Genomic DNA, 72,089 nt, shown 5'->3' with positions numbered 1-72,089 from the left:
ATTGGCCGGGGACTCCTTAGGGCGATGCGCGCGGCCCCTTTAAGAGAAGGGGAGCGCGCGCGCGCGCGCCCTAAGCACAATGACCAGGGGAGAGCGGGCGCTACAAGCAGAGCGGGAGGAAGCCGCCGGGCACGGAGCCGAGAGATGAGGGGAACAGCGTCCCTGCCTAGCAGGAGGCAGGGACGCCGACGCTACAGTACCCCCCCCTTTAGGCCCCCCCTTTTTTAGGCCAGACAGAAATTTAGCAAGGATGAGAGGGGCATGGATGTTCTCCCGGGGCTCCCATGTTCTCTCCTCAGGACCAAACCCCTTCCAATCCACTAGAAAAAAGGTCTTTCCTCTTACCCTTTTGGTGGCCAGAATGTTCTCTACCTCAAACTTGTCTTCAGCAGAAACCGGAGCAGGAGGCGTACCTGTAGACTTGGAAAAGGAGTTAAGTACCACGGGTTTGAGAAGAGATACATGGAAGGAGTTAGGGATCCGTAAGTTGGCCGGGAGTTTCAATTTATAGGCCACCGGGTTGATCTGTTTGATAACCTCCAGTGGGCCGATGAACCGAGGCCCTAACTTATAGGAAGGAATCTTGAGCCGGACATATTTGGATGAGAGCCAGACTTTATCTCCGTGACGAAATTGTGGGGAATCCAGGCGTTTTTTGTCGGCGTGTCTCTTCATCCGCTCGGACGACTGAAGGAGTGCGGATCGGGTACTCTCCCAAATGGAGGAAAATTTGCTAACGAGAGATTCCGCGGCCGGGTTGTCCACAGAGGTGGAAACAGGAAAAGGGATCCGAGGATGCTGACCGAAGACTACAAAAAACGGGGATTTAGAAGAAGATTCGCTCTCGTGATTGTTGTAAGAGAACTCGGCCTATGGTAGGAGATCCACCCAGTCTGAATGGTGGGCATTAACGAAGTGCCGGAGGTAACTGGTCAAATTCTGATTGATCCGCTCCACTTGACCATTGGACTGTGGGTGGTAAGCGGAGGAGAAGTCCAGGGTGACGTCGAGCAGTTTACATGTGGCTCTCCAGAAGCGTGAGGTGAACTGAACCCCACGATCCGACACGATGTGGAGAGGCAGACCATGGAGACGGAAGATGTGGCGGATAAAGTCTTTAGCTAGCTCGGGAGCAGACGGGAGGCCTGGCAGGGGAATAAAATGAGCCATTTTGGAAAAGCGGTCAGCGACCACCCAAATGACCGTACAACCGGCAGAGACAGGGAGATCTGTTATGAAGTCCATAGCTATATGTTGCCACGGGGCAGCAGGCACAGGCAGAGGAAGAAGGCGGCCGGCAGGCAGGTGTCTCGGAACTTTGTTGCGGGCGCAGGACACACAGGCAGAAACAAAGTCAATTACATCCTTGTGCAGGGTAGGCCACCAGTAGTGCCGGGTAATAAGCTGGAGGGTCTTTTTCTGACCGGCGTGCCCAGCTAGCTTAGACGAGTGACCCCAGTGTAGAATCTTCTCCCGATCGGACTCCGTTACGAACGTCTTACCGGGAGGGAGACGATTTAGGCCCACGGGGGCTACCTGCATTACTCTGGCGGGATCGATGATGTGTTAAGGCTCCTCCTCAAGATCAGACACCAGAAAGGATCGGGACAGGGCGTCAGCTTTGATGTTTTTGTCAGCCGGACGAAAATGAAGAATGAAATCAAAGCGGGCAAAAAACAAAGACCACCGGGCTTGGCACGGGTTAAGTCTCTGGGCGCTCTGGAGATATGCCAAGTTCTTGTGGTCAGTGTAAATTATTACCGGGTGGAGAGCCCCCTCGAGCAGGTAACGCCACTCCTCCAGTGCCATCTTAATGGCCAACAATTCTCGGTCTCCTATAGAATAATTGCGCTCAGAAGAGGAGAAAAGTTTGGAGAAAAAGCAGCAGGTTACCTTTCTTCCGGAAGAAGATTTTTGGGTAAGTACCGCCCCAGCTCCGGAGGAGGAGACGTCAACTTCTAGGAAGAATTGTTTGTTGCCGTCCGGACGATGCAGCACCGAGGCGGAGAGGAAGGCCTGTTTTAAGGAAAGAAATGCCTCCTCTGCTTCGGGCGGCCATTCTCTGGGGTTCGTACCTTTACGGGTGAGAGCAGAGATAGGGGCGGTCCGGGAAGAGAAGTGCGGTATGAACAGGCGGTAATAGTTGGCGAAGCCCAGGAACCGCTGAATAGCCTTCAACCCCTCTGGTCGGGGCCACTTCTGGATGGCAGACAGTTTCTCAGGATCCATTTGTAGACCTGTCTGAGAGATTATGTAGCCCAGAAATGGAAGAGAGGTCTGCTCAAAGATGCACTTCTCATATTTAGCGTAGAGGTGGTTCTGCCTGAGCCTGAGCAGGACCTGACGAACGTCCCTCCGGTGAGTAGGAAGATCTGGAGAGAAGACCAAGATATCGTCCAGGTACACCACCACGCAGGAGTAGAGAAGATCACGGAAGATGTCATTGACCAACTCTTGAAAGACGGCAGGAGCGTTACAGAGACCGAAGGGCATCACAAGGTACTCATAGTGGCCGTCCCGGGTATTGAATGCCGTCTTCCACTCATCCCCCTGACGGATACGGACCAGGTTATACGCCCCACGGAGATCCAGTTTGGTGAAGATTCTAGCCCCCCTCAGACGGTCAAATAATTCAGGAATAAGCGGAAGGGGGTATTTATTCTTCACAGTAATCTGGTTAAGGCCTTTATAGTCTATACAGGGACGGAGTGAGCCGTCCTTCTTTTTGACAAAGAAGAAGCCTGCTCCCGCCGGGGAGGTAGATTTCCGGATAAATCCCCGGGCCAGGTTCTCCTCAATATATTCAGACATGGACCGGGTTTCAGCAGCGGACAAAGGGTAGATTCGCCCACGGGGAGGAGTAGAGCCGGGCATCAGGTCGATTGGGCAGTCGTATGATCTATGAGGAGGTAAAGTCTCTGCCTCTTTTTTATTGAAGACATCCGCATAAGACCAATACGGAACCGGAAGACCGGGCAGATTGGCTGGGGTAGGAGAAGGACGGGCAGGACGAACGGGAACTAGACAAGTCTTATGGCAGTCCTGTCCCCAGCGAAGGACCTCTCCGGTCTGCCAGTCAAGCACGGGTGCATGTTTCTGGAGCCAAGGCAGGCCAAGCAATAGTGCGTGAGAGAGTCCAGGCAGAACATGAAAGGAGATGCTCTCAGAATGCAGCATTCCCACCTGTAGAGTCAGAGATTCGGTGATGAGTTGGATGGGATGTGGTAAGAGACCCCCATCCACGGCGGCGACAGATAAAGGTACGGCCAGAGGTTTGGTGGGAATGTGGTATTTTTCTACCAGGGATTGAGAGATGAGATTTCCAGCAGCTCCAGAGTCAAGTTGAGCCAGTTCAAAATAGCGGTTCTCTCCGCAGAGGATAGAAACAGACAGCATCAGGGATGGACTGGGTTTACTTTTGTCTAGGGCGACCTCTCTGAGCGATCCTAGACACAGGCGTTTCCCGACCTCTCAGGGCAGGAACGGATCCGGTGCTCCTTACTGCCACAGTAGAAACAGCTCCCCTCGGCATGACGTAAGTCTTGACGGGTCTTGACCATCTTGGTCTGGTCGACCTGCATAGGCTCAGGTGAGTGTGCCTGGGGAGTAACAGAGGGAGTGACGGGTCTCTGGAAGGTAGGGACTAGACGTGGAATCCTCCTCTCACGGGTGACCTCCCTAGCGCGCTCCTGGAACCGGATGTCAATCCGGGTGGCAAGTGTAATCAAGTCGTCGAGAGTGGTAGGAATGTCCCGACCGGTGAGTTCATCTTTAATACGGCCGGACAGACCCTCCCAGAAGACGGACACCAGGGCGTCGTTATCCCAAGCCAGCTCCGAAGCAAGGGTACGGAACCGTATGGCATATTGGCCCACGGTGAGACTCCCTTGACGGAGGCGTAGCAGAGATGAGGCGGATGAGGTCTTCCGTCCGGGTTCGTCGAAGACCTTCCGGAAAGCCGTGAGAAAGGCAGGCAAGTCGGACACCAGGGGGTCTCCTCTCTCCCATAGAGGATTTAGCCAAGCCAGTGCCTCTCCCGTGAGATGGGACATGATGAAGGCTACTTTGGCCCGGTCGGAATTAAACTGGTGGGACTGGTGTTCAAAGTGCAGGGTGCACTGGTTAATGAAGCCCCAAGCTTGAGCGGAGTCGCCTCCGAAGCGAGGAGGTGCAGAAAGCCGGATTCCAGAGCAGGATACTATGGTATTGGTGGGCAGAGGAGCAGCCGGGCTGCGAGTCATGACACTAGCGGTGGTTGCTGGTGGGGCAGTCAAAGTGTCCAGGCGAGTATTGACATTCCGCAGGTGACCCAGGATGGACTCCTGTTGGGACCTCTGTCGGGACAGTTCATGACAAAGGTCCGAAAGCGAGGGAGCTTGGGTGCCACCGGGTTCCATGGCCCGAGCAAACTGTAACGGGTCTGGGAGGCGGAACCTCTGAGCAACTTATACAAGGGGGTGGTCCTTGTAAGGAAGCGGGTGGCGACCAGGGAAGACAGGCAGGCAGTCACAGCAGGTGACCGGGACAGTCTCTGGGTAAACGGGCAGGAGGTCACGGCAAGTGACCGGGGCAGTCTCTGGGTAAACGGGCAGGAGGTCACAGCAAGTGACCGGGACAGTCTCTGGGTAAACGGGCAGGAGGTCACGGCAAGTGACCGGGGCAGTCTCTGGGTAAACGGGCAGGAGGTCACAGCAAGTGACCGGGACAGTCTCTGGGTAAACGGGCAGGAGGTCACAGCAAGTGACCGGGACAGTCTCTGGGTAAACGGGCAGGTACGACCTGTGACGGCTGAGCCTCCAGGTAGGCTAGCAGGCAGATGGCAGATGAGTGCTCCCAGGTGAGCAGACGAGAGTCTCAGGATAAGCAGGTGGTCACAGCATGTGATGGCGGAGCCTCCAGGTAGGCTAACAGGCAGGTAGCAGATGAGTGCTCCCAGGTGAACGGGCAAGAGTCTCTGGACTGGCAGGTGGTCACGGCACGTGACGGCGGAGCCTCCAGGTAGGCTAACAGGCAGGTAGCAGATGAGCGCTCCCAGGTGAGCGGGCAAGAGTCTCTGGACTGGCAGGTGGTCACAGCACGTGACGGCGGAGCCTCCAGGTAGGCTAACAGGCAGGTAGCAGATGAGCGCTCCCAGGTGAGCAGGCAAGAGTCTCTGGACTGGCAGGTGGTCACAGCACGTGACGGCGGAGCCTCCAGGTAGGCTAGCAGACAGATAGCAGGTGAGCGCTCCCAGGTGAGCGGGCAAGCTGGTCCATAGACAGACTGACAGGTGTCGGAAGGCAGACCGTCGGACCTCAGGCTAGCAAGCAGGAGGGCGGATGACAGGCAGGAATCAGGCAGCAAACTGGCAGGCAACTGTCAGGCAACTGGCAGGTAACAGGCAGGTAACAGGCAGTTAACAGGCAGGTAACAGGCAACGGGACCTGAGGGCTGAAGCAGAGTAGTGAACAGTGCAACAACATTGCTCGGGCACCTCCATTTTGGAGGAGGTGCCTTATATATGGAGGGATCCTCCGGCCATTGGCCGGGGACTCCTTAGGGTGACGCGCGCGGCCCCTTTAAGAGAGGGGGAGCGCGCGCGCGCCCTAAGCACAGTGACCGGGGGAGAGCGGGCGCTGCAAGCAGAGCGGGAGGAAGCCGCCGGGCACGGAGCAGAGAGGTGAGGGGAACAGCGTCCCTGCCTAGCAGGAGGCAGGGACGCCGACGCTACACCTATTATTCAAGACCAAGGAGTATTTAAGGTATCCTGCTCCCAACGCGTTTCCTCCCAAATACATTCATCAGGGGAGACTGAAAACAGGGCTGAGGGTCTCCACCATTACAATCAGACCCTGGGTCTTCTGAGAGGAAGATAAGGGCTGATTGTAATGGTGAAGACTGATCTGGTGGTTACCCCGATAGCTTGTTACTGACAGTGGGTATCACCTGGTACGGGGCAGTGGAACTACTGATCCCAGGTTGGAAACTCTAGGACCAAGAGAATTGCCTGTTGGACATTTACCTGGAATTGCTGTTCACTGTGGTCGGAAGGAATAAAACTAATTGCATCGATAACCTGCCTAGGTGATTATTAAAATCCACAACCGCACATCTTTACACCGCCTAATACAGCTGAACAGGTAGAGGATGAAATGCTGCAACAAATGGAAAAGGCACCAAATAAAAGGGTCCTTATTATGGGGGATCCAGACATTCCATGGGATATAGAATCTTCCAGTTGTGCTAAAAGCTGCAAGTTCTTATCCACAGTTCAGGACAATTACCTCTCTCAACTGGAAGATGAACTGACCAGGTAACGGGGGATACCGAACATAAATGGGGCATGTGAAGACCCGGGTCTTCCGTGGGCGTGACATGACGCCACTGAGACAACACAGGGTGTGGATAAAACAGCGTGGTAATACTTTATTGAACCCCAAAGTGGACAGTAAACACACAGAACAGTCCCAGCAAATACCCAAGATGGTACAACATTACACAGTCTCACCCTTCCTTCTCCCACCTGGGATAGAACAGCCATGACTTTGGAGACTTACAGGGCCGACTGCCTCAACCAGTGGCTCCCCACTTCTGGCGGGGCCCCACTAGGAGGAGGTAGCGGCAAGCTTAGGAAGCTAGCAGTCCATCGAGGTTTAAGGCCAGGAGACCCAAGGGTCCCACCCTAGCCTCTCCGAGAGTTTCCATGGGGCCAGGCAACCAGTGAGTCCCTCCTGGCAACTCCAAATGTCTCCATGGGTTCTAGGCGACCGAAGGGTCCCTCCTAGCAACCCGAAAACAACATATCCATGGGGCCAAGTGACTTCTTCGTCTTCTCCTGGACTCCCCAAAATGTATCCATGTCTCTCTGATGGTTAATGGAGCAGACCTGAATCTTTCCAGTCAGGGCCGGTACCCTTAGGCTAGAATCATGTAGAGTTCAAATCTGTGTCTCTTTGGATGCCATGCAATCCATTTGCTGTACTGAAGGATGTCTCATTCTCCTTCTAAAGTCTTTCTGATGTTCCTTGATTCTCTGTCCCAAGTCTCTCTGCTACAGAAACACATGTCCCTTCTGCTTCTCTGGGCTCAAGTCTGACTCCTACAGAAGCATATCTCCTTTTTAAGTACACATTCACCGGTCAAGGGTCATTAGTCACATGTCAGAGGTAAAGGTGGAGGCCTCAGCTATCATTGTTTGAGCTAATCTATTTACATAGTTGGTATCACAGGGGCTGTTGTAAATAAACATCTAGGTTACTTTTAGTGCAATTTGTCATTAGCAAAGTAAACATGATTGTTTCCAAAGGAATAGAATTCAACATTCAGGGTTATGCAAATACTGATCTGTTCTTATTGACCAGACACAAATACACAAAGATAATAGGGTATTTCTCTTTGATTAACAAATCTAAACATCTGGCTTATTAAGATTTTACTCTGTATCGTCACAGGGCATGTGTTAAGGGGACGGTTGCAACAACTTTATTAAAACGGAAAACAACCGAACCCGGGATCCGCGATGCAGCCTAGAAGACTGCGGCCGAACACCCACCAGGTAAAAATGAAAAACAACCGACTAAAGTATAACTCCCTCCAGTGTTACTACACACCGGGACGGGAATGGATTCGCACTACCTCCATTAGCTGCACGGAAGATGTGCGATGTGCGACAAATAACGTAGCCGTAGCTCTGTTGACTGCACAGAGACTACGCAGCAGGCGCTAGGAAGTGTGTGTCACTCACGCCGTAGCGTACGTGCTCAAAGCCGGTGTGTGACCGGCCTGCGGAGTAACTCTCCAAGTGGCTAACAGGCGGTGCCAGGGATACAGAACCCGCAGTCTGCTCGGGGTGTATAGCAACCCCCTTGCCGGAGTCAGACTGCCAAACGGCAACTACCTGCCTAAACACATCTAAGCCTGCCTAAGCGACCTGTGCTAATCAGCCGAGCGAACTCTGGCGTTGGCAGGTCACGGAGAGAGCAGCTAGGGAGCATGTGGAGCCTGCCTAAGCGACCTGTGCTAATCAGCCGAGAGAACTCTGGCATCGGCAGGTCACGGAGAGAGCAGCTAGGGAGCACATGGAGCCCAAACAGACAAGCGTCCACACAAGAACACAACCTAAACGGAATGATCAGAGCGCACCGCCATGCTTGTGGTCGGGCTATTTAAAGACTAAGCCCTGCCCACAGTCGCATTATTGGTCACACTACTGATGACGTCACCCACGGCCAATCAGGCGGTACCAGGTCACCGGATCAGCTGACACCAAAGCACCAATCACGGTCCGCTATGTCACGGGCATGCTCAGTGCAGTGCACCCTGGACTTAGGCTGTAGCAGCCCTGTTCCCCTCCACAACCTATGCTTAACGCTACTAGGAACAAAGACCCGAGAGATAGCTTGTACATCTCGTGCACTGAGCAGCATCTGCCCCGGCTGGACCAGAATAGGAGACCACAGAATCCACTGATGATTCTGACCCAATTTCAGATCCAGCCAGTGCCTAACAGCATGTTTAAGTAAATACCACTAGAATCCTGTAGAAAACGCATACCCTCTGGTAATGAAATATGCAGGAATAAAAAGAAACCATTATGGATAAATAAGACAGTACAAAGTTTAATAAGACAAAAACAAAGGGCCGACAAATCAGAAATAGCATTTCAGGAGTATATAGATTTCAACAAGAAATGTATAAAAGAAGTCAAGCTACAAAGTTATCTACAGAGCAACAAATCGCCAGCGACCTTAACCCCTTTCCCACCTTGGACTTATGAGTATATCCAAGGTGGGATCCCCACACCCCATGCTGGCTTCGGCGCTGAGCCCACACCTTTCGGGGATCTGATCAGCTGTCTTGTGCCCCTAACAGCCGCGGGTGGAATAGCAAACCGTCTGTTCCAGGGATCTTTCAACAGGGTAAAAAAAAACAAAGTTCACCACCAGTAGTGATGAGAGAGCATGCTTGTTACTCGAGATTTATCAGCATGCTCATGTGTTTTTCGTGTTTCTTCGCCATGCTTGAATGTTATGTTTGAATCACTGTGTGTGCATGATTTACGACTGTTTGACAGCTTTAATACATGTGAGGAATGCCTGTTTGTTAGGCATTCCTCACATGTATTAAAGCTGCCAAACAGTCACAATTCATGCACACACAGTGACTCAAACATAACATTTGAGCATGCCGCAAAGCTTCAGGAAGCACACGAGCATGCTCGCCGAAAGGGTTAACAGAACACACTCGCTCATCACTAATCATCAGATATAACTAATGTAACAAGAAGTACGCCTGCGTCTGAACAACTTAAACATTGAAAAATCCTTCGGCCCAGATGGTATTTGACTCGCCCCCTGGGCCGTGGGGCACGTGGATCCGGGCGATAGGGGAACGATGGGGGTAGTAGTAGTGGCGGCCCGGTCCCGCGGCTCAGGGTGGTCAGGCCAATTGGTAGTCTGCTATGCGCTCCAAATAATGTCCGACTACGCCACCCGTGCATTGCGGTTATTAGGAACCGCCGCTGCAAGGCAGTCCGCTGGGGCTGATGATGGGTGCAGCTGAGGTGATGTGACTCCCCACGGGAAGAGTGCAGCCCCAGGGCAGTGTAGTGGATGTTGGGAGTGATGGTAGTGCGAGTCCCGGTGCTGATAGTGCTGGAGGCGCGAAGGAGCACACAGACAACAAGTTACAGTCCAGGGTCTTTACTCACAGTTCGTTTGTTCCAGGTCACTTCGGCCAGCAGTGACCGCCCGAGCCGTGCTGCGTCCACCAGGTGAGGGGCTCGGTCAACTCCCAGGCAGTTCAGGAGCATGGCACAGGACCCCCTTTTATCCTTTCTCTGGCCTGCCTCACCAGTGACCCACTTTTTTCCAGCTGCCGCGGACCTGTGCGGTTAAACGTGGGCCCCGTCCTCCGCTGTCCTATATGGTGCCTTCCTAGCAGGTTTGATGAGGTGTCGCACCAATATATGATCACGACGACCGGTCTTTGGCTGAGGGTTGTTTCTCCTCCACCAACTTGGGATCCGGTACCCTTAATCTGCCTGACCCTGCACCCTGGATTCTCGTGGGTTCTTAGGGTCCCTTCCACCTTCTTGTTCCTGAGCCCTTCTGTTTCTCTGTCTCTCCTTCTTTGCAGTTCCTTTCTGTTTCTGTTCCTTTCTCTTGGAGCTGAGATGAGCCAGAATCTCAGCTCCCCTTCACCTCCTCCTCGGCCTCTTCTCCAGGCCCACTTCTCCTTCTCCTCTCAGGCCCCGGCCTCTTCCCTAGGCCTGCCTCTGGAGCAGCACTCAGCCTGAGCTGCTGCTCCCTGTCTTCTCCTCTCCACAGAACAGAACGAACCTAGATCTAAGATGGTGCCCACCTTTTATACCTCCCTCTAGCCATGAGCCCAGGTGACCAGCAACCAATGGGCTCCTTCCTACACTCAGGAACCGCCCCCTATCTGCCCCTACAGCACTGGGTGTTCCACCCCTCCCTCCCCACTCCAGCAGGGACATGGTCGGTCGTGCCTGCACTTCTGTCTAGTGGGAGCACCGTTGAGCTGTCCCTCAGAAATGGGGTGTGTGTGCTGTATGCAGCTAACTGAGCCCTGGTCCACACTCCATCCTTACCCGGGAGTGGAATATCACACCTCCGGTCTGAGGTGCAATACCCCTGTAGCGGCCGAACCCTCGGGGCGCTACATATTCATCCACTGATACTGAGGGAATTGAGCTCTGTAATTGACAGACTTCTGTATCGCATATTCTTAGACTCTTGTAACGGGTAGCGCCACAAGATTGGAGGAGGCTGATGTGGTACCGATATTTAAGAAAGGTAAGAAGGTGGATCCAGGTGACTACCATCTGGTACGTCTGACATCAGTGGTGTGTGTGACGTATATGAGGGCATCATAAGAGATATCCTGTAGAGTTAAATTGCAGAGAATAATTTAATAAATGATAATCAGCACGGATTCATGAAAAATAGGTCGTCTGTAGTGATGAGCGAGCGCTAAAATGCTCGGGTACTCGTTGCTCGGGTCTGGAAAATTGGAATACTCGGGTGCTCAACCCGAGCAACAAGCCCAATGTAAGTCTATGGGAAACTCAAACATTTTTCCGGCGGTCTTGAGGGTCTAAAAATTGCCCAAATCGATGGGAACAGTGCTCAAATGACATGGGAACAGTATGGGGACTCTGACTCTGACTCCCAGGTCACTGCTGTCAATGTTGTCAGAGATATTACGCCACTTTTACGGACTCACAATAAGACATACAAAAAAGAAACTAAAATGGAGTTTCCTGGGAAAAATGTTAAGGAACATCCTTTCCAGGGTAATGACTTATATATAAGGCAAAATAAATAACCAAAAACAAAAATGCTCCTCCACATCTTGGGATATGTTCACAAGTAGTGTTTTTGATGCATTTTTGAACTTTTGCATTGCTTTTAACGGTGAAAAATACATTTAACGGTAAATGTAATTTTATCATTTTACTACCTTGTCTGGCTATGTGGTGTGTGAGTTATCATCAGACACATCCTGTTTCATTTATGAAGGAGGGACTAAATCACAAACACTATTGTTATAGTGCCATCAGGCGGCTCTTACTATTCTTAAAGGGCCAGCAGTTGGCTATGCTTTGTTGTTTCCATTATTAAAGAGTGGGTCTCCTACAGTGGTGGCCAAAAGTATTAGCACCTCTGCAATTCTGTCAGATAATACTCAGTTTCTTCCTGAAAATGATTGCAATCACAAATTCTTTGGTATTATTATCTTCATTTAATTTTCTTGCAAGGAAAAAACACAAAAGAGAATGAAGCAAAAATCAAATCATTGATCATTTCACACAAAACTCCAAAAATGGGCCAGACAAAAGTATTGGCACCCTCAGCCTAATACTTGGTTGCACAACCTTTAGCCAAAATAACTGCGAACAACCGCTTCCGGTAACCATCAATGAGTTTTTTACAATGCTCTGCTGGAATTGTAGACCATTCTTCTTTGGCAAACTGCTCCAGGTCCCTGATATTTGAAGGGTGCCTTCTCCAAACTGCCAGTTTGAGATCTCTCCACAGGTGTTCTATGGGATTCAGGTCTGGACTCATTGCTGGCCACCTTAGAAGTATCCAGTTCTTTCTCTCAAACCATTTTATAGTGCTTTTGGAAGTGTGTTTTGGGTCTTTGTCCTGCTGGAAGACCCATGACCTCTGAGGGAGACCCAGCTTTCTCACACTGGGCCCTACAGTATTCTGCAAAATTGGTTGGTAGTCTTCAGACTTCATAATGCCATGGACACGGTCAAGCAGTCCAGTGCCAGAGGCAGCAAAGCAACCCCAAAACATCAGGGAACCTCCGCCATGTTTGACTGTAGGGACCGTGTTCTTTTCTTTGAATGCCTCTTTTTTTTTCCTGTACACTCTATGTTGATGCTTTTTCCCAAAAAGCTCTACTTTTGTCTCATCTGACCAGAGAACATTCTTCCAAAACGTTTTAGGCTTTCTCAGGTAAGTTTTGGCAAACTCCAGCCTGGCTTTTTTATGTCTCGGGGTAAGAAGTGGGGTCTTCCTAGGTATCCTACCATACAGTCCCTTTTCATTCAGACGCCGACGGATAGTACGGGTTGACACTGTTGTACCCTCGGACTGCAGGGCAGCTTGAACTTGTTTGGATGTTAGTCGAGGTTCTTTATCCACCATCCGCACAATCTTGCGTTGAAATCTCTCGTCAATTTTTCTTTTCCGTCCACATCTAGGGAGGTTAGCCACAGTGCCATGGGCTTTAAACTTCTTGATGACACTGCGCACGGAAGACACAGGAACATTCAGGTCTTTGAAGATGGACTTGTAGCCTTGAGATTGCTCATGCTTACTCACAATTTGGTTTCTCAAGTCCTCAGACAGTTCTTTGGTCTTCTTTCTTTTCTCCATGCTCAATGTGGTACACACAAGGACACAGGACAGAGGTTGAGTCAACTTTAATCCATGTTAACTGCCTGCAAGTGTGATTTAGTTATTGCCAACACCTGTTAGGTGCCACAGGTAAGTTACAGGTGCTGTTAATTACACGAATTAGAGAAGCATCACATGATTTTTCAAACAGTGCCAATGCTTTTGTCCACCCCCTTTTTTAGGTTTGGTGTGGAATTATATCCAATTTGGTTTTAGGACAATTCTTTTTGTGTTTTTTCATTGAAGACAAATTAAATGAAGAGAATAATACCAAAGAATTTGTGATTGCAATCATTTTCAGGAAGAAACTGAGTATTATCTGACAGAATTGCAGGGTTGCCAATACTTTTGGCCACCACTGTATACTGTTTTTGGGTATGCAGTGACTGCAAGGGCTGCCAAAAATTTGGACGCACCCTGTCATGGAGATATTAAGAAAATATTAACCATTTCTCCCAAACCCCTCTTCCCTCTTCACCCCTACCTTATCCACCATTTGTCACAAGAGAGGAGCTGACAATCTAAAGAGCATTCTCTCTGCAAATTATCACCTACAGCAGAAGTGACTTGTAAAGCTATAACCTAGTTAAAATGCGAGGCTCTTTCTCCATGGAAGAGGCAGGGGAGAATTAAACACAGACCTGCAAAATAGACACCTCCAGCAGATGCGCAGAGATTGAAGGAAAGAGGAAATAGCTCATTTAGGTTTCAAACACACTTTCAAATAACCAGAACAATTCCCAGCCACAAGTTTCCAGGATGTCCGGCACCGATACGAAATATGGATAGCTCAAGTTCCATAATTCTGATAATAATAAGACCCACATTTTTAGTGATAGGGTCAGCTAAGGAACAATATGGATATTTTCCTGTCACTGTAAGCCACTCCACGGGGGCTGTGGCGCAAAAGTAACAAAATAGCAGGTCGCTATGTGGTTTCTAAGTGAAGGTAAAATCATAATAGAAAATATGGTATCACTTTTGGGCTTCTGGGATCAACGAGCAATAAGTTATCCTAAAAAACAGATATCTTAATAAAAATGTGCAGGCTAGAGCCCAGCCCCCATGATGTGGGCAGGTCTCTGCCTTCAGCATAAAAGAATCTGCTGAGGTTAGAGTAGTATTCATTGCGGTAGTATATATTTATTATATGCAATGGATCCTGTTCTCTGAACGGTCAAATCATAGGAGAGCTCCCCTCCAGCTATATTGAGTCGTCATTGCGAATGTATAGTAAATCTCTTCTTTAATACTGTTTTATTTGTGTAGCTGCATATGTATTGTATTGTCCACTTTGTAAAATCTTTGTATATTTTTCATAACACTGCCTCCCTTTTGGATTAAATATATAATTTAATAGTTCTGTTTCTTTTGCTCTGTAGTCGTTCCCTCCCCCGAAGCCATATACACTACTAGAACGCAGGCGTCCGACCAGGCCTGTATTATATTTCAAGTAACAAAGAAAATGACGGCTCTTCCACTACAAAAACTAGGTGTGAACAGGTGCTTACTAAGAGCAGCTACCTCCATATATAATGAACAAATAAAGTAGCACACTGTAACACTGAGTATATAGATATGAAATATGAATAGCATAACTGCTGTAGAAAATAGAAATAAATAGAAAACACATGAATTGGCCAATTTATGCGCTAAGATTTCTCATTTATTTACAGCAGTAATGCTATTCATTTTCCATACTTCATATTTACATGCGCTAAAAAAAATTTTAAAAAATTTTTTTCATTTATTTCTATTTTCTACAGCAGTTATGCTATTCATATTTCATATCTATATACTCAGTGTTACAGTGTGCTACTTTATTTGTTCATTATATATGGAGGTAGCTGCTCTTAGTAAGCACCTGTTCACACCTAGTTTTTGTGGTGGAAGTGCCGTCATTTTCTTTGTTACTAGATTTAGCGTTGACTGAGCACTCCACCCCTACCCCCATGCTGCAGGTGGTTTTAAATGCATCAGGATCTGTCTTTCCCACACATAAGCAGACGGAGGTCTCTTAGAGAGGTATTCACATTGATAGGTCCTGACATCGAGAAACGCCTTACCGCGGCTGTCAGGTACACATGAATTGGCCAATTTATGCGCTAAGATTTCTCATTTATTTACAGCAGTAATGCTATTCATTTTCCATACTTCATATTTACATGCGCTAAAAAAATTTTTCAACATTTTTTTTCATTTATTTCTATTTTCTACAGCAGTTATGCTATTCATATTTCATATCTATATGCTCAGTGTTACAGTGTGCTACTTTATTTGTTCATTCTCTGTATTATATTTCAAACACGGCCAGTGGTGGCAGTGAATAAAATAATTGGGCTATCGTGAAGCCGGCAGTAACCGTACGGGGCGTGTACACATATTCCATGCGTTGGAATCCGGAGATGCGACGCCATACGCTTTCTGCTCGCTTGCCGAGTGAGTAGTCTGGATTGTGTGGTCACAAATCCCTGCTCAATCCTGTGAATAATTGACAGAGTGACGGCAGCAGTGGGATATTGTGTGAACTCCCCAGTGTCGTCCCATGCAGTGACTGCAAGGGCGGCCAAAATTTGGGAAAAACCCCAATAACAATTTAAAGACACATGGAGCTGGGCCAAAGTAATGACATGTTCCCATTAGAAAGGAGCAGGTCTGCTATCCAGTTCTAGGGTATGCAGTGAGTCCAATGGCTGCCAAAATTTAGGAAAAACCCCAATACCAATTTAAATACACCTAGAGCTGGACCACAGTAACGACATGTTCCTATTAGAAAGGAGTGGGTCTGCTATCCAGTTATAGGGTATGCAGTGAGTCCAATGGCTGCCAAAATTTAGGAAAAACCCCAACACCGATTTAAAGACACATACAGTAGAGCTGGGCCACAGGAAGGAACTCCAATGCCCCTTGCAAGAGACGTAGAGGTTGGAGAGCTTCCTGAAAGCAATGTTCCCATCATTAGGAAGTGGGTCTCCCATACTGTTTGCCAATGCAGTGAATGCAACAGCTGCCAAAAATTTGGAGGCACCCCAATGCCCCTTGCAAGAGACGGTGATATGGTAGATATTGTGGTGATATGGTGGTGGAGGATGAGGAAGAGGAGAAGGAGGAGGACAAGAGCAAATAGACAAAATCAGGAAGCGTATACCCATATCTGGGTGTGAAGACAGAGGTGCATGCGAATAGAGTTAGACCTCCCAAAAAAAAGACACTGTATTTGAGTTTATGCTACGATGCTATCATTCGGAGCTGTTGAGGAGTCTAGCCCAATCCAGCCCTTGTTCATTTTTATAAGAGTCAGCCTGTCAGCATTTTCAGTTGACAGGCAGATGCGCCTATCAGTTATAATTCTACCAGCGATACTAAAAATATGCTCTGACAAAATGCTAGCGGCAGGGCAGGCCAGGACCTCTAATATGTAGAGAGCCAGTTCATGCCACATGTCCAGCTTGGATACCCAATAATTATAAGGCATAGAGGAATCACGAAGGACATTGGTACGGTCGGCAATGTACTCCCTCAGCATTTTCTGAAACTTTTCCCTCCTTGGGAGAGTACCCCGCACCTCAGGGTCTGTGCGATGGGAGGGTCTGAGAAAACTGTTCCAGAACTTTGACAGTGTTCCCCCGCCTCTGCTGGATTGCATTTATGTCTCTCTCACCTGTACTCCTTGGTTGTCCAACGAACTGTGACCTCTGCCACCAGCGTTTTCAGATGGGAATTTTTTTAATGATTCCGCTACAAGGGCATTCTGGTACTGTCCCGTATTGGGACACTAGGTATGAGGTGCAGGGAGACGGCCAGAGAGAAGACACAGAAGGGGGTCCCATTAAGTACTCGGAAGATATCTGAGGGTTGCCCGAACCCCTCCCTGAGTAAGCACGACGAGGGAAGTTACATTGGTACCTGTAACTTCGACTGCAATAACCGTGAGTAAAGACCCTGAGGACTGCACTCCACTGTCTCTGTGATTATTGCTGCGCCATCAAACCCTGCACTACAACACCCAGCACAACCTACAACATCTACACTGCCCTGGAACTACGCTCTACCTGTGGAGAGCCACACCAGCTTTGCTGCACTAACATCAGTTCCAGAGGTTCTGCACAGCAGCGGCGGCTCCACATAGCCGCATACCACAGGTGGCGTCACGAACTTTGTACATAAAAACTATAAAAATCCCCTTTTTTACTGACCGCCCTGGGTCACGGACCGGGTCACCGCTACTGTGACATCTCCCCTAGCAACAACCGACCCGGCACCAAGTACCCCACGGCCCAGGGGGCGCGTCATAAGCAGTTACACAAAATAATAAGGATTAAAGAAGAGACTTACTATAAGATCGCTGAGACGATTCAATATAGGTGGAGGAGGGGCTCCCCGATTTGATTTGAACGTTATCGAACGTGACCCATTGCTTATTGCCCCTGGCAATAAGTATGGATCAATCTTCAGTTGGCTCTTTTATGCCAAAGGGGAGATCTGCCCACACACCCCTGTGGTGACATCACGTGGGCTTGGGCTCCACCCTTCATGCTTTTATTAAAATATCTAACTTCCGCATTAACTTATCCGTGGTTGCTCACAGAAGCTTGCAAGCGATGCCATTTTTTCTGTTATGCATGGCATATTTGCGACCCATTATTCTTGTGCTTTTGTGCTACAGCTCTACGGAGGGGTTTAAAGAGACATGAAAATATCCCTCTCATTCCCTAGCTTACCCTGTCACTAAAAATATGGATCCCATCATTATCGGATGTATGGAAGTTTAGTTACTCCATATTTCATTTTGGGCTCCAAAGAATCTGGAGACTTTTGTTATACTCTCTTTGAAGCCCTGGGAATGAAATTTCAACAGGTAGCTGTAGATTTATGGCAAGCCTGCGTCTAATTGTCACCTGCCTTTGCCAGGGGAAATCTACTCGCATTTTAGGTAGGCTGGTGGCACCTATCTTGCCAGCATTTGTGTACAAGGCCTTACTCAGGAGTGTGTTAATTGGGGTTTTGTGCTGAGATTTACATGGAGACAGCTCTTGTTCTTGTACTAACAAGTGGTCGATTCCTAGCTCTTGTCTTGTGACAAAAGTTGGATAAGGGAGATTGTAAAGATGTGCGGTTGTGGGTTGTAAGTATTCACCTAGGCAGGTTAGCGATGCAACAATATTTTATTAATTACATCCATGGTAATGCAGCAATTCCAAGTAAATGGCCAAAATACAGTTCTCTCAGTCCTTAAGTTCTCAACCTGGGATCAGCAGTTCCACTTGGTTTGTATCAGGCCATACTCACTGTCTCCCAACTTTTGGTTGGCCCACAGATTTTATAGTCTGTTGTCACAGTCCACGATCCTCCAGATGACGGATAAAACAATGGAAGCACAGATATCCAGTAGCAACAGTCCTAGAATAAAGTTGATATCCAATGACATATCCACAACTATAGTACGTTTATCCAGCCCAGTTGATAACTGATCTGCAACACTCCATCAGCCATCCATCCATCAGCTCCACGTCCACAGCCATAGGTCCTTCCATCAACTCCTCCATATCCCTGGGGTCAGCCCCCTCCCAGTACAGAAGTCATCACCCTCCCCCTCAAGCATTCACTGTTCGCTAAACAATGAAGAATATTTTAGAAGCCTTCATCTGAGACTGCATGTAAGACCCCCTGTGATGACGGCTCCACTGTGTCTCAATCTAAACTCACCTAATGAGACCATTGGCTGTTGAAACAATGGACTCCTGAGATACAGATTAGTGGCATGCTGGACATTTTACAAGTGAATCTTACATACTGACAAGTTAGCAGAACTATATAAAACATGACAAGTAAATCACTAATAAAACAAAATAATAATATTAACAAAAATGGTGGTCCGTTGCTGGAAAAGTATCATAGTCTTTGGAAAATGGGCAGCTCCTCACAGAGGTGTGGAGAGGGGCTTGGGAGAAAGACTTCTTACTATCTATGAAATGGGGAGAAAGAATATGTTCAATATTTCTCAATATTTCTCTGACATCCCCCCCCCTCTTTGAGGTGGCGTAGCGGGCAGATTTACAGATCGCCCCTTTAAGCCCACCTCCTGGCCCACCTTTCCTACTGATCCGACAAGCCGTGGATCCAACTTGCCCACCACCCTGACTGACTGGGGATCCAGCTCTCCGATTACCCTGACCAGTTCAGGATACATTTTCCCCACACCTCTGACAGGCTATGGGTACTTTCCTCTCATACTCCTGACAGACAGGGGGACACACACTTCTTTTACCTTGCCTGGTTGTGGTGCCTACCCTTCCTGTCATCATTTTTACCTTGGGAGCCGTGCTCACTAGGGGTGAGCTATGACCGGCCATGTCACAGTCCGTCATGACACTAGTCGGCGGCACGGGACCACTTTCCCTATGATCCTCATGTTTCTCCCCATGCTTGCTCAGTACCTCTGGAGCTGTGCTAGTTATGGGGCAGTTACCATTGACCATGCCACTCTCTGGCGTCACACTAGTCACCTGCATGGGACGACCTGCTTCCTGGTATACGTGCCTGCTCCCCTTGCCCATAGCACTTATGCTGGCTCGCTTTAGGTCGATCCTCAGCAGCATCACCCCGCAGGGTGAGGTGGCTGAGTCCCCCTTTACCACAACACACATTTTTATTATTCATGACATTGACATTATTGACAGTGGCATCATATGACATATCAGACCTGGGAGGGTTGTCAGGGATGTATCGGGCAACCAACCGTCCCAGATCAGCTCCCAATAGCACATTAGTGGGGAGATTCTCCGACACCCCCACTTCTCCGCACCCTAGTCCAGGAAAACTTGGGCCATCGGTATGGGACGGCGGACAACCCCAAACCCGGTGACAGTCAGGGTCTTCTCAGGCATGAGTTCCTCTGGTAACACAAACTCAGGGTGGATGAGGGTACGTTCCGCGCCAGTGTCCTTAAGGCCAACAGTAACGGTGTTGTCCACAGTAGCAGGTTGTAAGTTTTTGCGGGCCCGGCAAACCGCCCCACCCACAAACAGAATGGCTGCAGTAGGCCCTGGGGCCTGAGGTGTGGTGTCCATCTTCTGCCTCTCTGGGCAGACAAGGCTGACGTGACCAGTTTGGTCATAAGTATAGCACTAGCAGGAATCAAATGCAGTCCAGGTGCTGGAAGGTGGGGCAGAACCCGCTGAGGGCAGGCTGGCTGGAACACTGGGGGTGGTTGTAGGCTTACCCCCTTTCCAGCTGGTGGCAGCTGACTTCAGCACCTCTGGTGTGCGGTGGGCTTCATAGGCATCCGTGATCTGGGCTGCTTTGGCGGCCTCCTTTGGCTCCAGGTCAAGCACAAACTGTCGCACTTCCACTGGGTAAAGATGAAGAAACTGGTCCTTCACCATCAGATCCTTTAGGTCCTCAAAGATGGTGACTGACAGTCCTTGGACCCACGGCTAAAAGTTGGTTCTGAGCCCATCCACCACATCACTGTAGGTGTCATGTGGTCCACGTTGGAGGGCTCTGAACTTTTTCCGGTAAACCTCCGGAGTCAGCTGGTACTTTTTAATAGGGCCTGCTTGACGGCCTCATTGTTATGATCTGCTACAAGAACTAAGGAAAGAAAGGGAATCTGTCCCTACAATAAGACTAAGCTGATTCCCTACGTTGCAGCGGGCGACCTGTTCCTTGGGAACAGACCCGCCTTCGTCCTCAGCTAGTCTGAACGCAGACCTATAGAATAAAGGGAGGGGTCCCTAAAAGAACTAAGGACTGGGACAAAATTGGACACCTCCTAGCAGATGTTGTAGCGGAGCAAAAAGACAAACAGATAAAAAGTACTTAGAGGTCCAAAGGACCAAACGAACTAGAGAGATAGGCACAAAAGCACCTGGCTAGATAGAGAGTCAAATAACACTGAAGTCCAGCAAAGCCAGAAGGGCGGAGCTGGAATAAATAGGCAGCAGGTCACGTGACCAAAATAGAAAAAAACTAACAGGAGAGTTCTAACAGTACCCCCTCTTCTATGAGGATCCTCCGGATCCTCCAGGCCCAGGCCTATCAGGAAATCTCCTGTGGAACGCTCTGACAAGTCTAGGGGCAGAGACATCATCCGCCCCTACCCAGGAGTTATCCTCGGGACCGAAACCTTTCCAAGCGACGAGATACTGCAATCTCCCTCTATGTCTTCTGGAATTCATGATACGAGAAATTTCATATTCGCCGTCTTCCACCACCGGAGGAACTGTGACAGTAGCATCCCTATCCGATACATCAGCCTTTTTCAACAAGGAAACATGAAACACAGGATTAATTTTCCAGGAGGTGGGGACCTCCAACCTAACAGCAGACTGATTAACCACCTGAAGCACCTTAAATGGCCCCACAAACTTTGGACCCAATTTTTTAGAGGGAATCCTCAACCACAGGTTCTTCGAGGACAACCAAACCATGTCACCCACCGTAAACAAAACGTTTTTACGTTTCCTGTTAAAATACATCTTGGACTTTTTGTTAGCCTCTTGAAGGTTTCCAAGTGCGTCAGTCCAAACTCTCTTTAAATCACCGGAAAAATTCTCCTCCTCCGGCACAGCCGACACCAATTTGGAGAACGAACCAAACGACGGATGTCTCCCAATACAACAAAAAAAAGGAGAACACCCAGCAGAAGAGGATGTATGGTTGTTAAGAGCAAATTCAGCGAGTGGCAGAAACTCAGACCACCCCTCTTGATTGTCTGCCACAAAACAACGCAAAAACTGTTCAACATCCTGGTTCTTTCTTCTGTCTGTCCATTAGACTCAGAATGATACTCAGATGAAAATGACAAATGGACTCCCAACCTGTCACAAAAAGCACGCCAAAAGCGAGCCACAAACTGAGGTCCCCTATCAGAAACAATGTCGGTGGGAATGCCATGGAGTCTGACAATTTCCTTAACAAATGCCTTAGCGAGTGTCTTAGAGCAGGGTAGTTTAATGAAAGGAACCAAATGACACATCTTGCTAAAACGGTCCACGACCACCCAGATAACAGTGAAACCCTCGGACACAGGAAGGTCAGTAATAAAATCCATTGCCAGATGCGTCCAAGGCGCACTAGGAACCTCCAGAGGGCAAAGCAACCCCGCAGCAGGGGTATGCGAAGCCTTTGACCTAGCACACACCGTACATTGACACTTGATGACTTCCTTCTGCCACCCAGGCCACCAAAAACTGCGACTTAAAGTTTCTTAGTCTCAGAAATTCCTGGATGACCTGCCAACCGAGACTCATGATATGCCACAAACAAATCTTTCCTAAAGGTTCTAGGCACAAACAACCCCCCATGGGGAGTGTTAGATGGGGCATCCTCCTGGGCTTTCAGAATCCCATCTTCCAAAACGGAGTCCAATGCTGCTACCACAACTCCTTCCTGTAAAATGCTCTCCTCCTCCTCGGTACCAACCATGGGAGAAAAACTGCGAGATAAAGCATCGGCTTTAACATTCTTGGTACCAGGGATGTAAGTAACAGAAAAATTAAACAGAGAAAAAAAAAGTGCCCACCTAGCCTTACGGGCATTCAAGCGCTTGGCAGCATCCAGATAAATCAAACTTTTATGATCAGTGAAAACCTGAACCGGAAATTTAGCGCCTTCCAAAAAATGACGCCAATGTTCAAACGCAAGTTTAATAGCCCGCAATTCCCGATTACCAACATCGTAATTAAGTTTGGTTTCTGAAAATTTTTTAGAAAAAAAAGCACAGGGATGTACTCCATCCTTGTTCTCCTGAGACAAAACCGCACCGACCCCCACCAAAGAAGCATCAACCTCGACCAAAAAAGGCTTGGTCTCATCAGGCTGCATAAGGATAGGGGCAGAACTGAACCTCTCCTTGAGATACACAAAAGCTTCAATGGCCTCTGTAGTCCACTGGACAGTATTCGCACCTTTCCTGGTGAGATCGGTCAGCGGCTTAATTATAGAAAAATTCTTAATGAATTTTCTGTAATAATTGGCGAAACCCAAAAATCTCTGTATCGATTTCAAACCAATAGGCCTAGGCCATTCCTGCACAGCCTGAACCTTCACCGGGTCCATCTCAAAGCCCTCGCTGGAGATAATGGAGCCCAAAAAAACTAATTCTCTGCACAGCGAACTCACATTTCTCCAGCTTAGCAAAAAGTGAATTGTCACTTAATAACTGCAATACCTCACATATACTCTGCCAATGGGACTTCAGATCTGGTGAATAAATCAAAATGTCATCCAAATACACAACCACATTCTTACCAGTCAAAGTTCTCAGGATATCATTAATACGGTTCTGAAAAAATGCAGTTGCATTGGTAAGACCAAAAGGCATCACCAGATTCTCAAAATGACCTACCGGAGTGTTAAAAGCAGTTTTCCATTCATCACCCTCCTTTATTCGTAACAAATTGTATGCCCCCCGGAGATCAATTTTAGAGAACCACTTGGCCCCCACTAACTGGTTAAACAAGTCAGGAATTAACGGCAATGGGTAGGAATTGCGTACGGTAATTTTATTAATTTCGCGAAAGTCCAGACATGGACGTAAACCTCCGTCCTTTTTTTTTACAAAAAAAATCCAACAGCCACAGGTGACTTAGAAGGTCTAATGTGACCAGCAGCCAATCTCGTCTGTATGTACTCCTCCAAGGCCTTTCTTTCAGGGATAGTCAGATTAAATAAGCGACTCTTGGGAAGAGTAGCTCCAGGAACAAACTCAATGGTGCAATCATAGTCCCTATGAGGAGGTAAAACTTGCGACTCCTCCTCTGAAAAAAACCTTCCAAAAATCCTGAATAGGTACAGGTAATTCCCCTTTTTCCACAGCCGCAATGGGACCGTTACAACACTTATCATAGCACTTAGGACTCCATGACTTAATCTCATTAGTAGACCAGTCCAGTAAAGGATTGTGCAGTTTTAACCAAGGCAAACCTAAAACTACTGGAGAAGGTAAATTATTTAATACCACCAAATCCAAATTTTCCTGGTGAATACCATTGATAGTGAGGGGAAATTTAGCAACCTTGTAATACATTTCAAAGGAGTGTTGTCAATAGCAATCACAGAAATAGGTGATGACAAAGGTTTGGATTCCAATTTAAGTTTTTCCAAAAACCCCTCATCAATTACATTAAGTGTTGAACCACAATCCACAAATATCTGAAATTTAATCAAATCTTCCTGCAATAAGGTACTCCCTGAAAGAAATACTCCCTTAGAATTCAAACAAGCAATATGGGCGTAACTGACCTTTTTTTTTTCTTTGCTTAAATGAAGATCACAGTTCTTAATTAAATGGTCAGATTTACCACAGTAAAAACACAATCCCTTGGAAAACCTGCGGTCTCTTTCCTGAGAACGGAGTGACATTGCCCCAACCTCCATCAGTTCTCCGCTGTCCGAGCAGCCCCTCTGAGGACTAGGAGCTGCCATTGCAGGAATTTTCTCATCATTAACCCTGGCATGCAGTCTCCTGTCCACACGTGTAGCTAATTGCATGGCCTCTTGCAATGTCACAGGTGCAGGAAATGCAATCAGCAGATCTTTAACTCTTTCACTTAGACCGGCAAGAAACGAACATTTTAACGCCGAATCATTCCATTTCACTTCTGAAGACCACCTTCTGAAGTGTGTACAATAATTTTCAACATCACCTGACCCCTGCTTCAAACGTCTCAGTTCTGTCTCAGCAGATGAGACTCGATCAGGATCGTCATACAATAACCCCATAGCAGAAAAAAATCCTCCACTGATCTAAAACACAGATCATTAGGTTGGAGAGAAAAGGCCACCCCTGTGGTTCCTTGCGCAAAAGTGACATGATAAACCCAATGCACTGTGATTCATTCCCAGAGGACCTTGGTCTCAAATGAAAATATAATAAACAAGCATTTTTAAAGGAAAAAAAATCTTGTTGTTTACCATCAAAAATATCAGGCAGTCCTACCTTTGGTTCCACAAAATGCGCTCCAGGACAGCTACTCACGTGTTGCTGAAGCTCGGCCACCTCCAGAGACAATCCCTGCAAGCGTTGAGCCAACTCTTGAACAGACACCATACTGATCCCAGGATTTCTTTCCAAGTTTAGTTTGGGCTGGACTTACTGTTATGATCTGCTACAAGAACTAAGGAAAGAAAGGGAATCTGTCCCTACAAGCTGATTCCCTACGTTGCAGCGGGCGACCTGTTCCTTGTGAACAGATCCGCCTTCGTCCTCAGCTAGTCTGAACGCAGACCTATAGAATAAAGGGAGGGGTCCCTAAAAGAACTAAGGACTGGGACAAAATTGGACACCTCCTAGCAAAAAGTACTTAGAGGTACAAAGGACCAAACGAACTAGAGAGATAGGCACAAAAGCACCTGGCTAGACAGAGAGTCAAATAACACTGAAGTCCAGCAAAGCCAGAAGGGCGGAGCTGGAATAAATAGGCAGCAGGTCACATGACCAAAGTAGAAAAAAACTAACAGGAGAGTTCTAACACTCATAGTCTTCATCTTGTTCTCGAGGGAGAGAAGCAAACACCTCCAGTGTTGGAACCCTCCTGTTTGTTTTTTCCATCTTGTGTTTTGCAGTCACGTGACCACCTGCCTTTATGTTCCAGCTCCGCCCTTTTGGCTGTGCTGGACTTCAGTGTTGTTTGACTGTTTTGCTAGCCAGGTGCTTTGGTGCCTTTCTCTGTCAGTTCGCTTGGTTCTTCTGGGACCTCTAGTACCTTTTTGTCAGTTTGTCTTTTTGTGTTCTGCAACAACTTCTCTGTTTAGGAGGTGTCCCATTTTTGTTCCAGTCCTTAGTTCTTTTAGGGACCCCTCCCCTTATGCTATAGGTCTTCGTTCAGACTAGCCGAGGACTAAGGCGAGTCTGTTCGCTAGGAACAGGCAGCCCACTACATCAAAGGGATTCAGCTTAGTCTTTCCTTAGTTCATGTTGCAGATCATAACAGTAAGTCCAGCCCAAAAAAAGCTAAAGGAAAGAAATTCAGGGATCAGTATGGCTTCCGTCCAAGTTTTGGCTCAACGCTTGTAGGGATTGTCTCTGGAGGTGGCCGAGCTCCAGCAACACGTGAGTAGCTGTTCTGGAGCACATTTTGTGGAACCCAAGGTAGGACTGCCTGATGTTTTTTATGGTAAACAGCAAGATTTTTTTCCTTTAAAAATGCTTGTTTGTTATATTTTCGTTTGAGAACAAGGTCCTCTGGGAATGAATCACAGCGCATTGGTTTTATTATGTCACAGGGGTGGGCCTTTTCTCTCCAACCTAATGATCCATGCTTAAGGTCTGTAGAAGAATTTTTTTCGGCTATGGGTTGTAGTATCGGCGTCTCTGCCCCCTGACAGGCAGAGACGCCGTCCTTCTTACCGCCGTGCTCCCCACCCGGCGTCCTCCGGCGCTCCTGCTTCTGCCGGCGCGTTCAGCTTCCCGGGCACTGTGCTTAGGGCGCAAGCTCCCTCCCTCTTAGAGGGGCAGCGCGCCATCCTAAGGAGTCCCCGGCCAATGGCCGGAGGACCTCTCATATAAAAGGCACCTCCTCCAAAATGGAGGTGCCCGTGCAAGGTTGTAGCTTTGTGTGTTAAACTCTGCTTCAGCCCTCAGGTCCCGCTGCTAGCCTGACTACCAGTCCAGTCCGCCAGCCTGACTACCAGTCCTGTCCGCCAGCTTGTCTACTCTCCAGCTCGACAGTCGGTCTACAGTCCAGTCCGCCAGTCTGTCTATGGGCCCTGCCCGCCTGCTTACCTGGAAGCACCTGCCTGTTACCTGCCGTGCCTACCAGCTAGCCTATCTGGAGGCTCCTGCTTGTTACCTGCCGTGACTGCCAGTCCGTCTACCCGGATCACCCGTCAGCCTGCCTGCCATGCTCATCTGCTGTACCGGTCAGTCCCTGCCTTCTGATCCGTGGGAGTCACCTGCTCTCATACAAGGTCTGGCCCAGAGTAGCACCTGGTCCCTCTGCTCGGTCCTTCCCTGGTCACAAAGTCGATTGAGCCGCCTTACAACCTTGGTCAGTCCGAGTTGATACCTAGTTACGCCCCTCTGGTCCACGACCCGGATCTGTAACAGTTTGCACGGGCCATGGAACCTGGTGGCCCCCAGGCTCCTTTGCTTGCTGACCTATACCAGGAGGTTTCTCGTCAGAGATCCCAACAGGAAATCATCCTGACCTACCTGCTGTCTGTCAACTCTCGCCTGGACATGCTGTCTGTCCCACCTGTGCCCGCCTCGAGCCGAGCGACACCTGCTCCGGTGGCGCCGCAGCCTACCAATACCACGGCATCCAGCCTAGGACCCCGGCTTTCTGCGCCTCCTCGTTTTGGAGGTGACCCCGTCTTATGTCGGGGTTTTCTGAACCAGTGCACGCTGCACTTTGAACTTCTGGCACATCAGTTTCCCTCCGACCGGGCCAAGGTGGCGTTCATCATGTCTCACCTCACCGGGGAAGCATTGGTATGGCTAAACCCTCTATGGGAGAGAGGGGATTCCCTGGTGTCCTATCTTCCGGCTTTCCTCACTGCCTTCCGGAGGGTCTTCGATAAACCCGGATGAAGGATTTCTACTGCCTCCTCATTGCTCCCTCTCCGCCAAGGGAGTCTCACCGTGGGCCAGTATGCCATACGGTTCCCTACCCTCGCTTCTGAGCTTGCCTGGGACAACGAGGCCCTGGTGTCCACCTTCTGGGAGGATCTTTCCGGACGGATTAAGGACGAGTTAGCCGGCCGGGAGATTCCTACCACTCTGGATGACCTGGTGTCACTAGCTACCAGGATTGACATCCGTTTCCTAGAACGTGCTAAGGAGACTATCCGGGAGAGAAGATTTCCTCGTCTTGCTCCTGTTTTCCAGAAACCGGCTTCCCAACCAGCAACTCCCCGGGCACGCTTGCCTGAACCTATGCAAATCGACCAGACCAAGATGGTCAAGTCTCGCCAAGAAACACGCCGAGCTGAGGGGTGGTGTTTCTACTGTGGTAGTAAAGAGCACCTGATCCGTTCCTGTCCGGTGAAGCCGGGAAACTCCAGTGTCTAGGACCGCTCGGAGAGGTCATCCTAGGCAAGAGTAAATCCTCTCCGTTCTTGACTTTGTCCGCCTCTGTGACGGATCAACCCCGTACTCCAAGATTTTGCCACATTGGGGTTGTCGTAGCACCTATGCAGCTAATGGGACATAATGTTATAAAGTGGGGTGAATATTGTGGATCGTATATTGTTGGACATTCTGTGATGTGACCGAAGCACTCCTTGCCCCCACCTTCCTGTGCTCACTTAGCAGTGGCAAACAGACAATGTGCTGATTAATGGGTTGTTGCATAACTGCTGTCTGGGAGCCTACTGTGGGTATTATCTGGTGAGAACAATGGGTGCTAAAAATAGCCTGTGTGATTCTCTATAAAACCTGCTTGTGAGAATAAAAGTTAAGGTCATCTTGGAGACACTGTGCGATAGTCATATTTTATATATCCCAGTGTAAGAAAAGCCTTTCCATGTCAGGGGCCTGCAGAAGAAGATTGGACATCTGCGGATGGGGTAACTAGCTCCCATCACACTTGTGGCAGCGGTGGGATGCGGTCCATCTTCTTCAGGAACCAAGGACTGAATGGAAGACATCTACCAGAAGCTAAAGAGGAATACTTTGAAGGACCTTGTGGAAGTTCGAGGGTTAACCGCCAGCAACAAAACAAAAGCGGATTTGATAGCAGCCATTATGGAGCTCGACAACGCAACAACCTCCAACGGGAACGTGGAAGAGACTGAATTCCAGAGGGAGGTAAAGAGCAGACTGGCACTTTATGCTCCCAACCCGGCAGTACAGATCATAGATAAGGTGATGGCTGATGTGCGTACTGATCTGGATAAAAAGATGGAGATGGAGAGGGCAGAGCGGATGGAGCTTGCCAGGATGGAGATGGCAGAGAGGACCAAGATAGAGCTAGCCAAGATGGAGATGGCGGAGCGGAGAGAGGACATACAGCGAGCAGGGGAAGCCCTGGTTTACTCCCCGGTACCAGCAGGGGTAAGCCATAAAAAGATCCAATACAATGCCTTCCAACAGTTGGGGGAGGCAGAGGAAGACTTTGATGGCTTTCTGCAGGACTTTGAGCGGCAGTGTACCCTTCATAAAGTGGAGCCGGAGGATTGGGTCCAGATTCTGGCCAGCAAGCTGACAGGCCGGGCAGGGGATGCCTATCGCACTGTATCGGATAAGGACTGTATGGACTATAAGCGAGTCAAAGAAGTGATCTTGGCCCGGTATGCACTAACACCAGAGGCATACCGTCAAAAGTTCCGCAAAACCACAAAACAGGAAACGGATACCCACGCTGAATGGGCCTGTAAACTATGGCAGTCACTGCTACAGTGGGTACAAGGTAGCAAAGCAGACACGAAGGAGGACGTCCTACAGCTCATCGCGTTAGAATGATTCTTTACTGGGTTAACTCCCGAGATGCAAGAATGGCTTCGGGACCGATGACCGACGACTCTTGAGGAGGCCGCACGGCTGACCGATGAACATTATGATGCCAGGAGGGCCCAATTGTCAGGGTCCAAAACTGTCTCAAGGGGCCGTCCCATGGGTCTGGAGGCCCCTAAACCACAGAAGCTTGGCGTGCAACCCACCAATACCCTGGCTTACCAGAGTCCACCTGCAGAGGCACTGTCCCAACCGGACCCAGCGCACCCAGTGGCCAAAACCGGAAACGGCTACCTTTAACCGGGCCGCTGTACACTGCTACCAAGGCGAAGCCGACCCGGCATCGGTGGCTATGGCTAATTATGGGATGGAAGAGATAGAGGGAGCGCTGCATGAAGTAGACCCTGTGCAGGCAGACCAGGCGGATAATCGACAAGAACATCGACAGTCGGTGTGGATTAATGGGAAACGGCTGCAGGGATTAAGAGATTCACCTGAACTGGGGGGTCGGGGATGGCCTTGTCAAGGTCGGCATGATGAAGGATTTGCCTGCAGACGTCCTGCTGGGAAATGACTTGGGGCCCATGTTGTTTTCCTTCTTGGTCGCCCCCCTGGCTGAGACATATCCTGTGACTACCCGGAGACAAGCTCGAGCTGTGGAGGCGGAATCACACTCGGAGGAGGCCCAGGTAAGACACTACAGCCCTTCGCGTATTCCCATAGCCAGACACATTTCATGGGACACCCCAGAAGAATTTAGGAGGGTTGTACTAGAGGATCCCTCATTGCAGGGGTATCGCGGGAAGGCACAGGATAGGAGAGGGGTACTGGAAGGTGAACAGTTTATATGGCATCAGGGACTCCTCTACAGGGTTACAGAGCAAACTCACTCAGGGATGAGCCCCACTGTAAAATGACAGCTGGTAGTTCCCAAAAAGTATAGGCAGGAGTTTCTGCGAATCTCTCATGACATACCCTTGGCGGGGCACCTCAGACTCAGCCGCACCAGGCATCGTCTGACACAAAACTTCTTTTGGCCAGGGTTATCCCATGATGTTCGTCAGTACTGCCAGACCTGTGACAGTTGCCAGCGCATTGGCAAGAGGGGAGATCGCTGCAAGGCCAAATTACACCCCCTTCCCATTGTGGAGGAGCCATTTAGCCGAGTAGCGGTCGATCTGATAGGGCCGTTGTTATGCACACGCCCGGACTGACTGGCGTGTGCGGGAGTAGTGGTTCCACTGGACCATGAACCGGAGAGTGCCTGGAGGGGCGTGACTAAGTATCTGGCCGATCCGACCAAGGTGGCACAACGGCATACGACGCCAGTGCACCAGGGAGAAACCGGGCAGAGGGACCAGGTGCTACTCCAGGTCAAACTCCGGACACGGGGGTTGACCCACACAGGGATTACTGGAACAGGCAGGTTAGGCTGGCACAGACTGGTGGATATAAGCGAACACGGCAGGTATGCAGACGGGTGGATACAGGCGAGTATGCAGGCGGGGAGGTACTGGCCGAAAGGACGGGCTGGAGCACAGAGAGGACAAGACCCAGTACAGACTGGGTCACAGAAACAGAACCGCAGATGCGGTAGCCAAACACAGCAGAGAGGGAACGCCCGAAGCGGTGGGCAAGAGCAGAGCAGGACGGGACTGCCGGAGCAGCGAGCACAAGCAGAGCAGGACAGGACTGCCGGAGCAGCGAGCAGATGCAGAGCAGGATGGGGCTGCCGGAGCAGCGAGCAGATGCAGAGCAGGACGGGGCTCCCGGAGCAGCGAGCAGAAGCAGAGCAGGACAGGACTGCCGGAGCAGCGGGCAGATGCAGAGCAGAAACTGCAGGAGCGGCAAGCAAGGCAAGAGCAGAGTGGAAACCGCAAGAGCGGCAAGCTAAGCAGGAGCAGAGCGGAAACCGCAGAGCGGTAAACAAGGCAGGAGCAGGGCGGAAACCGCAGAGCGGTAAACAAGGCAGGAGCAGGGCGGAAACCGCAGAGCGGTAAACAAGGCAGGAGCAGAGCGGAAACCGCAGAGCGGTAAACAAGGCAGGAGCAGAGCGGAAACCGCAGAGTGGCAGACAAGGCAGGAGCAGAGCGGAAACCGCAGAGCGGCAAACAAGGCAGGAGCAGAGCGGAAACCGCAGGAGCGGCAAGCAAGGCAAGAGCAGAGCAGAAACCGCAAGAGCGGCAAGCAAGGCAAGAGCAGAGCAGAAACCGCAAGAGCGGCAAGCTAAGCAGGAGCAGAGCGGAAACCGCAGAGCGGTAAACAAGGCAGGAGCAGAGCGGAAACCGCAGAGCGGCTAAGAAGGCAGGAGCAGAGCGGAAACCGCAGAGCGGCAAACAAGGCAGGAGCCGAGCGGAAACCGCAGAGCGGCAAACAAGGCAGGAGCAGAGCGGAAACCGCCGGAGCGGCAAGCAAGGCAGAGCAGGGGGGACAGGGCTCTGTTCACACGGAACAGACAGGAAGAGAAAGGCAGAGCCAGATACCCACAGGGTACTTTGCAGTGAAGTAGCGAGTGGACCACAAACTCACAAACGGGAGTACAGAGACTACAAGCAGGATTTAGGTACGAGTTCAGACTCTGCGGAAAAAGGAAGGGAACGGACATAGAGGCAAAACAGGTAAAGGATAGGAGAGAGTTCAGACTGGAACTGAGTGTACGGAGGAGACCGACACTGCAGCGGGATACAGGAGCGGGTCTGGGAATACGGCCCCCAGAGAGGCGGGACGAACAGGCAAGGAGCGTGTTCAGACAGGACAGACAAGATACAGGAGCGGGTCTAGGTAATCGGCCCCTAGAAGGCGGGAGGAACAGGCTAGGAGCGTGTTCAGACAGGCCTGGAAATACAGCCTCCAGGAGAGGCAGCAGGCAAGAGTACACAGACAGGACTCAGTTCAGACACGGGAACTGATACCGCAAGGCAGGAGACATAGACAGGACTCAGTTCAGACACGGGAACTGATACCGCAAGGCAGGAGACATAGACAGGACTCAGTTCAGACACGGGAACTGATACAGCAAGGCAGGAGACAAAGAACGGGACCTGGCACCTTCAGAGTGCAGCACACACTGAATGAAACACTATGCTCAGGCCGGGATAGATGGGAGCAGCTGAGCTATATACCAGGTGACAGACAGCAATAAGCTGAGGACGCACAAGGGGTGTGACCCACAGCAGGTACAAAAAGCAGGAAGTGATCGGGCGCCGCCCTTAAGCAGCAGAAACAGACACAAACAGACAGCATGGAGGGAAGCCAGAGAGACATTCTGGACTGGAGACCAAGTGCGCGCTCTTGCACAGTGGGAGATGGACCACCATGAAAGGACGCCGCCAGGTATGTTACAGTACCCCCCCCTTACGCCCCCTCTTCTTCAGGCCTGCCAGAATCTTCCGCAGGGAATTCGAGGACCAGTCGTTCACTTCAAGGAGATCACTTCCACTGTCCACAGGAAAAATTGATCCCATCTGGTTAGCTAGGATGCTACCTCCTATCCAGCCATCCTCAGCAACAGACGAAACGGGTGGAGTACCAGGAACAGCACACAAGGAAGTCTCTCTCCACATATTTTCAGGTGGCACCCCAGAGGGTACAGGAGACAACTGGAAGTCCTTCACCGGGTTGGAAGGGGACAGAGACTTGGGGGTAATCTCTGCTTCGAGGTCCATCTTGTCAAGCTCACAGGAAGAAATAGACGGGTTATCAGGTACATAATGAAAAAAAGTCACTGTCTCTTTGTGATCTGGTGGTACCCCGGAGAATTCAGGAAACAACTGGAGGTCCTCCGCTGGGTCAGAAGAGTGCAGAGGCTCAGAGAAAACATCTGCTTCAGAGTACACTAGGTCGGACTCACTGGAGGAAGCAGGCGAGGTATCGGGTACCGAGTATAGGAAAGTCTCTGTCCATTCACCACCAGGTGGCACCCCGAAGGGTTCTGGAGACAACTGGAGGTCCTCCGCCTGGTCAGAGGGGTGTGGAGACTCATGGGTATCCTCTGCTTCAGAGTACACTAGGTCGAACTCACTGAACGAAGCAAGCGAGGTACCAGATCCAGGATATAGGAAAGTCTCTGTCCATTCACCACCAGGTGGCACCCCGAAGGGCTCTGGAGACAACTGGAGGTCCTCCGCCTGGTCGGAGGGGTGTAAAAACTCAGGAGTAACCTCTGCTTCGGAGTACACTAGGTTGGACTCACTGGACGAAGCGAGCGAGGTATCAGGTACAGAGTATAGGAGAGTCTCTGTCCTTTCGCTACCAGGTAGCACCCCGAAGGGTTCTGGAGACAACTGGAGGTCCTCCGCCTGGTCGGAGGGATGTAGAGACTCGGGGGTAACTACCACTTTGGGGTACCCATTGTCAGGCTCACAGGACGAAGCGGACAAAGTATTGAGTACCGAGTGTAGAGAAGTCTCTCTCCATTTGTCATCGAGTGGTATCCCGGAGGATTCAGGAGGCAACAGGGGGTCCTCCGCCAGGTAGTAGAGGTGCACAGACTCAGAGGTAACCACAGCTTTGGAGCATCCTTGGACATGCACACCGGTTAAAGTGGGTGAAGCATCTGATGCCGGGTGCAGGAAGTTCTCCTGTGTGGAGTCTGGATGGGCAGAAGTCTCTTCGGGCAGGAGAACCGGTGCACTACCCACGCACATTACCCGTTGGGGCTTCTCCGGGATACAGGGAGATGAAGCTTCAGTAGGGACTTCAAGGTTGGGGTCAGGAGGTCTCAGGGAGGACAGACCCTGGCGTGACGGCTTGCCTCTACGTCTAGCACGTCTGGACTGCCTCTTGAGGTTGTGAGAAGTATTCCGGAAAGCGTAGTCACCCTGTGAGGATTCTGGGTGGGCAGTAGTCTCATTGGGCTGGAGGACTATTGCGCTACCCACACACATTACCCATCGGGGCTGCTCCGGGATATTGGGAGGTGAAGCTTCAGCAGGAGCCTCCGGGTTAGGATCATCGAAGACCATTAGAAAGGCCACCAGGAAGGCCATTAGGTCCAGGAGGATCGGATCCTGTGTTTCATATAGGGGGTTGATCCATTCCAAGGCATCACCCGCCAGGTAAGACATAATGAATGCCACCTTAACCCGATCGGTGGGAAAACATAGAGGGTAGAACTTGAAGTGTAGCATGCATTGCTCCACAAATGCACGACTTTTTCTTGGATCCCCATAGTAACGTGGCGGATCCGCAGGAACGAGAGCAGATAGATCCATCTGGACGGGTGCGTAATTCGCCTGGAACTCAGCTGAGAAAAAAAAAAAAAAAATTATTTATTTATTTTTAATGCATGTATTCGCTGGAAAACTTCTCAGAGAGCGAAGGCCGTGGGGCTCAACGGGAACCATGGCCTGAGCATGCTGTTATGCACACGCCCAGACTGACTGGCGTGTGCGGGAGTAGTGGTTCCACTGGACCATGAACCGGAGAGTGCCTGGAGGGGCGTGACTAAGTATCTGGCCGATCCGACCAAGGTGGCACAACGGCATACGACGCCAGTGCACCAGGGAGAAACCGGGCAGAGGGACCAGGTGCTACTCCAGGTCAAACTCCGGACACGGGGGTTGACCCACACAGGGATTACTGGAACAGGCAGGTTAGGCTGGCACAGACTGGTGGATATAAGCGAACACGGCAGGTATGCAGACGGGTGGATACAGGCGAGTATGCAGGCGGGGAGGTACTGGCCGAAAGGACGGGCTGGAGCACAGAGAAGACAAGACCCAGTACAGACTGGGTCACAGAAACAGAACCGCAGATGCGGTAGCCAAACACAGCAGAGAGGGAACGCCCGAAGCGGTGGGCAAGAGCAGAGCAGGACGGGACTGCCGGAGCAGCGAGCACAAGCAGAGCAGGACAGGACTGCCGGAGCAGCGAGCAGATGCAGAGCAGGACGGGGCTGCCGGAGCAGCGAGCAGATGCAGAGCAGGACGAGGCTGCCGGAGCAGCGAGCAGAAGCAGAGCAGGACAGGACTGCCGGAGCAGCGGGCAGATGTAGAGCAGAAACCGCAGGAGCGGCAAGCAAGGCAAGAGCAGAGTGGAAACCGCAAGAGCGGCAAGCTAAGCAGGAGCAGAGCGGAAACCGCAGAGCGGTAAACAAGGCAGGAGCAGGGCGGAAACCGCAGAGCAGTAAACAAGGCAGGAGCAGGGCGGAAACCGCAGAGCGGTAAACAAGGCAGGAGCAGGGTGGAAACCGCAGAGCGGTAAACAAGGCAGGAGCAGGGCGGAAACCGCAGAGCGGTAAACAAGGCAGGAGCAGGGCGGAAACCGCAGAGCGGTAAACAAGGCAGGAGCAGGGTGGAAACCGCAGAGCGGTAAACAAGGCAGGAGCAGAGCGGAAACCTCAGAGCGGTAAACAAGGCAGGAGCAGAGCGGAAACCGCAGAGCGACAAACAAGGCAGGAGCAGAGCGGAAACCGCAGGAGCGGCAAGCAAGGCAAGAGCAGAGCAGAAACCGCAAGAGCGGCAAGCTAAGCAGGAGCAGAGCGGAAACCGCAGAGCGGTAAACAAGGCAGGAGCAGAGCGGAAACCGCAGAGCGGCTAAGAAGGCAGGAGCAGAGCGGAAACCGCAGAGCGGCAAACAAGGCAGGAGCCGAGCGGAAACCGCAGAGCGGCAAACAAGGCAGGAGCAGAGCGGAAACCGCCGGAGCGGCAAGCAAGGCAGAGCAGGGGGGACAGGGCTCTGTTCACACGGAACAGACAGGAAGAGAAAGGCAGAGCCAGATACCCACAGGGTACTTTGCAGTGAAGTAGCGAGTGGACCACAAACTCACAAACGGGAGTACAGAGACTACAAGCAGGAGTTAGGTACGAGTTCAGACTCTGCGGAAAAAGGAAGGGAACGGACATAAAGGCAAAACAGGTAAAGGATAGGAGAGAGTTCAGACTGGAACTGAGTGTACGGAGGAGACCGACACTGCAGCGGGATACAGGAGCGGGTCTGGGAATACGGCCCCCAGAGAGGCGGGACGAACAGGCAAGGAGCGTGTTCAGACAGGACAGACAAGATACAGGAGCGGGTCTAGGTAATCGGCCCTTAGAAGGTGGGAGGAACAGGCTAGGAGCGTGTTCAGACAGGCCTGGAAATACAGCCTCCAGGAGAGGCAGCAGGCAAGAGTACACAGACAGGACTCAGTTCAGACACGGGAACTGATACCGCAAGGCAGGAGACATAGACAGGACTCAGTTCAGACACGGGAACTGATACCGCAAGGCAGGAGACATAGACAGGACTCAGTTCAGACACGGGAACTGATACCGCAAGGCAGGAGACAAAGAACGGGACCTGGCACCTTCAGAGTGCAGCACACACTGAATGAAACACTATGCTCAGGCCGGGATAGATGGGAGCAGCTGAGCTATATACCAGGTGACAGACAGCAATAGGCTGAGGACGCACAAGGGGTGTGACCCACAGCAGGTACAAAAAGCAGGAAGTGATCGGGCGCCGCCCTTAAGCAGCAGAAACAGACACAAACAGACAGCATGGAGGGAAGCCAGAGAGACATTCTGGACTGGAGACCAAGTGCGCGCTCTTGCACAGTGGGAGATGGACCACCATGCAAGGACGCCGCCAGGTATGTTACAGCCGTTAGCAAAACCCAGTCCATCAGGAAAAGGTATATATTGACAGTGATAGATTACGCCACGCGGTATCCAGAGGTGGTTGCCTGACCTAACATACTGGCAGGTTTTCTCACGGGTTGGATTTCCCCGGGAGATTATCTCGGATCAGGGCATCCAATTTACGGCAGAGGTGACCAGCCAACTGTGGAGACTGTGTGGTGTAAAGTCCATTAGAAGCGCCCCATACCATCCGCAAACCAATGGGTTGTGTGAGCGCTTTAACGGAACGTTAAAACAACTCATTGGGACGTTCACCCAGACCTACGGGGACTGGGAGAATTTCTTGCCGCACCTCCTGTTCGCCTATCGGGAGGTGCCCCAAGAATCTACGGGGTTCTCCCCATTTGAACTGTTATGTGGGAGGCGGGTGAGGGGGCCCCTAGACTTTGTGCGAGAACTCTGGGAAGGGGAGGAAACCATAGCAGGAACCCCTATCGTGCCCTTCGTGCTGGAACTCCGGGACCGCCTGCAGGAGTTGACTCAGGCTGTGCGTGTGAACATGCAGGCGGCCCAACGGCGCCAGCGCGTATGGTACGATCAGAGGGCTAGAGAACGCACCTTCGAGATAGGACAGAAGGTCCTGGTACTAGAACCGGTTAGGCAGAACAAATTCCAGGCCGCATGGCAGGGGCCTTACCGTGTGGTGGGGAAAATAGCCGACACCACCTACAATGTCGCCGATTGTGACGACCCCAGGGTTATCTGCATGTTCCACATGAATATGCTGAAGCCCTACCGGGAGCGCCCTGAAGAGGTAGCTGCCATCTGCGCACCCGAAGCAGAGGATTTAGCCGAACTCCCCTTGCCTGATGTTTTAGGTGAGAGGACTCAGTCGAAAACCTGGGACCAGGTACACTTAGGAGAAAACCTAGGGGCCCGGGAGAGAGAGCAGGCCGAGACATTTCTGAGGCAGCTGTAGAGGATGTTCTCAGAGAGACCGGGGTTCACCCGACTTGCACAACACAAGGTTGAGACACAAGATCAGACCCCCCTGAGACAACCCCCCTTCCGCATCCCGGAGTCTGTACGAGAAGGGATGCGACAAGAGATACAGGAGATGTTGCGTTTAGGGGTCATTGAGGAGTCAGATAGGCCCTGGGCGTCCCCTGTAGTGTTAGTGCCTAAGAAAGATGGGACTACCTGGTTTTGTGTAGACTATCGCAAGCTAAATGAGAAAACTGTGATGGATGCGTATCCCATGCTGCGTGTGGACGAGTTGTTAGACCGGCTGGCAGGGGCAAAGTATTTGACCACCATCGATCTATGCAAAGGCTATTGGCAGATCCCCCTAAGTCCTGATGCTATTCCCAAGTCTGCATTTGTCACCCCGTTTGGCTTATTCCAGTTTCGGGTTATGCCATTTGGGATGAAGAATGCCCCCGCGACCTTCCAGAGGCTGGCTAATGGCTTCTGAATGGTCTCCAGGACTATGCTTGTGCCTACCTTGATGACATCGCCGTCTACAGCGTGACATGGGATGAGCATCTAAATCACCTAGAGACAGTATTGGATAGGATCCACAAAGCCGGAATCACCTTGAACCCCAACAAGTGTCACGTAGGCAAAGCAGAGGTGCAGTATTTAGGACATTGGGTGGGGGGGTGGAAAACAACTACCGGAACCCGCCAAGATTGACGCCGTAGCCAAGTGGCCCACCCCACATACTAAAACCCAAGTCATGGCCTTTCTAGGGACAGGGGGGTATTAAAGGAAATTTGTCCCTAATTACAGCAGCATTGCCAAGCCCCTCACTGATCTGACACGTAAGAACCTCCCCCGCCAGGTAACCTGGACCCCCGAGTGTGAGGAAGCCTTCCGCCAGCTAAAGGACGCACTCACAAATACCCCGATATTGGCCGCACCCGATCCAACTAACCGTTTCCTTGTTCACACAGATGCATCTATGTTTGGGTTGGGGGCAGTACTGAGCCAAGTCGGGCCGGATGGCCAAGAACACCCAATAGCTTATCTGAGTCGGAAATTACTGCCTTGAGAAGTCAGCTATGCGGCCGTCGAAAAGGAATGCCTGGCAGTAGTATGGGCTGCCAAGAAGCTCCAACCATATTTGTATGGAAGACCGTTTTCCCTCATAACGGACCATAACCCCCTGGTATGGCTTAATCGGGTCTCCGGGGACAATGCCAGACTACTACAGTGGAGTTTGGCGCTACAACCGTTAGACTTCACCATCCACTATAGACCCGGCAAGAAAAATGGTAACGCCGATGGACTAAGCCGACAAACTGACCTGCTACCAACCTCATAAATCGTGGACCTCCTCCAGCTGATCCGTCGGGGAGCAGACTGGGTAGGCCGATCCTGTCCAGGAAGGGGGAGCATTGTGACGGATCAACCCCCTACTCTAAGATTTTGCCACATTGGGGTTGTCGTAGTGCCTATGCAGCTAATGGGACATAATGTTATAAAGTGGGGTGAATATTGTGGATCGCATATTGTTGGACATTCTGTGATGTGACCGAAGCACTCCTGGCCCCCACCTTCCTGTGCTCACTTAGCAGTGGCAAACAGACAATGTGCTGATTAATGGGTTGTTGCATAACTGCTGTCTGGGAGCCTACAGTGGGTATTATCTGGTGAGAACAATGGGTGCTAAAAATAGCCTGTGTGATTCTCTATAAAACCTGCTTGTGAGAATAAAAGTTAAGGTCATCTTGGAGACACTGTGCGATAGTCATATTTTATATATCCCAGTGTAAGAAAAGCCTTTCCATGTCAGGGGCCTGCAGAAGAAGATTGGACATCTGCGGATGGGGTAACTAGCTCCAGTCACAGTCTCTATCTCCTGTGGAGAGAACCAGCTTCTTTGAAACCGCACATACCAGCTTCCTCCGGCACTTCGTCAACGCTCACCATACCGATTGGGTGGAGCTCCTACCATGGGCTGAGTTCTCCTATAACAACCATGAGAGCGAATCTTCTTCCAAGTCCCCGTTCTTTGTGGTCTACGGTCAACATCCCCGGATTCCATTTCCTGTTTCCGCTTCAGTGGACAACCCTGCCGCGGAGTCTCTGGTTTGTGAATTTTCCACTATTTGGGAGGACACTAGATCCGCACTTCTTCAATAGTGTTGAGCTAGCATGCTCGACACTGCTCGGTACTCGCCCGAGCATCTCACTACTCGGGATGTTCGGTGAGCACCGAGCATTTTCGGGTTACTCGGGCGGGAGCTTGGGTCTCCGCCCTGCATGTTTGGCATTCTTTACAGAGCCAATGAACATGCAGGGATTGCCAGCCAGTCACTGTAATGCCGCAGCCATGTTGGTTGTGGGCATTACAGTGATTGGCTGGCCGCACAGCATCACCTCGAGTATTTAAAACCGGGCGCCGCCATCTTGGACACAGTCGCTCCGGATCAGACAGTGTAGGTTGAGTGCTGCTAAGCTAGGGAGAGATTTATACTGCGAAATAGGTAGTGTAGGGTCTCTAAAGCCTGCAAAATCAAACAAACAGTCCTTCTGAGGACTAATATCCATCCCACATATCAGACAGGCATGTAGGCAGGCAGGCTGTATAGGAGACGCAGTGGTTATACCAACAAACACTGCATTACAGTCCTGTGTGCTGCTGCTGCTCAAATTGCTAGATTTAGCCCCAGGTCTCAGGGGCCAGGAAATCCTTTTTTTTTTCATCTAAATCCTCTTTTTTTTCCCCCCTCAGTCAGACTGTACAAATGCCCATCTTATTAACCTTTTGGTATTCCCCCCCCAAAAAAAAAAATTGAGTGTGTCTGTGAGTGTTCAGACACAAATATATCTGTTTAAAAGAGTCTGGTTTCGGCCAGATAACTGCAACTGTGGTTTTGCAGTTCCCTTGTCTTTTCAGCACTGTATGCATGTGTCACACAGCACATGGCCAGATAAGGTTGTAAAATGTTAAAATGACATTTCCCGGTGAATGCATTTGTCACAGTTGAAAGCAATACAAAAGTGCAAAAACACATAAAAAATGCTACTTGTGAACATAGCCCAAGGTGTGGAGGAGTATTTTTGTTTTTGGTTATTTATTTTACCTTACACACAAGTCATTACCCTGGAAAGAAATTCCTTAACATATTTCACAGGAAAACAGTTTCAGTTTCGTTTTTGTATGTTTTATTGTGAGCCCGTAAAAGTGGCTTAATACCACTGACCACGTTGTTGACAGCAGTGACCTGGGGGTCAGAAATGCTTCCTGGGGCGATCCCCATGCTGTCCCCATGTCATTTGAGCACTGTCACTATCGTTTTGGGCACTTTTTAGGCTTTCTACAGACTGCCGGGGGTGCAGCCGCAAAAATGCTCAGGTCTCCCATAGACTAACATTGGACTCGTTGATCGGGTCGAGCACCCGAGTATCACGGTGAGCTCGGCCCGAGCTTCGAGCGCCCGAGCATTTTAGTGCTCGCTCAACACTATTCTTCAACCCTGCTGATAAGAGACTTCTGGATCCTCCTCAATTCCGTCCGGGAGACAAGGTTTAGCTCTCCTCCAAACATGTTCGTCTCAAAATACCCTCCTATAAGTTGGGTCCACGGTTCATCGGTCCATTTGAAGTCCTCAAGCGAATCAACCCTGTAGCCTACAAGTTAAAACACCCGGCCACCTTACGGATTCCCAACTCCTTCCACGTATGTCTTCTCAAACCGGTTGTGCTTAATTCTTTTTCCGACAATCCAGGTATCTCCCCAGCTCCGGTCTCCGCGGAGGACGTCTATGAGATTGAGAACATTCTGGCCACCAAGAGGGTAAGAGGAAAACCCTTTTTTCTGGTGGATTGGAAGGGGTTTGGCCCAGAGAAGAGAACTTGGGAACACAGGGAGAACATCCACGCCCTGCTTCTCCTTAAAAAATTTCTTTTAGGCCTAAAAAAGAGGGGGCGTAAAGGGGGGGGTACTGTAGTATTGGCGTCTCTGCCCCCTGACAGGCAGAGACGCCGTCCCTCTTACCGCCACGCTCCCCACCCGGCGTCCTCCAGCGCTCCTGCTTCTACTGCCGGTGAGCGCAGCTTCCCGGGCACTGTGCTTAGGGCACGCGCGCGCACTCCGTCCCTCTTAGAGGGGTCACGCGCGCCGTCCTAAGGAGTCCCCAGCCAATGGCCGGACGACCTCTCATATAAAAGGCACCTCCTCCAAAATGGAGGTGCCCGTGCAAGGTTGTAGCTTTGTGTGTTAAACTCTGCTTCAGCCCTCAGGTCCCGCTGCTAGCCTGATTACCAGTCCAGTCCACCAGCCTGACTACCAGTCCAGTCTGCCAGCCTAACTACCAGTCCAGTCCGCCAGCCTGACTACCAATCCAGTCCGCCAGCCTGACTACCAGCTCTGTCCGCGAGCCTGACTACCAGTCCAGTCCGCCAGCCTGACTACCAGTTCTGTCCACCAGCCTGACTACCAGTCCTGTCCGCCAGCTTGTCTACTCTCCAGCCCGACAGTCGGTCTACAGTCCAGTCCGCCAGTCTGTCTATGGGCCCTGCCCGCCTGCTTACCTGGAAGCACCTGCCTGTTACCTGCCGTGCCTACCAGCCAGCCTACCTGGAGGCTCCTGCTTTTTACCTACCGTGCCTACCAGCCAGCCTACCTGGAGGCTCCTGCTTGTTACCTGCCGTGTCTGCCAGTCCGTCTACCCGGATCACCCGTCAGCCTGCCTGCCGTGCTCATCTGCTGTACCGTTCAGTCCCTGCCTTCTGACCCGTGGGAGTCACCTGCTCTCATACAAGCTCTGGCCCAGAGTAGCACCCGGTCCCTCTGCCCGGTCCTTCCCTGGTTACGTAGTCGATTGAGCCACCGTACAACCTTGGTCAGTCCGAGTTGATACCTAGTTACGCCCCTCTGGTCCCTCCTTGCACCGCAGCAGAGGTTCCACCACCCAGATCCGTAACATGGGTCTATTATATGACGATCCTGATCGAATCTCATCTGCTGAGGCAGAACTCAGGCGTTTGAATCAGGGGTCAGGTGATGTTGAAAATTATTGCACACACTTTAGAAGATGAGCTTCAGAAGTCAAATGGAATGATCCTGCTCTGAAATGTCTATTTCTTGCTGGTCTGATTGAAAGGGTTAAGGATTTGCTAATTGCATTCCCTGCACCTGAGACTTTGTAGGATGTCATGCAATTAGCTGTTCATGTGGCTAGGAGACTGAGATTTAGGCACAATGAGGTAAAGACTCTTGTAATGCCAGGTCCTAGTCCCCAGAAAATCTGCTCTGACGGCGGAAAACCGATGGAGGTTGGGGCGAAGTCGCTCTCCTCTCAGGAAAGAGACCGGAGGTTCGCCAAGGGATTGTGTCTTTATTGTGGTAAAGCTGACCATTTGATTAAGCATTGTGAGCTCCATTTAAGTAAAGAAAAAAAAAAAGGTCAGTTACGTCCGTATAGCTTGTTTACCCTCTTGCAGGAGTATTTCTTTCAGGGAGTACTACTTTGCAGGAAAATTTGATTGAATTTCAGGTATTTGTGGAATGTGGTTCAACATTTAATGTGATTCAAAAAGAGTTTTTGGAAAAACTTAAATCGAAATCCAAACCTTTGTCATCACCTATTTCTGTAATTGCAATTGATAACACTCCCTTGAAATGTATTACTCACAAGGTTGCTGCATTTCCCCTCACTATCAATGGAGTTCACCAAGAAATTTTGGACTTAGTTGTATTAGATAATTTATCCTCTCCGGTCATTCAAGGTTTGCCTTGGTTAAAGCTGCACAATCCTGTACTGGACTGGTCTACTAATGTGATTAAGTTTTGCAGTCCGAAGTGCTATGATAAATGTTGTAATGGTCGCATTGCGGCTGTGGAAAAAGGGGAATTACCTGTACCTATTCAAGATTTTTGAAAGTTTTTTTCGGAGGAGAAGTTGCAAGTTTTACCTCCTCATAGAGATTATGTTTGCGCCATTGAGCTTGTTCCGGGAGCTACTCTTCCCAAGAGTCGCTTGTTTAATCTGACTATCCCTGAAAGAAAGGCCTTGGAGGAGTACATACAGCCTGGCTGCTGGTCACATTAGACCTTCTAAGTCGTCTGTGGCAGTTGGATTTTTCTTTGTTAAAAAAATGGACGGGGGTTTACGTCCATGTCTGGATTTTCGTGAAATTGAGAAGATTAACATACGCAATTCCTACCCATTGCCGTTAATTCCTGACTTGTTTAACCGGTTAGTGGGGGCTAAGTGGTTCTCTAAAATTGATCTCCGGGGGGCATACAATTTGTTACGAGTGAAGGAGGGTAATGAATGGAAAACTGCTTTTAACACTCCGGTAGGTCATTTTTAGAATCTGGTGATGCCTTTTGGTATTACCAATGCACCTGCATTTTTTCAGAACCTTATTAACCCCTTTACAACCCAAGGTGGTTTGCACGTTAATGACCAGGCCAATTTTTACAATTCTGACCACTGTCACTATGAGGTAATTACTCTGGAACGCTTCAACGGATCCCCCTAATTCTGAGATTGTTTTTTCGTGACATATTGTACTTCATGATTGTGGTAAAATTTCTTCCATATCACTTGCGATTATTTGTGAAAAAAATGGAAATTTGGCGAAAATTTTTTAAATTTTGCAATTTCAAAATTTGAATTTTTATGCCCTTAAAGATATGGCACACAAAATAGTTAATAAATAACATTTCCCACATGTTTACTTTACATCAGCACAATTTTGGAACCAAATTTTTTTTTGTTATGGAGCTGGAAGGGTTAAAAGTTGACCAGTGATTTCTCATTTTTCCAACAAAATTTACAAAACCATTTTTCTAGGGACCACATCACATTTGAAGTCACTTTGAGAAGTCTCTATGATAGAAAATACCCAAAAGTGACACCATTCTAAAAACTCCACCCCTCAAGGTGCTCAAAACCACATTCAAGAACTTTTTTCACAAAAATGTTACTTTACACCCAATTTTTTTTATTTTCGCATGGGTAACAGGAGAAAATGGACCCCAAAATTTGTTGTGCAATTTTCCCTGGGCACGCAGATACCCCATATGTGGGGAAAAACCACTGTTTGGGCGCACGGCAGAGCTCGGAAGGGAAGGAGCGCCATTTGAATTTTCGATTGTAAAATTTGCTTGAATAATTAGCGGACGCCATGTTGCATTTGGAGAGCCCCTGATGTGCCTAAACAGTGGAAACCCCCCACAAGTGACCTCATTTTGGAAACTAGGCCCCCTTGGGAACTTATCTAGATGGGTGGTGAGCATTTTGAACCCCCAGGTGCTTCACAAATTAATCCGTAAAAATGAAAAAGTATTTTTTTTTCCACTTTTTCATTTTTACGAATCAATTTGTGAAGCACCAGGGAGTTCCAAGTGCTCAGTATGCATCTAGATAGGTGCCTTGGGGGGTCTAGTTTCCAAAATGGGGTCACTAGTGGGGAAGCTCCAATGTTTAGGCACACAGGGGCTCTCCAAACGCAACATGGTGTCCGCTAACAATTTGAGCTGATTTTCCATTCAATTTGTTAGCGGACACCATGTCGCGTGTGGAGAGCCCCTGTGTGCCTAAACAGTGGAAACCCCCCACAAGTGACCCCATTTTGGAAACTAGACCCCTCAAGGATTTTATCAAGGGGTACAGTGAACATTTTGAACCCAGAGGTACGACACAGAATTTGATAACTTTAGGTCATCATATTGAATAAGTTGTCATTAGTCTTGAGCGAAGTGCTCGCTACTTGAGTTTGCATCGGGTACTCAGGTATGCACCATGTACTGCGTGTGCTCGAGTGACATGCTCGAGTCCCTGCCCCGCATGTTTCACGGTTATTAGACACCCAAAAAAAACCATGCGTTGATCGCTCGTGCATGGCAGGCAATCCCCGCAAAGTTTTTTTGGCCACAAAGCATATGGGGCGGAGACTCGAGCATGTCACTCAAATACCCACGATACTCAATGCATACCAGAGCACCCGATGCAAACTCAAGTAGTGAGCACTTGCGCTCCACACTAGTCGCCATATCGTCATCTTTTTTCTTACTTTTGAAAAAAATCCCAACCCCATCACAACCCTAACCCCAACCCTAACCACAACCCCAGCCCTAACCCTAGCCCAACCCTAACCCTAGCCCAACCCTAACCCTAGCACAACCCTAACCCTAGCACAACCCTAACCCGAGAGTTTTTTTTTTTTACGCTGTTCCTCATGCGGTATAAGTGATGAGATTACTTTATTCTTCGAGTCGGTGCGATTACAGAGATACCAGAATCATATCGGGTTTTTATGATTGACAGCTGTCACACACTAAAAGACGCATTTTTTGTAAAATCTAGTTTTTGCATCGCCATATTTTGAGAGCTATAATTTTTCCATATTTTGGCAGACAGAGTCATGTGATGGCTTGTTTTTTGCAGGATGAGTTGACGTTTTTATTGGTGCCAATTTCCAGGCACGTCACATTTTTTGATCGCTTTCTATTCCGATTTTTGGGAGGCAGAATAAACAAAAACCAACAATTCAGGAATTGTTTTTTTCGTTTTTTTTTATTCTGTTCCGCGTGTGGTAAAATTGATAAGGCAGCTTTATTCTTTGAGTCAGTATGTTTACAGCGGTACCACATTTCTATTGTTTTTCGATGTTTTGGCGCTTTTACACAATAAAAGCTATTTTATAAAAAAAAAAAAATTTTTTTCATCGCTTTATTCTGAGAGCTATAACATTTTTATTTTTCGGATGATGGAGCTGAATGGCAGCTTGTTTTTTGCGGGACAAGATGACGTTTTCAGCGGTGCCATTTTTATTTATATTCATCTTTTTTATTGCGTGTTATTCCATTTTTTGTTTGGCAGTATGATGATAAAGCATTGTTTTTTGCTTCGTTTTTTTATTTTATTTTTTTACTGTGTTCACTGAAGGGGTTAACTAGCGGGACAGTTTTATAGGTCAGGTCGTTCCGGACGCGGCGATACCAAATATGTGTACTTTTATTGTTTTTTTTTTTTTCATAATAATACTTATTGATGGGTACATTATATTTTTATTTTTGGTGGATTATCTTTTTTATTTATTTTTTAATATTTTTACAATTTTTTTTTCATTTTTTTTTCACTTTCTGACAGTTTTTACACTTTTTTACTTTGTCCCACTCTGGGACTTTCACTTTTTTTATTCTGATCGCCTGCATAGCATAGGGATGGAGCACCATCCCTGTGCCATGCAGGCAGTCAGCGCTGCATAGTGAGAAGATTGTTTGCTCGTGCACTGCACATGACTAAACAATGTTCCTGCTGCCTGGTGACCCGGATGTTGTCATGACGACATCGGGTCATCATGGCAACACCCGGGAAGCCGCGGCAGACAGCGCCGGAGTGTCACGCTGTCTCAGCGTACAGGGGGGTCAGGGGCCTGAGCTGACCCTAGACGGGGGCCCTGACTAATCCCTCAACCTGGAGGTACTGTTAATGGTACAGAGGTTCAGGCCTCCAGCGTAACCCTAAACTCCTGAATATCCCTGAACCTAAGTAATCTAGTCCTGAGAAGGACCCCGATCACAACAATGGGGAACAGGATAGAAAATGCCCAAAACACAGTACTAGACAAACGAGACAGTACAAGGGGAAAACCAAAAACCACCTTGCATACAAAAACTAACACCACAATTACAGAGGGAACAACAACAGGTTAGGAGATAAATGATAAAGGGAGGAAGGGAACAAACCACACCGCATACTCATAGTAACATAGTAACATAGTTTGTAAAGCCGAATAAAGACTTGCGTCCATCAAGTTCGACCTGTTAGTTCTGTAATTGCTAAAGTTGATCCAGAGGAGGGCAAAAACCCCAAATGATTTGGCCAATCTTCACCTGAGGAAAAATTCCCTCCCGACTCTGAAACCAGCAGTCAGAATAAATCCCTGTATCAACCTACTATTTTATTTTAGTTTTAAGTATATGCTGAAATCTGCCTGGTATCTAGAAATGCATCCAGTCCCCACTTGAACTGGTGTAGTGAATCCGACATTACCGTCTCCTCACTCAGTGAATTCCATATTCTCACTGCTCTTGCCGTAAAGAACCCCTTCCTATGCTGGTGCTGAAACCTTTTCTCTTCCAGTCTTAGTGAGTGCCCTCTTGTTACTGTAATATCCCTCCTTTTGAACAAATCCCGGGCAAGGTCTCTATACTGTCCCCTAACATATTTGTACACATTTATTATGTCCCCCCTCAACCTTCTCTTTTCCAGGCTGAATAGTCCTAGTTTTGCCAACCTCTCTGGGTATTGCAGTCCCTCCATTCCCTTTATTAATTTTGTTGCCCTCCTTTGTACCTTTTCAAGCTCATTTATATCCTTTCTATATATTGGGGCCCATAAATGAGCACAGTATTCCAAGTGTGGTCTGACCAGTGCTTTGTACAGTGGAAGAACAATGTTCTCATCCTTTGCAGCTATACCTCTTCTGATACATCCCATTACCCTGTTTGCCCTTACAGCAGCCGCCTGACTTTGGGCACTCCAATTTAGTTTGCTATCAATCAAGATGCCCAAGTCCTTCTCCATCTCTGAATTCCCCAATGATTTCCCATTCAGTGAGTACTGGTGACTTCCATTTTTCCTTCCCATATGTATGACCTTACATTTCTCCTCGTTAAACCTCATTTGCCATTTAATGCTCCACCTACCCAGCTTATCCATGTCCCTCTGTAGGTCTGCACTGTCCTCTTTTGTATTAATTGTTTTACATAACTTTGTGTCATCTGCAAATATTGATATTTTACTATTTATCCCGTAGACTATGTCGTTAATAAAGATATTAAATAACATTGGGCCTAGTACAGACCCCTGTGGTACCCCACTAGTGACGCTTACCCAATCTGAGTATATTCCATTTATAACCACCCTCTGCCTTCTATCCTTTAGCCAGTTAGCTACCCACTTGCAGACATTTTCCCCCAGCCCCATCATTCTCATTTTGTATACCAACCTATTATGTGGCACGCTATCGAACGCTTTTGAGAAGTCGAGATACACGACATCCACTGGTTCCCCCTGATCTACTCGAGAGCTAACCTCCTCGTAGAAGTCAATCAGGTTTGTTTGGCAGGAGCGATTCCTCATGAATCCATGTTGGTTCGGGATTAAAAGATTATTAGCATCAAGATGCTCCGTAATTGCCTCTTTAATGAAGCTTTCAAAAATTTTGCCCACAACGGACGTCAGACTCACCGGCCGATAGTTTCCGGCGTCACTTTTCGCTCCCTTTTTGAATATTGGCACTACATTCGCCTGTCGCCAATCAAGTGGCACAGACCCAGTCTCAACAGAGTCCTTAAATATAAGATATAACGGTCTGTCTATCACATTACTTAGTTCCCTTAGTACCCGTGGGTGTATGCCATCAGGTCCTGGTGATTTGTTTATTTTAATGTTACTGAGGCGTTTCTGTACCCCAGCTTGGGTTAGATTTGTCATACTTAGTGGAGGATTAAGTTTGTCACTTCTCATTTCTCCTGTTAGTTCGATTTCCTTTGTGAAAGTTGTCGAAAAAAAATTATTTAATAGATTAGCTTTATCCTCATCTTTCTCTATGATTTTGCCTTCCTCACTTTTTATCGGTCCAATATTATCCGATTTAATCCTTTTACTATTTATATACGTAAAGAACAGTTTGGGATTTGATCTACTTTCCCTAGCAATACGTCTCTCTGTTTCCTCCTTCGCTATTTTTATTTGTTTTTTACAGGTTCTCGTTTTTTCCTTGTAACACATTAGTTCTTCCTTACTGTTTTCCTGTTTTAATCTCTTGAATGCCTCTTTTTTGCTATTTAACGCCACTTTTACGTTCTTGTTCAACCATATTGGTTTCCTCTTATTTCTGGCCCTTTTATTCCCATACGGTATATACCTCTCGCACTGAGTATTCAGAATTCTTTTGAAGGTTTCCCATTTACTATTCGTATTCCTTTGATTAAGAACTTTGTCCCAGTCAATAAGTTGAAGGCTTTCTTTCAGCTGATCAAACTTCGCCCTCCTAAAGTTTAATGTTTTTGTTGTTCCCTTATTGATAACCCTACTGAAGGGCATTTTGAAGTCGATAATATTATGGTCGCTATTACCTAGGTGCCCCCCTATCTGTACCTCAGTTATTCTATCAGGCCTATTAGTCAATATTAAGTCCAACACGGCCTTCCCTCTCGTTGGTTCCTGCACTAGTTGGGAGAGATAATTATCCTTAATATTTGTCAAGAACCTTTTACCTTTCTGAGATCTACAGGTTTCTGTTTCCCAGTCAATATCCGGGTAGTTGAAATCCCCCATTACAATCACTTCATTATGTTTTGCTACTTTGTCTATTTGTCCTAATAGCAGATTCTCATTCTCCTCTGTTATATTTGGTGGCTTATAGCAGACCCCCAGTAATATTTTATTATTATTTTTAGTTCCCTCTATCTCTACCCACATGGACTCGACCCCCTCTTCTCCCTCTCCTATATCTTCCCTTAGTCTGGGTTTTAGACATGACTTTACATATAAGCAGACTCCTCCGTCTTTCCCCTGTTTCCGGTCCCTTCTAAATAAACTATAATCTAATAAATTTACCGCCCAGTCGTAGCTATCGTCTAGCCAAGTCTCTGTTATACCTACGATGTCATACCTCTCCTCCGATATAAGCGCGTGCAGCTCATCCGCCTTATTGGTCAGGCTTCTTGCGTTGGTCATCATGCAAGATAAAACTTTGGGGTTATTTAGCATTCTATTCTTCTCTAACGATCTAACTGTACTATCCCCACCCCCCTCTCCACCCTAATTATATTCACTTCTCCCCTTCCCCCTTGCTTGCCTCACATCCCACCTATTTCCTTGGTTCCCCCCCCCCGTCTCTAGTTTAAAAACTCCTCCAACCTATTAGCCATCTTCTTCCCCAGCACCGCTGCACCCTCCCCATTGAGATGCAGCCCGTCCCTACTCCTCGCTCCTAACTCCACCAAACAACGATCCACTCTGAAGGTCTGCAAGAAATGCTTTCACCGACAACTTCCCTATCAGACCAGCAGGTATTTGAAGGAATCCCAATACTGCAGCATTAACTGCAGCTGGGTGAGGCTGAGCCTCGTCAAGCACAGAGAGAGAATTAACTCCCTCACAACCAAAAAACACAAAGCACCAAAAACTCAGATGCGAGAAGTCAGGCTGTGTAGTCGCGACGATCTTCGTGGCGACACACCCATGACAGTACCCCCCCTTCTACGAGGGGCCTCCGGACCCTCAGGGCCAGGTTTATCTGGGTGAGTCATGTGGAAGGCCTGAATTAACCGGTCTGCGTTAATATCTGACGCAGGAACCCACATTCTCTCCTCAGGACCATACCCTTTCCAATGAACCAGGTACTGAAGGGACCGGCGACTAAAACGTGAATCGATGACTTTCGATACCTGAAACTCCAAATTTCCATTGACCACCACTGGAGGAGGAGGTAAAGGTGACGGTATCATTGGCGCCACATACCTCTTAAGCAAAGATCTGTGGAACACGTTATGAATTTTAAACGTAGGGGGGAGGTCAAGACGGAATGCCACCGGATTAATTATAGAACTAATCCTGTACGGCCCGATGAACCTGGGACCCAGTTTCCAGGAGGGAACCTTGAGTTTAATATTCTTGGTAGACAACCATACCCGATCGTTCACACTTAGGTCCGGACCAGACACTCTCCTCCTATCAGCCATACGTTTGTATCGGTTCCCCATAGTACTCAAATTATTCAGTACCCCTCTCCATACTGAAGCGAGTGATGACGAAAATCGTTCCTCCTCAGGAACCCCCGAAGAGCCCCCTCTACTGAAAGTACAAAACTGGGGGTGAAAACCATATGCCCCAAAAAACGGGGACTTACCAGTGGATTCGCTCCGCCTATTATTAAGAGCAAACTCCGCCAGAGGTAAGAAAGAAGCCCAGTCCTCCTGGTTCTCTGACACAAAACACCGGAGATATGTCTCCAAACTCTGGTTCAGACGTTCCGTCTGACCATTGGTCTGAGGATGAAAAGCCGATGAGAACGATAAATGCATCCCCCGCCGAGTACAAAAGCCTTCCAGAATTTGGACACAAACTGAGACCCCCGATCCGACACCACATCGGAGGGTACCCCGTGAAGCCTCACAATCTCTCCAATGAACACCTGCGCAAGAGTTTTAGCATTAGGAAGAGCAGGAAGAGCGATAAAATGTGCCATCTTGCTGAACCTGTCTACTACAACGAGTATGACCGTTTTACCCGAGGACGGCGGGAGGTCCGTAATAAAGTCCATAGACAGATGAGTCCAAGGACGCTCCGGGATCTTCAAAGGTAAGAGGGCCCCAGACGGACGGGTATGTGGGGTCTTAGAATGCGCACAAACCCCACAGGACGCAACAAAAGTTACCACCTCCTTATGTAAGTTAGGCCACCAAAACCGACGCGAGAGGAGATCCACAGTTGCTTTACTCCCTGGGTGTCCTGCCAAAGCTGAGTTATGGTGTGCCTCGATCACCTTTTGTCGTAGCTGATCTGGAACAAGCAGTCTCCCTGGAGGTCCAACAGGGGCATTCCCCTGAGCCTCCAATACTTCCTCCTCAAGCTCAGAGCATACTGCTGACACCACCACCTCCTCTTGAAGGATAGGAACCGGATCATCCGTATTCCCGGCCCCAGGGAAACTACGAGATAAGGCATCCGCCTTCACATTTTTTGACCCAGGACGATATGTAGCGACAAAATTAAACCTGGTAAAAAACAACGACCACCTGGCTTGTCTGGGATTCAGACGTTTTGCGGACTCCAGATAAAGCAGGTTCTTGTGATCAGTGATGACGGTGACCGGATGGACTGCCCCCTCCAAAAAATGGCGCCACTCCTCAAAAGCTAACTTAATAGCCAAGAGTTCCCTATTGCCGACATCGTAATTCCTCTCAGCGGACGACAATTTTTTGGAGAAAAAAGCGCACGGACGCCACTTACCAGGGGACGAACCATGTGACAAAACTGCTCCCACCCCTACCTCAGAAGCGTCTACCTCTACAATGAACGGCTGTGACGCATCAGGTTGAATGAGTATGGGTGCTGAGGCAAAACATTTTTTCAAGGAGGAGAATGCTTGACAAGCCTTGTCAGACCACCTAGAAAAATCCGTCCCCTTTTTTGTCATGTCTGTGAGAGGTTTAACCATGGATGAGAAATTACGAATTAATTTCCGGTAATAATTAGCAAACCCCAGGAAACGTTGTAGTGCCTTAAGATTCTCTGGCAGATCCCACTCAAGAACTGCCCGCACTTTCCCTGGGTCCATACGAAAACTGGACGCTGACACCAGGAAACCTAAAAACTGGAGTTCCTGTACGGCGAACACACACTTCTCCCATTTGGCGTACAGTTTATTATCCCGCAAGATCTGTAAAACCTGCCTAACATGCTCCTGATGAGACACAAGATCAGGCGAGTAAATTAAGATGTCATCCAGATATATGACCACAAACTGACCCACCAGGCGGCGAAAAATGTCATTAACAAAGTGTTGGAACACCGCCGGGGCATTAGTCAGACCGAATGGCATTACAAGGTTCTCATAATGCCCCTCCGGAGTGTTAAACGCCGTCTTCCACTCATCCCCCTCCTTTATCCTAATCAGATTGTACGCCCCCCTGAGATCCAACTTAGAGAACCATTTGGCGCCCACGATCTGATTAAAGAGATCGGGGATAAGTGGGAGTGGATACGGATCTCGGACCGTAATCCGATTAAGTTCACGGAAATCCAGGCAAGGGCGTAGGCCTCCATCTTTCTTCTTCACAAAGAAGAACCCCGCGGCCACCGGGGAAGATGAAGGTCTAATATGCCCCTTAGCCAGACTCTCAGAAATATAATCCTTCATGGCCTGCCTCTCCGGACCAGATAGGTTATACAACCTAGATTTAGGTAACTTGGCCCCAGGGAGCAATTTTACAGAACAGTCATACACGCGATGAGGAGGTAGTTCCTGACACCCTTTCTCCGAGAATACATCCTCAAAGTCCGCCAGAAATGGAGGTAAGACCCTAGGAGTGACAGCACCGATGACCGTATTCATGCAGTTTTTATTACAGAATTCACTCCATTGGCTTATCTCCCTGGATTGCCAAATAATAACCGGATTATGCTTAGTTAACCAAGGAAGGCCCAACACAATAGGAGTGGGAAGACCCTCCAACACGTAACAAGACAACAGTTCTTTATGTATCGCCCCCACTTGAAGATTTACGTTATGTACCACTTGCAAAAAACTTCCCTGACCGAGAGGCCTGGCGTCGATCGAAAATATGGGGATGGGTTTAGCCAACATATTCAATAGCATACCTTGAACCCGGGCAAACCGAGCGTCCACCAGATTAGCCCCGGCTCCACTATCTAGAAGAACAGATATCCTCTCAGTTCTCGTACCCACCACCACCTCCGCCGGTACGAGAAACTGAGACGAACCTAGGGACGAAATACCTACTCCCAGATTGCCGTCCACCACACAACCTGGGATCAATAGTTTTCCGACGACTCTTTATTCTGCAAATGTCCCTTACTCCCGCAGAAGAAGCACCTTCCAGTCTTGTGGTGCACCGCCGGTCCCCTCCCCCGGAAAGATGTCCCTCCTAACTGCATAGGCTCCTCTGGACTGACCAGGGGAACCTCCATATGAGGAGACCTTGTAGGAGGTGGAGTCATCCCAGGGGGCGGAGTTATCCCGCACCTCTCCCGAAGCCGTCTGTCAGTGTGAATAGCAAGGGCCATAGCGGCTTCCAGTGAGGCGGGAGGGTCATACTGTGCCAACACATCCTTTAATTTATCAGATAACCCTTGACAAAACTGGCTCCTAAGAGCCGGGTCATTCCACTGGGTGTCCGTGGCCCACCTACGGAACTCCGAACAGAATTCCTCCGCCGGACAATCTCCCTGGTGGATCCTACGTAACTTAGATTCAGCAAGGGAGATCCGATCTGGGTCATCATATACGAGTCCCAGAGCAGCGAAAAACCTATCCACTGACTGGAGAGCCGGGGAGCCCGGGGGAAGAGAGAACGCCCAAGATTGTGGGTCCCCTTGTAGGAGCGAGATGACAATTCCCACCCTTTGCTCCTCACTCCCCGATGACCGAGGCCGCAGCTGAAAGTGCAACTTGCATGCCTCGCGGAAAACAAAAAACTTGTCCCGCCCCCCAGTGAACCTGTCAGGGAGAGCTACTTTAGGTTCTGGTCCGGCTTGCTCCAGAGGACACAAAACCTTGGACTTAATGTCCGCCAACTCCATGGACAAACTCTGCAACTGCCGAGCTAGACTGGCTACTGGATCCATGGTGGTTGGAAAAAAAAATTTTTTTTTTTTTTTGTCGGTCGGTGAAAATGTCACGCTGTCTCAGCGTACAGGGGGGTCAGGGGCCTGAGCTGACCCTAGACGTGGGCCCTGACTAATCCCTCAACCTGGAGGTACTGTTAATGGTACAGAGGTCCAGGCGCCAGCGTAACCCTAAACTCCTGAATATCCCTGAACCTAAGTAATCTAGTGCTGAGAAGGACCCCGATCACAACAATGGGGAACAGGATAGAAAATGCCCAAAACACAGTACTAGACAAATGAGACAGTACAAGGGGAAAACCAAAAACCACCTTGCATACAAAAACTAACACCACAATTACAGAGGGAACAACAACAGGTTAGGAGATAAATGATAAAGGGAGGAAGGGAACAAACCATACCGCATACTCCTCGCTCCGAACTCCACCAAACAACGATTCACTCTGTAGGTCTGCAAGAAATGCTTTCACCGACAACTTCCCTATCAGACCAGCAGGTATTTGAAGGAATCCCAATACTGCAGCATTAACTGCAGCTGGGCGAGGCTGAGCCTCATCAAGCACAGAGAGAGAGAATTAACTCCCTCACAACGAAAAAACACAAAGCACCAAAAACTCAGCTGCGAGAAGTCAGGCTGTGTAGTCGCGACGATCTTCGTGGCGACACACCCATGACACGGAGGCCGGAAGAGGAGGTGAGTATTGAGATCACCTCCCCTTGCCACCGCAATGCTGCGATCGACTTCGATCGCAGCATTGCAGGGGTTAATGTGCCAGGAGCGGTGCGGGACCGCTCCCTGCACATAGTACCAGGTGTCAGCTCTGACAATCAGCTAACACCCGGTGGCTATCGCGCCCGCACAGCCTGTGAGCGCGCGCGATCGCGATGACGTACTAATACGGGTCAGGCTCTTAAGTCCCAGGGCACAGAGGCGTATTAATACGTCATGGGCTGTAAAGGGGTTAATGACATCCTGAGACCTTTGATTGGTAAGAATGTGGTTGTGTATTTGGATGACATTTATTTTGATTTATTCACCAGATCTAGAGTCCCATTGGCAGAGTGTACGTGAAGTTTTGCAGTTATTGAGTGATAATTCACTCTTTGCTAAGCTGGAGAAATGTGAGTTTGCTGTGCAGAAAATTAGTTTTTTGGGCTACATTATCTCCAGCGAGGGCTTTGAGATGGACCCGGTGAAGGTTCAGGCTGTGCAGGAATGACCTAGGCCTATTGGTTTGAAATCTATACAGAGATTTTTGGGTTTTGCCAATTATTACAGGAAATTCATTAAGAATTTTTCTGTAATTGTTAAACCTCTAACTGATCTCACCAGGAAAGGTGTGAATACGGTCCAATGGACTACTGAGGCCATTGAAGCGTTTAAGTATCTCAAAGAGAGGTTCAGTTCTGCCCCTATCCTTATGCAGCCTGATGAGACCAAGCCTTTTTTGGTTGAGGTCGATGCTTCATTGGTGGGGGTCGGAGCAGTTTTGTCTCAGGAGAACAGGGATGGAGTACATTCTTGTGCCTTCTTTTCGAAAAAAATTTCGGAAACCGAACTGAATTATGATGTTGGAAATCGGGAGTTGCTGGCTATTAAACTCACGTTTGAACATTGGCGTCATTTTTTGGAAGGCGCTAGATTTCCTATTCAGGTTTTCACAGATCATAAGAATTTGATCTATCTGGAAGCTACCAAGCGCTTGAATGCCCGTCAAGTTAGGTGGGCACTTTTTTTTCTCGGTTTCATTTTTCTGTTTCCTATATCTCTGGTACTAAGAATGTTAAAGCCAATGCTTTATCTCGCAGCTTCTCTCCTACGGTTGGTGCCGAGGAGGAGGAGAGCATTTTACAGAAAGGAGTTGTGGTGGCGGCATTGGACTCCGTTTTGGAGAATGGGATTCTGTAAGCTCAAGATGATGCTCCATCTAACACTCCCCATGGGAGGTTGTTCGTGCCTAGAACCTTTAGGAGAGATTTGTTTGTGGAGTGTCATGAGTCTCGGATGGCAGGTCATCCAGGAAATTCGGAGACTAAGAGACTGATCAGTCGCAGTTTTTGGTGGCCTGGATGGCAGAAGGAAGTAATCAAGTGGGTGCGTCAATGTACGGTGTGTGCTAGGTCAAAGGCTTCACATACTCGTGCTGCGGGGTTGCTTTGCCCTCTGGAGGTTCCTAGTGCGCCTTGGACGCATCTCACAATGGATTTTATTACTGATCTTCCTGTGTCCGAGGGTTTTACTGTCATCTGGGTGGTTGGGGACCGTTTTAGTAAGATGTGTCATTTGGTTCCATTCATTAAGTTGCCCTGCGCCAAGACACTCGCTAAGGCGTTTGTTAAGGAGATTGTGCAGCTTCATGACGTTCCCACGGATTTTGTTTCTGATAGAGGACCTCAGTTTGTGGCTCGCTTTTGGCGTGCTTTTTGTGACAGGTTGGGAGTTCATTTGTCATTTTTGTCTGGGTATCATCCTGAGTCTAATGGACAGACTGACAGAAAGAACCAGGATGTAGAATAGTTTTTGCGTTGTTTTGTGGCGGACAATCAAGAGGTGGGGTCTGAGTTTCTGCCTCTTGCAGAATTTGCTCTTAACAATCATACATCCTCGTCTGCTGGGTGTTCTCCTTTTTTTGTTGTACTGGGAGACATCCGTCTTTTGGTTCATTCTCCAAATTGGGGTCGGCGGTGCCGGAGGAGAACTTTTCCGGTGATTTGGAGAGAGTTTGGACTAATGTACATTGCAACCTTCAAGAGGCTAACAAGAAGTCCAAGAAGTATTTTGACAAGAAACATAAGGAGGTTTTGTTTACTGTGGGTGACATGGTTTGGTTGTCCTTGGTTGAGGATTGCCTCTAAAAAACTGGGTCCTAAGTTTGTGGGTCCATTTAAAGTGCTTCAGGTTGCTAACCCGTCTGCGGTTAGGTTGGATGTCCCTACTTCCTGGAAGATTAATCCTGTGTTTCATGTTTCCTTGTTGAAAAAGACTGATGTATCAGAACGGGATGCCACTGTCACAGTTCCTCCTGTGGTGGAAGACGGCGAATATGAAATTTCTCGTATCTTGAATTCTAGATGGTGTAGCGTCGGCGTCCCTGCCTCTTGCTAGGCAGGGACGCTGTTCCCCTCACCTCTCCGCTCCGTGCCCGGCGTCCTCCTTCCGCTCTGCTGGCAGCGCGCGCTGCTTCCCGGCCACTGTGCTTAGGGCGCACGCGCGCTCTCCCTCTCTTAAAGGGGCCGCGCGCGCCGTCCTAAGGAGTCCCCGGCCAATGGCCGGAGGACCTCACCATATATAAGGCACCTCCTCCAAAATGGAGGTGCCCGAGCAATGTTGTTGCATAGTCTATCACTCTGCTTCAGCCCTCAGGTCCCGTTACCAGTTACCTGCCAGTTACCTGCCAGATTCCTGCTTGATACCTGCCTGATACTAGTCTATCTACTTGCATTCCTGCGGTCCGACAGTCTGCCTACCAGCCCTGCCAGTCTGTCTATGGATCTGATAGCCCGCTCACCTGGGAGTGCTCATCTGCTACCTGCCTGCTAGCCTACCTGGAGGCTCTGCCGTCACGTGCTGTGACCACCTGCCTGCCCAGAGACTCTTACCCGCTCACCTGGGAGCGTCCGCCTGCTACCTGCCTGCTAGCCTACCTGGAGGCCCTGCCGTCACGTGCTGTGACCACCTGCCTGTCTGGAGATTCTTACCCGCTCACCTGGGAGTGTCCGCCTGCTACCTGCCTGCTAGCCTACCTGGAGGCCCTACCGTCACGTGCTGTGACCACCTGCCTGTCCAGAGACTCTTACCCGCTCACCGGGGAGCGTCCGCCTGCTACCTGCCTGTTAGCCTACCTGGAGGCTCTGCCATCACCTGCTGTGACCACCTGCCTGTCCAGAGACTCTTGCCCGCTCACCTGGGAGCGTCCGCCTGCTACCTGCCTGCTAGCCTACCTGGAGGCTCTGACGTCACTTGCTGTGACCACCTGCCTGTCCAGAGACTCTTGCCCGCTCACCTGGGAGCGTCCACCTGCTACCCGCCTGCTAGCCTATCTGGAGGCTTCGCCGTCACTTGCCGTGACCACCCGCCTGTCAAGAGACTGTTCCCGTCACTTGCCGTGACCTCCTGCCCCCCTACCCAGAGACTGTCCCCGTCACTTGCCGTGACCTCCTGCCCTTCAACCCAGAGACTGTCCCCGTCACTTGCCGTGACCTCCTGCCCTTCTACCCAGAGACTGTCCCCGTCACTTGCCGTGACTACCTGCCCGCCTACCCTGGGAGCCACCCGCTTCCTTACAAGGACTGCTTCTTTGTATCGTAGCTCAGAGGTTCCACCTCCCAGACCCGTTACAGTTTGCTCGGGCCATGGAACCCGGTGGCACCCAAGCTCCCTCGCTCTCGGACCTATGTCATGAACTGTCCCGTCAGAGGTCCCAACAGGAGTCCATCCTGAGTCATCTGCGGAATGTCAACTCTCGCCTGGACACTCTGACTGCTCCACCAGCAACCACCGCTAGTGTCATGACTCGCAGCCCGGCAGCGCCGCTGCCCACCAATACCATGGCATCCTGCCCCGGACCCCGGCTTTCTGCACCTCCTCGCTTCGGAGGCGACCCCGCTCAAGCTCGGCGCTTCATAAACCAGTGCACCCTGCACTTTGAACTCCTGTCCCACCAGTTTATCTCCGACCGGGCCAAAGTAGCCTTCATCATGTCCCATCTCACGGGGGAGGCACTGGCTTGGCTAAATCCTCTATGGGAGAGAGGAGACCCCCTGGTGTCCAACCTGCCAGCCTTTCTCACGGCTTTCCGGAAAGTCTTCGACGAACCCGGACGGAAGACCTCATCCGCATCATCTCTGCTACGTCTCCATCAAGGAAATCTCACCGTGGGCCAATATGCCATACGGTTCGTACCCTTGCTTTGGAGCTGGCCTGGGATAACGACGCCCTGGTGTCTGTCTTTTGGGAGGGTCTGTCCGGCTTTATTAAAGATGAACTCGCTGGTCGGGACATACCTACCACTCTCGACGACTTAATAACTCTTGCCACCCGGATTTACATCCGGTCCCAGGAACGCGCCAAAGAAGTCACCCGTGAGAGGAGGTTTCCACGTCTAGCCCCTACCTTTCAGAAACCTGTCACTTCTCCCGCTACTCCCCAGGCACACTCACCCGAGCCTATGCAGGTCGACCAGACCAAGATGGTCAAGACCCGTCAAGAGTTACGCCGAGCCGAGGGGAGCTGCTTCTACTGTGGCAGTAAGGAGCACCGGATCCGTTCCTGCCCGGAGAGGTCGGGAAACGCCTGTGTCTAGGATCGCTCAGAGAGGTCGTCCTAGACAAGAGTAAATCCTCTCCATCTCTGTTGCTGTCGGTCTCTATCATCTGCGGGGAGAACCGTTATTTTGAACTAGCCCAACTTGACTCTGGAGCTGCCGGAAATCTCATTTCTCAGTCCCTGGTAGAGAAATACTGCATTCCCACCAAACCTCTAGCTGTACCCTTGTCTGTCGCTGCCGTAGATGGGGGCCTCTTACCACATCCCATCCAACTCATCACCGAATCCATAACCCTGCAGGTGGGAATGCTGCACTCTGAGAGCATCTTCTTTCATGTTCTGCCTGGACTCTCTCACGCCCTCTTGCTAGGCCTACCTTGGCTTCAGAAAAATGCACCCGTGCTTGATTGGCAGACCGGAGAAGTCCTTCGCTGGGGACAGGACTGCCATAAGACTTGTTTAGTTCCCGTCCATCCTGTCCGTCCTTCTCCTACCCCAGCCAATCTACCTGGTCTTCCGGTTCCCTATTGGTCTTATGCGGACGTCTTTAATAAAAAGGAGGCAGAGACATTACCCCCTCATAGACCATACGACTGCCCAATCGACCTGATGCCCGGCGCTACTCCTCCCCGTGGGCGTATTTACCCTTTGTCCGCTGCTGAGACCCGGTCCATGTCTGAATATATTGAGGAGAATCTGGCCCGGGGATTTATCCGGAAATCGACCTCCCCGGCGGGAGCAGGCTTCTTCTTCGTCAAAAAGAAGGACGGCTCACTCCGTCCCTGTATAGACTATAGAGGCCTTAACCAGATCACGGTGAAGAATAAATACCCCCTTCCGCTCATTCCGGAATTATTTGACCGTCTGAGGGGGGCTAGAATCTTCACCAAGCTGGACCTCCGTGGGGCATATAACCTGGTCCGTATCCGTCAGGGGGATGAATGGAAGACGGCATTCAACACCCGGGACGGCCACTATGAATATCTGGTAATGCCCTTCGGTCTCTGTAACGCTCCCGCCGTCTTTCAAGAGTTGGTCAATGACATCTTCCGGGACCTTGTCTACTCCTGCGTAGTGGTGTACCTGGACGACATTTTGGTCTTCTCTCCGGATCTTCTCACTCACCGGAGGGATGTTCGTCAGGTCCTGCTCAGGCTCAGGCTGAACCACCTCTACGCTAAATATGAGAAGTGCCTCTTTTAGCAGACCTCGCTTCCGTTCTTGGGCTACATAATCTCTCAGACCGGCCTACGAATGGATCCTGAGAAACTGTCTGCCATCCAGAAGTGGCCCCGACCAGAGGGGTTGAAGGCTATTCAGCGGTTCCTGGGCTTCGCCAACTACTACCGCCTCTTCATATCGCACTTCTCTTCCCGGACTGCCCCAATCTCTGCGCTCACCCGTAAGGGCACTAATCCCAGAGAATGGCCGACCGAAGCAGAGGAAGCCTTTCTTTCCTTAAAACAGGCTTTCTCTTCCGCTCCGGTACTGCATCGTCCGGACGGCAACAAACAATTCTTCCTGGAAGTGGACGCCTCCTCCTCTGGAGCCGGAGCGGTACTTACCCAAAAGTCGTCTTCCGGAAGGATGGTAACTTGCGGCTTGTTCTCCAAACTCTTCTCCCCTTCTGAGCGCAATTATTCTATAGGAGACCGAGAGTTATTGGCCATTAAGCTGGCACTGGAGGAGTGGCGTTACCTGCTCGAGGGGGCTCTTCACCCGGTAATTATTTACACGGACCACAAGAACTTGGCTTACCTCCAGAGCACCCAGAGACTTAACCCGCGCCAAGTCCGGTGGTCCTTGTTTTTTGCCCGCTTTGATTTCGTTCTTCATTTTCGCCCGGCAGACAAAAACATCAAAGCTGACGCCTTGTCCCGATCCTTCCTGGTGTCTGATCTAGAGGAGGAGCCTAAGCACATCATTGATCCCGCCAGAGTAATGCAGGTGGCCCCCGTGAATCTAAATCGTCTCCCTCCCGGTAAGACGTTCGTAACAGTACCTGATCGGAAGAAGATCCTACACTGGGGTCACTCGTCTAAGCTAGCTGGCCACGCCGGTCAGAAAAAGACCCTCCAGCTTATTACCCGGCATTACTGGTGGCCTACCCTGCACAAGGACGTAATAGACTTTGTTTCAGCCTGTGTGTCCTGCGCCCGCAACAAGGTTCCGAGACATCTGCCAGCCGGTCGCCTCCTTCTTCTTCCAGTACCTGCTGCCCCGTGGCAGCATATAGCTATGGACTTTATAACGGATCTCCCTGTCTCTGCCGGTTGTACGGTCATTTGGGTGGTCGCTGACCGCTTTTCCAAGATGGCTCACTTCATTCCCCTGCCGGGCCTCCCGTCTGCACCCGAGCTGGCTAAAGACTTTATCCGCCACATCTTCCGTCTCCATGGCCTGCCCCTCCACATCGTGTCGGATCGTGGGGTTCAGTTCACCTCACGTTTCTGGAGAGCCACATGTAAGCTGCTGGACGTCACCCTGGACTTCTCCTCCGCTTACCACCCACAGTCCAATGGTCAAGTGGAGCGGATCAATCAGATCCTGACCAGTTACCTCCAGCACTTCGTTAATGCCCACCATTCGGACTGGGTGGATCTCCTACCATGGGCCGAGTTCTCTTACAATAATCACGAGAGCGAATCTTCCTCCAAATCCCCGTTTTTTGTAGTCTTCGGTCAGCATCCTCGGATCCCGTTTCCCGTCTCCACCTCTGTGGACAATCCGGCTGTGGAATCTCTCGTTAGCGAATTCTCCTCCATTTGGGAGAGTACCCGATCCGCACTCCTTCAGTCGTCCGAGCGGATGAAAGGACACGCTGACAAAAAACGCCTGGATCCTCCACAATTCCGTCCTGGAGATAAAGTCTGGCTCTTGTCCAAGTATGTCCGGCTCAAGATTCCTTCCTACAAGTTAGGGCCTCGGTTCATCGGCCCACTAGAAGTTATCAAACAAATCAACCCAGTGGCCTATAAATTGAAACTCCCGGCCAACTTACGGATCCCTAACTCCTTCCATGTATCTCTCCTCAAACCCGTGGTACTTAACTCTTTTTCCAAGTCTACAGGTACGCCTCCTGCTCCGGTTTCCGCTGAAAACGAGTTTGAGGTAGAGAACATTCTGGCCACAAAAAGGGTAAGAGGAAAGACCTTTTTTCTAGTGGATTGGAAGGGGTTTGGTCCTGAGGAGAGAACTTGGGAGCCCTGGGAGAACATCCATGCCCCTCTCATCCTTGATAAATTTCTGTCTGGCCTAAAAAAGGGGGGGCCTAAAGGGGGGGGTACTGTAGCGTCGGCATCCCTGCCTCCTGCTAGGCAGGGACGCTGTTCCCCTCACCTCTCCGCTCCGTGCCCGGCGTCCTCCTCCCGCTCTGCTGGCAGCGCGCGCTGCTTCCCGGCCACTGTGCTTAGGGCGCGCGCGCGCACGCTCCCTCCCTCTTAAGGAGCCGCGCGCTCCGTCCTAAGGAGTCCCCGGCCAATGGCCGGAGGACTTCACCATATATAAGGCACCTCCTCCAAAATGGAGGTGCCCGAGCAATGTTATTGCACTGTTCACTACTCTGCTTCAGCCCTCAGGTCCTGTTGCCAGTTACCTGTCAGTTACCTGCCTGATTCCTGCCAGAGTCCTGCCAGTTTGCTGTCTGTTTCCTGCCTGATATTCCTGCTACCTGCTTGCTAGCCTGAGGTCCGACGGTCTGCCTTCCTACTCCTGTCAGTCTGTCTATGGACCAGCTTGGCCGCTCACCTGGGAGCGCACATCTGCTACCTGCCTGCTAGCCTACCTGGAGGCTCCGCCGTCACGTGCTGTGACCACCTGCTATTCCAGAGACTCTTGCCCGCTCACCTGGGAGCGCTCCTCCGCTACCTGCCTGCTTGCCTACCTGGAGGCTCCGCCGTCACGTGCTGTGACCACCTGCTATTCCAGAGACTCCTGCCCGCTCACCTGGGAGCGCTCCTCCGCTACCTGCCTGTTTGCCTACCTGGAGGATCCGCCGTCACATGCTGTGACCACCCGTTCATCCAGAGACTCTCGCTTGCTCACCTGGGAGCACACATCTTCCATCTGCCTGCTAGCCTACCTGGAGGTTCAGCCATCACAGGTCGTACCTACCCTTTACCCAGAGACTGCCCCGGTCACTTGCCGTGACCTCCAGCCCGTTTATCCAGAGACTGCCCCGGTCACTTGCCGTGACCTCCAGCCCGTTCATCCAGAGACTGCCCCGGTCACTTGCCGTGACCTCCAGCCCGTTCATCCAGAGACTGCCCCGGTCACTTGCCGTGACCTCCTGCCCGTACACCCAGAGACTGTTCCGGTCACCTGCTGTGACTGCCTGCCCGTCTTCCCTGGTCGCCACCCGCTCCCTTACAAGGACCGCCCCCTTGTATAGTAGCTCAGAGGTTCCGCCTCCCAGACCCGTTACAGTTTGCTCGGGCCGTGGAACCCGGTGGCACCCAAGCTCCCTCGCTCTCGGACCTCTGTCATGAACTGTCCCGTCAGAGGTCCCAACAGGAGTCCATCCTGGGTCACCTGCGGAATGTCAATTCTCGCCTGGACACTATGACTGCTCCACCAGCAACCACCGCCAGTGCCATGACTCGCAACCCGGCAGCTCCGCTGCCCACCAATACCATGGTATCCTACCCCGGACCCCGGCTTTCTGCACCTCCTCGCTTCGGAGGCGACTCCGCTCAGGCTCGGGGCTTCATAAATCAGTGCACCCTGCACTTTGAACTCCTGTCCCACCAGTTTAACTCCGACCGGGCCAAAATTGCCTTCATCATGTCCCATCTCACCGGGGAGGCCCTGGCCTGGCTAAATCCTCTATGGGAGAGAGGAGACCCCCTGGTGTCCGACTTGCCTGCCTTTCTCACGGCTTTCCGGAAAGTCTTCGACGAACCTGGACGGAAGACCTCATCCGCATCATCTCTGCTACGCCTCCACCAGGGAAATCTCACCGTGGACCAATATGCCATACGGTTCCGTACCCTTGCCTCGGAGCTGGCTTGGGATAACGACGCTCTGGTATCTGTCTTCTGGGAGGGTCTGTCCGGCCGTATTAAAGATGAACTCGCCGGTCGGGACATTCCTACCACTCTCGATGACTTAATAACTCTTGCCACCCGGATTGACCTACGGTTCCAGGAGCGTGCCAAAGAGGTCACCCGTGAGAGGAGGTTTCCACGTCTAGCTCCTACTTTTCAGAAACCCGTCACTCCCTCCGTTTCTCCCCAGGTACACTCTCCTGAGCCTATGCAGGTCGACCAGACCAAGATGGTCAAAACCCGTCAGGACTTACGCCGTGCCGAAGGGAGCTGCTTCTACTGTGGCAGTAAGGAGCACCGGATCCGTACCTGCCCGGAGAGGTCGGGAAACGCCTGTGTCTAGGTTCGCTCAGAGAGGTCAACCTAGACAAGAATAAATCCTCTCCATCTCTGCTACTGTCAGTCTCTATTATCTGCGGGGAGAATCGTTATTTCGAACTAGCCCAACTTGACTCTGGAGCGGCCGGGAATCTTATTTCACAGTCCCTGGTAGAAAAATACCGCATTCCCACCAAACCTCTGGCTGTACCATTATCTGTCGCTGCTGTGGATGGGGGCCTCTTACCACGTCCCATCCAACTCATCACCGAATCCATAACTCTGCAGGTGGGAATGCTGCATTCTGAGAGCATCTCTTTTCATGTTCTGCCTGGACTCTCTCACGCCCTCTTACTAGGTCTACCTTGGCTCCAGAGACATGCACCCGTGCTTGACTGGCAGACCGGAGAAGTCCTTCGCTGGGGACAGGACTGTCATAAGACTTGTTTGGTTCCTGTTCATCCCGTCCGTCCTTCTCCTACCCCAACTAATCTACCTGGACTTCCGATTCCCTATTGGTCATTTGCTGATGTCTTTAATAAAAAGGAGGCAGAGACATTACCCCCTCATAGACCATACGACTGTCCTATCGACCTGTTACCCGGTACTACTCCTCCCCGTGGGCGTATTTACCCATTGTCCGCTGCAGAGACCCGGTCGATGTCCGAATATATTGAGGAGAATTTGGCCAGGGGATTCATCCGGAAATCTACCTCCCCGGCGGGAGCAGGCTTCTTCTTCGTAAAAAAGAAGGACGGCTCTCTCCGTCCCTGTATAGACTATAGAGGCCTTAACCAGATCACGGTGAAGAATAAGTACCCCCTTCCGCTCATTCCAGAATTATTTGATCGCCTGAGGGGGGCTAGAGTCTTCACCAAACTGGACCTCCGTGGGGCGTACAACCTGGTCCGTATCCGTCAAGGGGATGAATGGAAGACTGCATTCAACACCCGGGACGGCCACTATGAATATCTGGTAATGCCCTTTGGTCTCTGTAACGCTCCTGCCGTCTTTCAAGAGTTGGTCAATGACATCTTCCGGGACCTTCTCTACTCCTGCGTTGTGGTGTACCTGGACGACATCTTGGTCTTCTCTCCGGATCTCCAGACTCACCGGAGGGACGTTCGTCAGGTCCTGCTCAGGCTAAGGCAGAATCACCTCTTCGCTAAATATGAGAAGTGCCTCTTTGAGCAGACCTCGCTTCCGTTTTTGGGCTACATTATTTCTCAGACCGGCCTACGAATGGATCCAGAGAAACTGTCTGCCATCTAGAAATGGCCCCGACCGGAGGGGTTGAAGGCCATTCAGCGGTTCCTGGGCTTCGCCAACTACTACCGCCTCTTCATACCACACTTCTCTTCCCGGACTGCCCCAATTTCCGCGCTCACCCGTAAGGGTACTAATCCCAAGGAGTGGCCGTCCGAAGCAGAGGAGGCCTTTCTTTCCTTAAAACAGGCCTTCTCTTCCGCCCCGGTGCTGCATCGTCCGGATGGCAACAAGCAGTTCTTCCTGGAGGTTGACGCCTCCTCCTCTGGAGCCGGAGCTGTACTTACTCAAAAATCATCTTCCGGGAGGATGGTAACTTGCGGCTTCTTCTCCAAACTCTTCTCCTCTTCTGAGCGCAATTATTCCATAGGAGACCGAGAGTTATTGGCCATCAAGCTGGCATTGGAGGAGTGGCGTTACCTGCTCGAGTGGGCTCTTCATCCGGTAATAATTTACACTGACCACAAGAACTTGGCTTATCTCCAGCATGCCCAGAGACTTAACCCGCGCCAAGCCCGGTGGTCCTTGTTTTTTGCTCGCTTTGATTTTGTTCTACATTTTCGCCCGGCTGACAAGAACATCAAAGCGGACGCCTTGTCCCGATCCTTTCTGGTATCTGACCTCGAGGAAGAACCTAAACATATCATCGATCCCGCCAGAGTAATGCAGGTGGCTCCCGTGAGTCTAAATCGTCTCCCTCCCGGTAAGACGTTCGTATCGGTACCTGATCGGGAGAAGATCCTACACTGGGGTCATTCGTCTAAACTAGCTGGCCACGCCGGTCAGAAAAAGACCCTCCAGCTTATTACCCGGCACTACTGGTGGCCTAACCTGCACAAGGATGTAATAGACTTTGTTTCTGCCTGTGTGTCCTGCGCCCGCAACAAAGTTCCGAGACACCTGCCAGCCGGTCGCCTCCTTCCTCTGCCAGTACCTGCTGCCCCCTGGCAGCATATAGCGATGGACTTCATAACTGATCTTCCCGTCTCTGCCGGTTGTACAGTCATTTGGGTGGTCGCTGACCGCTTTTCCAAGATGGCTCACTTCATTCCCCTGCCAGGCCTCCCGTCTGCACCCGAGCTGGCTAAAGACTTTATCCGCCACATCTTCCGTCTTCATGGCCTGCCCCGTCACATCGTGTCGGATCGTGGGGTACAGTTCACTTCTCGTTTCTGGAGAGCCACTTGTAAATTGCTAGACGTCACCCTGGACTTCTCCTCCGCTTACCACCCACAGTCTAATGGTCAAGTGGAGCGGATCAATCAGATCCTGACCAGTTACCTCCGGCACTTCGTTAATGCCCACCATTCTGACTGGGTGGATCTCCTGCCATGGGCCGAATTCTCGTACAACAATCACGAGAGCGAATCTTCCTCCAAATCCCCGTTTTTTGTAGTCTTCGGTCAGCATCCTCGGATCCCGTTTCCCGTCTCCACCTCGGTGGACAATCCGGCTGCGGAATCTCTTGTTAACAAATTTTCCTCCATATGGGAGAGTACCCGGTCCGCACTCCTTCTGTCATCCGAGCGTATGAAAAGACATGCTGACAAAAAACGTCTGGATCCTCCTCAATTCCGTCCTGGGGATAAGGTCTGGCTCTCGTCCAAGTATGTCCGGCTCAAGATTCCTTCCTATAAGTTAGGGCCTCGGTTCATCGGTCCTCTGGAGGTCATCAGTCAGATCAACCCGGTGGCCTATAAATTGAAACTCCCGGCCAACTTGCGGATCCCTAACTCCTTCCATGTATCTCTCCTCAAACCCGTGGTACTTAACTCTTTTTCCAAGTCTACAGGCACGCCTCCTGCTCCGGTTTCCGCTGAAAACGAATTTGAGGTAGAGAACATTCTGGCCACCAAAAGGGTAAGAGGGAAGACCTTTTTTCTAGTAGATTGGAAGGGGTTTGGTCCTGAAGAGAGAACGTGGGAGCCCCGGGAGAACATCCATGCCCCTCTCATCCTTGCTAAATTTCTGTCTGGCCTAAAAAAGGGGGGGCCTAAAGGGGGAGGGGGGTACTGTAGCGTCGGCGTCCCTGCCCTCTGCTAGGCAGGGACGCTGTTCCCCTCACCTCTCTGCTCCGAGCCCGGCGTCCTCCTCCCGCTCTGCTGGCAGCGCGCGCTCCTTCCCGGCCACTGTGCTTAGGGCGCGCGCGCGCACGCTCCCTCCCTCTTAAAGGGGCCGCGCGCGCCGTCCTAAGGAGTCCCCGGCCAATGGCCGGAGGACTTCACCATATATAAGGCACCTCCTCCAAAATGGAGGTGCCCGAGCAATGTTGTTGCACTGTTCACTACTCTGCTTCAGCCCTCAGGTCCCGTTGCCAGTTACCTGTCAGTTACCTGCCTGATTCCTGCCAGAGTCCGGCCAGTTTGCTGTCTGTTTCCTGCCTGATATTCCTGCTACCTGCTTGCTAGCCTGAGGTCCGACGGTCTGCCTTCCTACTCCTGTCAGTCTGTCTATGGACCAGCTTGGCCGCTCACCTGGGAGCGCACATCTGCTACCTGCCTGCTAGCCTACCTGGAGGCTCCGCCGTCACGTGCTGTGACCACCTGCTATTCCAGAGACTCTTGCCCACTCACCTGGGAGCGCTCCTCCGCTACCTGCCTGCTTGCCTACCTGGAGGCTCCGCCGTCACGTGCTGTGACCACCTGCTATTCCAGAGACTCCTGCCCGCTCACCTGGGAGCGCTCCTCCGCTACCTGCCTGTTTGCCTACCTGGAGGATCCGCCGTCACATGCTGTGACCACCCGTTCATCCAGAGACTCTCGCTTGCTCACCTGGGAGCACACATCTTCCATCTGCCTGCTAGCCTACCTGGAGGTTCAGCCATCACAGGTCGTACCTACCCTTTACCCAGAGACTGCCCCGGTCACTTGCCGTGACCTCCAGCCCGTTCATCCAGAGACTGCCCCGGTCACTTGCCGTGACCTCCAGCCCGTTCATCCAGAGACTGCCCCGGTCACTTGCCGTGACCTCCAGCCCGTTCATCCAGAGACTGCCCCGGTCACTTGCCGTGACCTCCTGCCCGTACACCCAGAGACTGTTCCGGTCACCTGCTGTGACTGCCTGCCCGTCTTCCCTGGTCGCCACCCGCTCCCTTACAAGGACCGCCCCCTTGTATAGTAGCTCAGAGGTTCCGCCTCCCAGACCCGTTACACATGCAAGTCATTATCCTGGAAAGAATGTTTCTTAAAAGTCTTTTCAGTAAAATCCACTTTAGCTTTGGTTTTGTATGTTAATTGTCAGTCCGTAAAAGCAGCGACCTGATTCAGAAATGCTTCCATGCTTCCAGGGGTCTTCCCATGCTGTTTCCATGCCATTTCAGTGCTGTTTCCATCGATTTGACCAATTTGTAGACCCCTTCAGACCTCCAGGGCGTTTCTCGCGTTTCCTATTGACTTTCATTATACTCGTCACTCGGGTCGGGCACCCGAGCATTACTATTTGCTTGACTCAAGTAACGAGCATTTTAGTGCTCGCTCATCACTACTGCTCTAGCACTGGCACTCTATTTATGTATTACTTTACATTATTTGTAGCTAGACTTCTGACATGTGGCTGTCTCCTGACAGTTTGATTATCCTGTATGGTATTTTCTAATATATAAGATTTATTTTGTGTATTTTCACATCTGAGTCTACACTAAGTCCATACCACTAGGTGGAGATATTTTACCATGAATTATTGACAGATGTGAATCCAGTTGAAAAACGGTTTTGCCTTTCTCCATATGGATTTGCAACATATAAAAAACAATACATGTTTTCTAGAATAATGTATGAATAATGAATTTTTCTTGAAAATTAACACTTTCTGGGACGTACATAATCGATTTATAGTTACCTAGTATTTCTCTGCAGTACGACTACTAATGTAGTTTTTAATTCATCTTTTCTCATGGGAGTTTTTCTATTGACTTTGTGTTTCTCTTAAACTCCTGGATACTTATACGACCTGTGACGACACAGCTTTTCTTCTTAATTATGTCATACATACCATATTATTATGTTGACTTCTGAACTTGTGCTCTTCTTTGGTTGGTCAACACAGACTATTGTTGGAATAATCCTGAATGTTGATCACTTGAGTTGATATTTGGTAATTGATGAATTAAATGCTTTGCTCAATAAAGGTCTTAAGTATACACCATCAACCAAATTAGATAAATTTCAAGCATTCATCGGCATCAAAAGATTCATGAGGCAATTAGCCTTAAAGAAATATTTCAATAAAAAAGACCATACCGTCCTAACATGCCCAACAGACGCACCGCCTTCCGAATATGTGTAAGGGGGAAGACCGGGGTGTGAGTGCTTTCAGAGCAAGGGATCCGGAACTGCCGGGGCCGTACCTCTTGTTGCCGGGGGAAGACAGACTGCAATCAGAGGAGTCATGTGACAGGGAAGCAGGGGGTGTGTCGAGAGGGAGAGCAGGGAGGTCAGGTGACAGGGTGTCATGGGTGTGTCACCACGAAGATCGTCGCGACTACACAGCCTGCCTTCTCGCAGCTGAGTTTTTGGTGCTTTGTGTTTTTTGGTTGTGAGGGAGTTAATTCTCTCTCTCTGTGCTTGACGAGGCTCAGCCTCGCCCAGCTGCAGTTAATGCTGCAGTATTGGGATTCCTTCAAATACCTGCTGGTCTGTTAGGGAAGTTGTCGGTGAAAGCATTTCTTGCAGAACTTCAGAGTGGATCGTTGTTTGGTGGAGTTCGGAGCGAGGAGTATACGGTGTGGTTTGTTCCCTTCCTCCCTTTATCATTTATTTCCTAACCTGTTGTTGTTCCCTCTGTAATTGTGGTGTTAGTTTTTGTATGCAAGGTAGTTTTTGGTTTTCCCCTTGTACTGTCTCGTTTGTCTAGTACTGTGTTTTGGGCATTTTCTATCCTGTTTCCCATTGTTGTGATCGGGGTCCTTCTCAGGACTAGATTACTTAGGTTCAGGGATATTCAGGAGTTTAGGGTTACGCTGGCGGCCTGGACC

Source organism: Phyllobates terribilis, unplaced genomic scaffold (genome assembly GCF_046119375.1).
Source record: "Phyllobates terribilis strain yellow unplaced genomic scaffold, ASM4611937v1 Scaffold_11__3_contigs__length_659146591, whole genome shotgun sequence".
NCBI lineage: Eukaryota > Metazoa > Chordata > Amphibia > Anura > Dendrobatidae > Phyllobates > Phyllobates terribilis.
Note: the sequence above shows the minus strand (reverse complement) of the source record.